The sequence below is a fragment of the Mustelus asterias genome, chromosome 24, assembly GCF_964213995.1.
Source record: "Mustelus asterias chromosome 24, sMusAst1.hap1.1, whole genome shotgun sequence".
NCBI classification, from domain to species: domain Eukaryota; kingdom Metazoa; phylum Chordata; class Chondrichthyes; order Carcharhiniformes; family Triakidae; genus Mustelus; species Mustelus asterias.
In genome coordinates, this window is record NC_135824.1 from 35,860,486 (window position 1) to 35,932,574 (window position 72,089).

The window sequence follows — 72,089 nt, forward strand, 5'->3', positions numbered from 1 at the left end:
AGGGACAGTGCGGCCCAGTGACAGTGCGGCTCAGTGACAGTGCGGCTCAGGGACAGTGCGGCCCAGTGACAGTGCGGCTCAGTGACGGTGTGGCTCAGGGACAGTGCGGCTCAGTAACAGTGCGGCCCAGTGACAGTGCGGCTCAGGGACAGGGCGGCCCAGTGACAGTGCGGCTCAGTGACAGTGGGGCCCAGTGACAGTGTGGCCCAATGACACTGCGGCTCAGTGACAGTGTGGCCCAATGACACTGCGGCTCAGGGACAGTGCGGCTCAGGGACAGTGCGGCACAGGGACAGCGCAGCCCAGTGACAGTGCGGCTCAGGGACAGTGCGGCTCAGGGACAGTGGGGCCCAGGGACAGTGCGTCTCAGGGACAGTGGGGCCCAGGGACAGTGCGGCTCAGTGACAGTGCGGCCCAGTGACATTGCGGCCCAGTGACAGTGCGGCACAGGGACAGTGCGGCTCAGTGACAGTGCAGCCAAGGGACAGTGCGGCTCAGTGACAGTGCAGCCCATGGACAGTGCGGCCCAGTGACAGTGCGGACCAGTGACAGTGCGGCCCAGGGACAGTGCGGACCAGTGACAGTGCGGCCCTGGGACAGTGCGACTCAGTGACAGTGGGGCCCAGTGACAGTGTGGCCCAATGACACTGCGGCTCAGTGACAGTGTGACCCAATGACAGTGCGGCTCAGTGACAGTGCGGCCCAGGGACAGTGCAGCTCAGTGACAGTACGGCCCAGTGACATTGCGGCCCAGTGACAGTGCGGCCCAGGGACAGTGCGGCTCAGTGACAGTGCAGCCCATGGACAGTGCGGCCCAGTGACAGTGCGGACCAGTGACAGTGCAGCCCAGTGACAATGCGGCTCAGGGACAGTGCGTCCCAGTGACAGTGTGCCTCAGGGACAGTGCGGCCCAGTGACAGTGCAGCCCAGTGTCAGTGCGGCTCAGGGACAGTGCGTCCCAGTGACAGTGTGCCTCACGGACAGTGCGGCCCAGTGACAGTGTGTCGCAGGGACAGTGCGGCCCAGTGACAGTGCGGCCCAGGGACTGTGCGGCTCAGTGACAGTGCGGCCCAGGGACAGTGCGGCCCAGTGACAGTGCGGCCCAGTGACACTGTGGCTCAGGGACAGTGCGGCCCAGTGACACTGTGGCTCAGGGACAGTGCGGCCCAGTGACAGTGTGGCTCAGGGACAGTGCGGCCCAGTGACAGTGTGGCTCAGGAACAGTGCGGCCCAGTGACACTGTGGCTCAGGGACAGTGCGGCCCAGTGACAGTGTGGCTCAGGGACAGTGCGGCCCAGTGACAGTGTGGCTCAGGAACAGTGCGGCCCAGTGACAGTGTGGCTCAGGGACAGTGCGGCTCAGGGACAGTGCGGCTCAGGGACAGTGTGGCTCAGGGACAGTGCAGCCCAGTCACAGTGTGGCTCAGGGACAGTGCGGCCCAGTGACAGTGTGGCTCAGGGACAGTGCAGCTCAGGGACAGTGTGGCTCAGGGACAGTGCAGCTCAGGGACAGTGCGGCTCAGTGACAGTGCGACTCAGTGACAGTGCGGCTCAGGGACAGTATGGCTCAGGGACAGTGCGGCTCAGTGACAGCGCGGCTCAGGGACAGTGCAGCTCAGGGACAGTGCGGCCCAGGGACAGTGCGGCTCAGGGACAGTGCGGCCCAGGGACAGTGCAGCTCAGGGACAGTGCGGCTCAGTCACAGCGCGGCTCAGGGACAGTGCAGCTCAGGGACAGTGCGGCCCAGTGACAGTGTGGAACAGGGACAGTGCGGCTCAGCGACAGTGTGGCTCAGGGACAGCGCGGCTCAGGGACAGTGCGGCCCAGTGACAGTGTGGCCCAGGGACAGTGCGGCTCAGCGACAGTGCCGTCCAGGGACAGTGCGGCTCAATGACAGTGCGGCTCAGCGACAGTGCCGTCCAGGAACAGTGCGGCTCAATGACAGTGCGGCTCAGCGACAGTGCGGCTCAGGGACAGCATGGCTCAGGGACAGTGCGGCCCAGTGACAGTGTGGCTCAGGGACAGTGCGGCCCAGTGACAGTGTGGCTCAGGGACAGTGCGGCTCAGTGACAGTGTGGCTCAGGGACAGTGCGGCTCAGGGACAGTATGGCTCAGGGACAGTACGGCCCAGGGACAGTGCGGCCCAGGGACAGTGCGGCCCTGTGACAGTGTGGCCCAGGGACAGTGCAGCTCAGGGACAGTGCGGCTCAGTGACAGTGCGGCTCAGTGACAGCGCGGCTCAGGGACAGTGCAGCTCAGGGACAGTACGGCCCAGGGACAGTGCGGCCCAGGGACAGTGCGGCCCAGTGACAGTGTGGCCCAGGGACAGTGCAGCTCAGGGACAGTGCGGCTCAGTCACAGCGCGGCTCAGGGACAGTGCAGCTCAGGGACAGTGCGGCCCAGTGACAGTGTGGCCCAGGGACAGTGCGGCTCAGCGACAGTGTGGCTCAGGGACAGCGCGGCTCAGGGACAGTGCGGCCCTGTGACAGTGTGGCCCAGGGACAGTGCGGCTCAGCGAGAGTGCCGTCCAGGGACAGTGCGGCTCAATGACAGTGCGGCTCAGCGACAGTGCCGTCCAGGGACAGTGCGGCTCAATGACAGTGCGGCTCAGCGACAGTGCCGTCCAGGGACAGTGCGGCTCAGGGACAGTGCAGCTCAGGGACAGTGCGGCTCAGGGACAGCGTGGCTCAGGGACAGTGCGGCACAGGGACAGTGCGGCTCAGTGACAGTGCGGCTCAGGGACAGCGTGGCTCAGGGACAGTGCGGCTCAGGGACAGTGGGGCCCAGGGACAGTGCCCGCTCAGTGACAGTGCAGCTCAGGGACAGCGTGGCTCAGGGACAGTGCGGCACAGGGACAGTGCGGCTCAGTGACAGTGCGGCCCAGGGACAGTGCGGCCCAGGGACAGTGCGGCTCAGGGACAGTGCGGCTCAGGGACAGTGCGGTTCAGGGACAGTGGGGCCCAGGGACAGTGCGTCTCAGGGACAGTGGGGCCCAGGGACAGTGCGTCTCAGGGACAGTGCGGCCCAGGGACAGTGGGGCTCAGGGACAGTGGGGCTCAGCGACAGTGCGGCTCAGGGACAGTGCGGCTCAGGGACAGTGCGGCTCAGGGACAGTGCGTCTCAGGGACAGTGCGGCTCAGTGACAGTGCGGCTCAGGGACAGTGGTGCTCAGGGACAGTGCGGCTCAGTGACAGTGCGGCTCAGTGACAGTGCGGCTCAGGGACAGTGCGGCTCAGCGACAGTGCGGCTCAGGGACAGTGCGGCTCAGGGACAGTGCGGCTCAGGGACAGTGCGTCTCAGGGACAGTGCGGCTCAGTGACAGTGCGGCTCAGGGACAGTGGGGCCCAGGGACAGTGCGTCTCAGGGACAGTGGGGCCCAGGGACAGTGCGGCTCAGGGACAGTGCGGCCCAGTGACAGTGCAGCTCAGGGACAGTGTGGCTCAGGGACAGTGCGGCTCAGGGACAGTGCGGCCCAGGGACAGTGCAGCTCAGGGACAGTGGGGCCCAGGGACAGTGCGGCTCAGGGACAGTGCGGCCCAGTGACAGTGCAGCTCAGGGACAGTGTGGCTCAGGGACAGTGCAGCTCAGGGACAGTGGGGCCCAGGGACAGTGCGTCTCAGGGACAGTGGGGCCCAGGGACAGTGCGGCTCAGGGACAGTGCGGCCCAGTGACAGTGCGTCTCAGGGACAATGTGGCTCAGGGACAGTGCGGCTCAGGGACAGTGCGGCTCAGTGACACTGCGGCTCAGTGACAGTGCGGCTCAGTGACAGTGCGGCTCAGGGACAGTGCGGCTCAGAGACAGTGCGTCTCAGGGACAGTGCGGCCCAGTGACAGTGCGGCTCAGTGACAGTGCGGCTCAGTGACAGTGCGTCTCAGGGACAGTGCGTCTCAGGGACAGTGCGTCTCAGGGACAGTGTGGCTCAGGGACAGTGGGGCCCAGGGACAGCGCGGCTCAGTGACAGCGCGGCTCAGTGACAGTGCGGCTCAGGGACAGTGCGGCTCAGGGACAGTGCGGCTCAGTGACAGTGCGGCTCAGTGACATTGCTGCCCAGTGACAGTGCAGCTCAGGGACAGTGCGGCTCAGTGACAGTGCGGCTCAGTGACATTGCGGCCCAGTGACAGTGCGGCTCAGGGACAGTGCGGCTCAGTGACAGTGCGGCTCAGTGACATTGCTGCCCAGTGACAGTGCGGCTCAGGGACAGTGCGGCTCAGGGACAGTGCGGCTCAGTGACAGTGCGGCTCAGGGACAGTGCGGCTCAGTGACAGTGCGGCTCAGGGACAGTGCGGCTCAGTGACAGTGCGGCTCAGGGACAGCGCGGCTCTCTGCCACTCAGAGATTGGCTGGAGAACAGAACCCGGTGAGTCTGGATCTGATGATGAGTCTCTGAGAGCGGCTGTCATAAACATGCTGGAGATGCAAAGACAGGCGGCGGAATATCAGGTCGAGTTGTGAGAGGCGCTCAACAGACTCGAGCGAAGGATGGAGGAGTCTGTCCATGTTCTGTCTGATGTCATTGGCTCTGATATGCGAGCTCCACAAGGTCTCCATGGGAAGGGTGGCGGCTGCCTTCGAGAGCTTGGCCCAGCAAATGCTGCTCGATTTGCCGTTGGAGTTTAGAAGGCTGAGGGGGGATCTTCTGGGGACATATAGGATAATGAAGGGGCTGGATAGGGTAGAGGTAGAGAGATTCTTTCCACTTAGAAGGGAAGCCAGAACTAGAGGGCACAGCCTCAAAATAAGGGGAGGCCGGTTCAGAACAGAGTTGAGGGGGAACTTCTTCTCTCAGAGGGTAGTGAATCTCTGGAATTCTCTGCCCATTGAAGTGGTGGAGGCTTCCTCGTTGAATATGTTTAAATCACGGGTAGATAGATTTCTGATCGATAAGGGAATTAAGGGATATGGGGAGCAGGCGGGTAAGTGGAACTGATTCGCTTCAGATCAGCCATGATCTTGTTGAATGGCGGGGCAGGCTCGAGGGGCTAGATGGCCTACTCCTGCTCCTATTTCTTATGTTCTTATGTTCTTATGCCCTTGGACCCATATGCCAGCACTCTCGAGTCATTTGAATGAGACATTAAGCCATGGTGCTGCATACTCTCTGAGGGAGGTGTGAAAGGTTGCATGGCATGATTTCGAAGTAGGTCAAGAATGTTCTCTCAGTGTCCTGGTCGATATTTACCCTGCCAACAACGTCACCAGACAGGTGAACTTGTCATCATCGCTGCTGCCTGTGGGATCTTGCTGTACACAAGTTGGCTGCTGACTTTCCTGCGTTGCAACAGTAATTTCACTTCAAAAGTACTTATTAGGCAGTGAAGAGTTTGGGATGTCTTGGGGCTATGAATGGCACTGTGTATGTTATAAATGGTAAAGTTATTAGTTAGTCTGATAAGGAAAGGATGAAAGCAATTTTGATGGCACTTTATTCCTTTACGGGTCATTCTAGTGCAACAGGATTAACCTTTACTCAGGTCATGGAAAGGTGGCCAATTCTAAATGGATCTATTCCAGAAGAGAGGTTTCATATCACCCACCTCGAATGCCCCCTCCCCCATCCTCCTTTGATTGGTCACTCAGCATGTCCACACTCGCAGCCGTCCTATGCCAATTGTAGCAGCACAGAAGAAGGCCCTTTGCCCATTGAGTTCATGTCGGCTCTCCGTAAAGCAACCCAGTCAGCCTCTTTCTCCCACTCTGTCCAAGGCCTCAAAGTTGTTTCCCTCAGGCGTCCCATCCGATTTCCTTTTGAAGTCATCGACCATTTCCATTTCCACACAAATCCAAAACCCTCTCAGGCAGCGAGTTCCAGCTCATTATCACTCGCTGCATAATGAAGGTTCTTTGGTCTCACGCCCATTTGGAATAGCCGCAGCACATTCCGAGACCCTTCATAGTGAAGGTATCAAAAATCTAACACCAAACCACAGAGGGTGATACATGGACAGCTGAACGAAAGCTTGGTCAAAGAGGTTTTAAGGAGAGTCTTAAAGGAGGAAAGGGAGAGAGGCGGAAAGCTTTAGGAATGAACTCCAGAGTCTAGGGCCTAGATTGGAAAACAAACAGATTCCTTGTTACCCAACTGGAGGATTTTTGACTGTCAGCCAAAGAGCCTCTCTTCCCTCATCTCTAATATTTTTATAACTAATAAATGAAAGCGTTCAATGGAAATTAATTTTAAAAACACATTCATGTTCTGCTCTTTTGCTTTTTCTCCTTGGTTTGGCTTGCAGCAGTAGGTGACATGGTGGCACAGTGATTAGCACTGCTGCCTCACAGCGCCAGGTACCCGGGTTCGATTCCCGGCTTGGGCCACTGTCTGTGTGGAGTTAGCCCATTCTCCCCGTGTTTGCGTGGGTTTCCTCCGGGTGCTCCGGTTTCCTCCCACAGTCTGAAAGACGTGCTGGTTAGGTGCATTGGCCATGCTAAATTCTCCCTCAGTGTACCCGAACAGGCGCCGGAGCGTGGCGACGAGAGGATTTTCACAGCAACTTCGTTGCAGTGTTAATGTAAGCCTACTTGTGACTAATAAAAAAAAACTTTTAAGAAAACATTATCCAGCAAATTCATTGTCAATTCTGGACACTCCAAGACAACAGAAATAATGGGTCTGAGTTAATTTTTTTAGTCTCTATAGGTTTTTACAGAAATTTTCTCTTGCAGTAGGTTGGTGTTGAGACTCAACCAGCATGATGTATATATTTATTTAAATATCAAGCAAATTTTTCTTACTTGTACATATATGAACATGGCTTTATTTTATTCATTTACAGGATGTGGGCATCACTGGCTAGGCCAGTGTTTATTGCCCAACCCTAATTGTCCTTGAGGAGGTGGTAGGTAAGCCACCTTCCTGAACGGCTGCAGTCCATGTGGTAGGTACACCCACAGTGCTGTTAGGGAAGGAGTTCCAGGATTTAGTTTTATTCATTTATTTATTTATTAGTGTTACATGTAGGCTTACATTAACACTGCCATGAAGTTACTGTGAAAATCTCCTGGTTGCCACACTCCAGCACCTGTTCGGGTACACTGAGGGCGAATTTAGCATGGTCAATGCACCTAACCAGCACTTATAGAGTTATAGAGGTTTACAGCATGGAAACAGGCCCTTCGGCCCAACTTGTCCATGCCGCCCTTTCTTTTTTAAAACCCCAAAGCTAATCCCAATTGCTCGCATTTGACCCATATCCCTCTATACCCATCGTACCCATGTAACTATCTAAATGCTTTTTAAAAGACAAAATTGTACCCACCTCTACTACTACCTCTGGCAGCTTGTTCCAGACACTCACCACCCTCTGTGTGAAAACATTGCCCCTCTGGACACTTTTGTATCTCTCCCCTCTCACCTTAAACTTATGCCCTCTAGTTTTAGACTTCCCTACCTTTGGGAAAAGATATTGACTATCTAGCTGATCTGTGCCCCTCATTATTTTATAGACCTCTATAAGATCACCCCTCAGCCTCCTACGCTCCAGAGAAAAAAGTCCCAGTCTATCCAGCCTCTCCTTATAACTCAATCCATCAAGTTCCGGTCGCATCCTAGTAAATCTTTTCTGCACTCTTTCTAGTTTAATAATATCCTTTCTATAATAGGGTGACCAGAATTGCACACAGTATTCCAAGTGTGGCCTTACCAATGTCTTGTACAACTTCAACAAGACATCCCAACTCCTGTATTCAATGTTCTGACTGATGAAACCAAGCATGCCGAATGCCTTCTTCACCACTCTGTCCACCTGTGACTCCACTTTCAAGGAGCTATGAACATGTACCCCGAGATCTCTTTGTTCTGTAACTCTCCATAACACCCTACCATTAACTGAGTAAATCCTGCCCTGGTTCAATCTACCAAAATGCATCACCTCACATTTATCTAAATTAAACTCCATCTGCCATTCGTCAACCCACTGGCCCAATTGATCAAGATCCTGTTGTAATTGGAGATAACTTTCTTCACTGTCCACAATGCCACCAATCTTGGTGTCATCTGCAAACTTACTAACCATGCCTCCTATATTCTCATCCAAATCATTAATATAAGTGACAAATAATAGTGGACCCAGCACTGATCCCTGAGGCACACCGCTGGTCACAGGCCTCTAGTTTGAAATACAACTCTCTCCAACCACCCTCTGGCTTCTGTCAAGAAGCCAATTTTGTATCCATTTAGATACCTCACCCTGGATCCCCTGAGATTTAACCATATGCAACTTCTTTCGGACTGTGGGAGGAAACTGGAGCACCTGGAGGAAACCCATGCACACATGGGGAGAATGTGCAGACTCGGCACAGACAGTGACCCAAGCTGGGAATCGAACCTGGGTCACTGGTGCTGTGAGGCAGCACTGCTAACCACTGTGCCACTGTGTTGCTGTTTTGACCCAGCCACAGTGAAGGAACGGTGATATATTTCCAAGTTAGGATGGTGAGTGGCTTGGAGAGGAACTTACAGGTGTTGGTGTTCCCATATGTCTGCTGCCCTTGTCCTTCTAGATGGTAGCAGTTATGGTTTTGGAAGGTGCTGTTTAAGGAGTCTCGGTGAGTTCCTGCGGTGTATTTTATAGATGGTACACACTGCTGTTACTCAACGATGGCGGTGGAGGGAGTGAATGTTTGTGGAAGGGATAGCAATCAAGCGGACTGCTTTGTCCTGAATGGTGTCGAGCCTCTTGAGTGTTGTTGGAGTTGCACTCATCCAGGCAAGCCAAGAATATTCCACCACATTCCCGACTTGTGGCTTGTAGATGGTAGACAGGTCAGGAGGTGAATCACTCACAGCAGAATTCCCAGCCTCTAACCTGCTCTTTATAGAATAGAATAGATTTATAGAATCCCTACACTGCAGAAGGAGGCCATTTGTCCCTTTGAGCCAGCATCGACAACAATCCCACCCAGGCCCTATCCTCGTAACCTCACATATTTACCTTGCTAATTCCCCTGACACTAAGGGGCAATTTTTCTTATTATGGCCAGTCCAGTTAGCCCACACATCCACAGTATTTACATGGTTGGTCCTGAACCACAATAGGTTTCCCCTTCTCCTTCCAGTGGAAGCTCTAATCCTTTATGGGGCAGCACGGTGACACAGTGGTTAGGACTGCTGCCTCACAGCACCTGGGATCCGGGTTCAATTCCAGCCTCAGGCGACTGTGTGGAGTTTGCACATTCACCCCGTGTCTGCGTGGGTTTCCTCGGATGCTCCAGTTTCCTCCCACAGTCCAAAGATGTGCAGGTTAGGGTTGATTGGCCATGCTAAATTGACCCTAGCGTCAAGGGGATTAGGAGGGCAAATATATGGGGTTATGGGAATAGGGCTTGGGTGGGATTGTGGACAGTGCAGAGTTGATGGGTTGAATGGCCTCCTTCTGCACTGTAGGTATTCTATTCTATTCTATGGGATTCTATCTACCAGTCTTCAGAAAGCTGAATAAATTTACAAATGATTTAACCAGCCGAGAAAAGGCATTATGGGATAGATTTTCAACCTGCTCCTTGGGACCAAGCTGGTTTGTAAATCAATCGCCCAATGATAAGTCCCATCAACTAATACGGTAAATTCAATATTTACCCTTGAAAGTACATCGATTTATATAAAATTCACAGCATAGAAATAAACCACTCAATCCCAGGGCCCATATCAGGGTTTGTGTTCACTCAGAGCCTCCTCCCATCCTATTTAACCTCACCCTATCAGCATTCCCTTTCTCCCTCATGTATTTACCTCATTTCCTCTGAAATCCATGTGTTATCATCCTTGAATGTTCCGGAGATCCACATTCTTCCTATTCTCTAGCCATAGAAGTTCCTCCTGCATTCCTTATTGGATTATTAATATTCTAAATTAATCATTTCAAACATGCTGCCAAAAGGCATATGATTCTTGTGAGTGATTACATGGATGTAATCTAACTAATGGATTCACATGATTAAATTATAGTATCATAAACCATAAAGCACCATTAAGCAGGTTACAACCAATAAAATGAATCTCCAGATTAGATTACAATCTTATAATTGCTGCCTGGTGTCTGCTCTTTGCAATATTTACAGCTTCAATATGATGGGAGATTTATTTGCTTAATACAAGTATGTCATTGAATCATTATCCCGACAGTGCAGAAGAGACCATTCGGCCCATCGAGTCTGCTTCGGCTCTCCGACAGAGCTTCTTACCCAGGCCCTATCCCCGTAACCCTACATATTTAGCCTGCTAATCTCCCTAACCTACACATTTTGGGATGCTAAGAGACAATTTAGCATGGCCAATCCACCTAATCTGCACATCTTTGGAGCGTGGGAGGAAAACGGAGCACCCGAAGGAAACCCACGCAGATGCAGAACATGCAAACTCCACACAGACAGTCACCCAAGGCCCAAATTGAACCCAGGTCCCTGGCGCTGTGAGGCAGCAATGCTAACCACTGTGCCACCATGTCTCCCAGTACTCGCTGGTCTATCGGCTGAACTTCTCACTCTTGTTTTCATGGTCTTGCCTCTCCCTATCTCTGTAACTTCCTCCAACGTTACAACCCTCTTTATCTCTATTCCTCCAGATCCAGATTTATCTATAATCCCATTCCCTTTGTACTACCCATGGCAGCTGTGCCTTCATCTATATGGGTTTGGAATTCACTCCCTGGACCTTTCTCTCCTCCCAACTCTTTCTCATCTCTTAATATGTTCCTTAAAACATATTGCTTTGAGTGGCTTTTATTCACCAATCCTAATGTCTCATTTTTGGCTCTTTGTTCATTTTTATTGTTCATGATGCAGCGGGAAGCACCCTGGAATGATTTGCACAGATGTTAAAAGTGTTAATGCAAGTTGCTCATGCTGGGCTTTCTACCTCCAGTCATTTAATAATAGGCCTCTCTTCCCACCTCTCCCCACAAATATTATCATATTCGAGCAACCTGATCCCACGGTCAGGTTCCATTCCGATCCCTTTGAATATTAACACACTGCAATCAAACCATTAATGAAGTTAACACAAAAGGCAGCGAGGGCCCTCATTAACATTCCAAACTCAAAGCCTGTTGACATCACTGCCGACATGAGACTGGAAGTGAGGGGGAGGCCCAAGTTGCATAATCGCAGCCTGCATGGATTACAGATTCTTGAAAGTACAAAAGGCCTGCTCTTCCAGCACTGCTTGTGGACAAAGAGGTGCCCAAATGCGATCCCCAGGCCTCACAAGGAAGCCTTCTGCCTCTGGTCTGCACCTGATCATAAGCTGCTCCCTCCTGCTCCCAATTGTGACGGACAATTAATGCTCCCTTCCTCATGCCTGGGACTGTCTCCTAGAGAGCCAGGCTGCTCCTAGTTTTCTCTCCAATCAGTCCCTACTCCATCCATCTGGACAGCTGCAACAGCATTCAAATGAGGCCTTACTGTTAGATCAAGAGGATCTCAGTATCCCAGGCCTTTCTGATTTCTTCAGAGGGCGGCACGGTGGCACAGTGATTAGCACCATAGAACCATAGAAACCCTACAGTGCAAAAAGAGGCCATTTGGCCCATCGAGTCTGCACCGACCACAATCCCACCCAGGCCCTACCCCCATATCCACCCGCTAATCCCTCTAACCTACGCATCTCAGGACACTAAGGGGCAATTTTAGCATGGCTAATCAACCTAACCCACACATCTTTGGACTGTGGGAGGAAACCGGAGCACCCGGAGGAAACCCACGCAGACACGAGGAGAATGTGCAAACTCCACACAGACAGTGAGCCGAGCTGGGAATCGAACCCAGGTCCCTGGATCTGTGAAGCAGCAGTGCTAACCACTGTGCTACAGTGCCGCCGCACTGCTGCCTCACAGCTCTAGGGACACGGGTTCGCATCTGGCCTTGGGTGACTGTCTGTGTGGAGTTTGCACATTCTCTCCGTGTCTACATGGGTTTCCTGTGGGTGCTCTATTTTCCTCCCACAGTGCAAAGATGTGCAGGTTAAGTGGATTGGTCAATATAAATGCGCAGGATTATGGGGAGAGGGGAGGGCCTGGATGGGATGCTCTTTCAGAGGGTCAGTGTAGACTCGATGGGCCGAATAGTCTCTTTCTGCAATGTAGGGCTTCTATGAATCATCCGCTTTCTGCACCCTCTCCAACTGCCCACAGATATCGGCGCCATAGTGTTTATTAACAGAATTCACTGTCGCAATGTTTAGCTGAAAATTAACATGAATTAATATTAAGAAACAAAAAATTGGAATTTTGCCACACCTTTAATATCTTCAGGGTCGGTAGAAGTCCCTCTCATTCAGCTTCTATTAATTTGAAGAGCAGACATTATTATGTAGGAAGGTGTAGCAGCCAATCTGCACGCTTAGTCTCACAGACAGAAAGTTAGAGAAATACCAATTATTCTGGATGGTGGTTTTTGCTGATGTGCGATTACTGTCCAGGATACCCACTGGACTTGTTGAAGCAGACAGGGTCAACGTCCTATCCACAACACACCTGCCTGGAAATTCAGAGTTGTAGGACCTCGGTAAGGCCACAGCTGGGCAGAGCAGCTGAATTTCCAGGCCAGTGAAAGGAGTAGAAGTTCAGCTGACCTTGCTGACCTCTGTGCTTTTGTAATCTGTGGCCGAGATTTTACATCCTCGCTCAACCTGAGACCAGAAAATCCCACCCGAGGTCAATGGGTCTTCCCATTGTCCGCCCCTTCCCGCTCCGATTCCCGTGGCAGGGGGGGGGGGGGTGCGGTAGAATTCTGACGTATGCCTCAATTGATAAAGGCAAGTAGCCCGTTTGCCTCTTTCACCACTCCACTAACATGCCCTTTCTCCTTCAGAAATCTGTGGACAAACACGCCAAGGTCGCTTTTGTTCCTCAGAACATCCTAGTTCCGTGCCGTTCGTTGAATACTTCCTGGTCAAATTACACCTTCCAAACTGCATCATCTCACACTTTTCAGGGTTAAATTCCATCTGCCACTTATCTGCCCATTTGACCATCCTGTCTATATCTTCCTGTAACCCAAGACACTCAACCTCACTGTTAATCACCTCATCAATCTTTGTGTCATCGGTAAATTTACTAATCCTACCCCCCGCCACATAGTCATCTATGTTGTTTATATAAATGACGAATAACAGGAGCCCAACAATGATCCCTGTGGTACGCCACTGGACACTGGCTTCCAGTCACTAAAGCAGCCTTTTGTCATCACCCTCTGTCTCCTACAGCTGTACCAATTTTGAATCCACTTTATCAAATTACACTTATCCCATGTGCATTTGCCTTCTTGATATGTCTCCCATGTGGGGCCTTGTCAAAGGTTTTGCTGAAATCCATATCAACTACATCAACTGCACTACCCTCATCTACACACCTCCTCAAAAATTTCAATCCAATTGGTTAGGCATGACCTCCCTCTGACAAAGCCATGCTGACTAACCCCGTTCAAATCCTGCCTCTCTAAGTGACGATAGATTCTCTCCTTCAGAATTTTCTCCAATTGTTTCCTGACCATTGACATGAGACTCACTGGGCTGTAGAATCATAGAATCCCTACAGGGTGGAAGGAGGCCATTTGGCCCATCGAGTCTGCACTGACCCTCTGACAGAGCATCTTATCCAGATTCATTTGCCCCCGCCCTCCCCCTGTAACCCCACGTATTTACCACAGCCTAACTTACCTAACTTACACATCTTGGGACATTAAGGGGCAATTTAGTATGGCCAATCCACTTAACCTGCATATTTTTGGACTACATCTTGTAGTTCTGACTTATCTCTACAACACTTCTTAAATAGTGGAACCGCATTAGCTGTTCTCCCGCCTCTGACATCTTCCCTATGGCCAGAGGGGAATTAACAATTTCAGTCGGAGCCTCTGCAATCTCCTTCCTTGCCTCCCGCAGCAACCTGGGATACCGGCACAGTAGCACAGTGGTTAGCACTGCTGCTTCACAGCTCCAGGGTCCCGGGTTCGATTCCCGGCTCGGGTCACTGTCTGTGTGGAGTTTGCACATTCTCCTCGTGTCTGCGTGGGTTTCCTCCGGGTGCTCCGGTTTCCTCCCACAGTCCAAAGATGTGCGGGTTAGGTTGATTGGCCAGGTTAAAAATTGCCCCTTAGAGTCCTGGGATGTGTAGGTTAGCGGGTAAATATGTGGGGGTAAGGCCTGGGTGGGATTGTGGTCGGTGCAGACTTGATGGGCCGAATGGCCTCCTTCTGCACTGTAGGGTTTCTATGATTTCTATGAATTCATCTGGATCTGGAGATTTGTCCATTTTTAAACCTGCCAGCACCTCCAATACCTTGTCCCTCCCTGTGTCAATCACTTTATAGATCACCCCATTTCCCAATTCCCCCCTTTCTCATTGACTTTGCTTCCTAGTTTACCAGCCTCCCAATCTCCCTGGTTTCCAGCCCCTCCTTCTCAATTCCCCTCTTTCCGGCCCTGTCCACTTTCCCAGTTCCCGCCCTCTCGGTGTCACTTTCTTGATCACCCTAGAAACATAGAATCATAGAATCCCTACAGTGCAGAAGGAGGCCATCCGGCCCATCAAGTCCGCACCGACTCTGCCCGACCACCACCTGCCCGATCCCTGTAACCCCCAATCTACACAACCTGGGGCACTAAGGGGCAATTTAGTACGGCCAATCCATCTAACCTCCCACATCTTTGGATGTGGGAGGAAACCGGAGCAGCCAGAGGAAACCCACGCAGACATGGGGAGAACGTGCAAACTCCACACGGACAGTTACCCAAAGCTGGAATTGACCCGGGTCCCTGGTGCTGTGTGGGAGCAGTGTTAACCACTGTGCCACCGTGCCACCTCCTGTTGTTCCACTTAACCAAGGACAGCTAACTACTGGTACGGCAACAACCTGACATTCCACTCATTTACACTGACAAGTTGCCTGGCCTGGCCTATCAGATAACCGCAACATATGATACTGAAGGCTAACACCCAAGAAAGTGCAAACTTTGGATCTCATCGGATCTGCACCTGTGCACCCTAAGTGCCCACAGAAGGGCACACCCACATCTCGAGACCAATATGTCCAACAGTGCAACCCTCCCTCACTGAACTGTCAGCTTGAATTTCATGTTCAAGTCTTACAGAGCGGCTTCTGACTGACCACAAAGAGGCAAAGAGTGACTAATTTCACCAAGGAGACATTCAGGTAACATCATAAACCACAACAGGGAAACTCAGTACATTTCTGGTTATTTGAACCACAAAATGAGATTGTTTGCGTTGCGTTGGGGCGGCACGATGGCACAGTGGTTAGCACTGTTGCCTCACAGGGCCAGGGACCCCTGTTTGATTCCTGGCTTGGGGCAATATCTGTGTGGAGTCTGTACGTTTTCCCCGTGTCTGCGTGGGTTTCCTCCGGGTGCTCCAGTTTCCCCCCACAGTTTGAAAAATGTGCTGGATAGGTGCATTGGCCATGCTAAATTCTCCCTCAGTGTACCCAAACAGGCACCGGAGTGTGGCGACTAGGGGATTTTCACAGTAACTTCATTGCAGTGTTAATGTCAGCCTACTTGTGACACTAATAAAGTTGAATTATCAAGCTGTTTTGTTTTTAAATTGAATACAGTCTTGCTGTGCTGTGTGATATTTTCACCACAGTAAGTGTATTAGTTAGGTTCAGGATACTGCACTGTCATAACATCCTGCTGGAGCTGTTCAATTTGTCACGTCATCATTTTATGATTATTGTTCTTATCCATCCATAGCTAATTACTGGGAAATAACACTGCACTCTTTGATTAGTCAATGGTTTGTGCTAAAGGTGCCAGTTCTTTTATAATTGTTTCATGATGACATTTACAAAGCTGGCATTTAGTCTCCTTCCCAAATTGCCCATAAAAAAGGGGATTTTTAAAAAATTCATTCGTGGGACATGGGCATCGCTGGCTGGCTAGCATTTATTGCCCATCCCTAGCTGCCCTTGAGAAGGTGGTGGTGAGCTGCCTTCTTGAATCGCTGCAGTCCATGTTCTGTGGGTTGACCCACAATGCTGTTAGGGAGCGAATTCCAGGATTTTGACCCAGCGACTGCGAAGGAACGGCGATATATTTCCAAGGCAGGATGGTGAGTGGTTTGGAGGGGAACTTGCAGGTGATGGTGTTCCCATGTATCTGCTGCCCTTGTCCTTTGAGATGGAAGTGGTCATGGGTTTGGAAGGTGCTGTCTAAGGATCTTTGGTGAATTGCGGCAGTGCACACTGCTGCTACTGAGCAGTGGTGTACAAGAATACAGAAGCATTGCTACATTTGAATGGGGTTTAGGTGAGACCACATCTAGATTACTTTGTTCAATTTTGATCTCCATTCCTAAGAAAAGATGTCTGTGTCTTGGAGGCAGTCCAGCAAAGGTACTTTGGATTGGTTCCTGGAATGAAAGGGTAAACAAGCGATGGGCCTACTCACTGACAATAATTACGGCTCCTCAAAGGCACTCAGTCCCCCTGAGGCGGCTCAATCACAGGACTCATGGAGGTGTGAACCAGCTCACATCCTCACACTTTGGTGGAACCACAAAGAAAGAAAGGTGGTTAGCATTTCTGCCTCACAGCACCAGGGACCTGGGTTCAATTTTGGCCTTGGGCGATTGTGTGGAGTTTGTACATTCTCCCCATGTCTGCATGGGTTTCCACTGGGTGCTCCGGTTTCCTCCCACAGTCTGAAAGATGTGCTTGTTAGGTACATTGGCCATGCTATATTCTCCCTCAGTGTACCTGAACAGGCGCCGGAGTGTGGTGACTAGGGGATTTTCACAGTAACTTCATTGCAGTGTTAATGTAAACCTACTTGTGACTAATAAATAAACTTTAACTTTTTTAACTTTAGTGTCCCAAGATGTGTAGGTTAGGGGGACTCACATGTTAAATACGTGTGGTTACGGGGATAGGCTATGAGTGGGATGCTCCATCGGAGAGTCGGTGCAGATTCGATGGGCTGAATAGCCTGCTCTGCACTGTAGAGTTTGCATGATTCAATCTTGTCCTACGATGAGAGGCTGGGTAAACTGGGTCTATAATTCTCTGAAGTTTAGAAGAATGAGAGATGACCTTATTGAAACATGCAAGATTCTGAAGGGAATTGACGGGGTAGTTACTGAAATGTTTTCCCTGGCTGGGGATCCTTGAACATTCAGAAGGAGTTGCTCTTTAGGACTGAGAAGAGGGGATATTTCTTCACTCAGAACATTGTGACTCTTTGGAATTTTCTATTGCAGAGGATTATGGATTCTCCATTGTTGAGTATATTCAAAGCTAGAATAGATTTTTGAACTCTTGGGGAACCAAGGAATATGAGGAGAGGACAGGAAGTGCAGTTATGGCAGAGCATCAGCCTTGATCTGCACCCAAGCCTAGACCATTAATGTATATCTAAATGAGAAGATTTAGATTTGGGGCAGCACAGTGGCACAGTGGTTAACACTGCTGCCTCACAGCGCCAAGAACCCAAGTTTGATTCTGGCCTTGGGTGACTGTGCGGACTCTGCACGTTCTCCCCGTGGCTGCGAGGGTTTCCTCCGGTCGCTCCAGTTTCCTCCCACAGTCTAAAGATTGAGTAATTGAGTTTGTGTCTATATATGCCCTGTTTGTGAATCAAACTCTTCACTCTTCACCAATGAAGGGACAACGCTCCGAAAGCTTGTGCTACCAGATAAACCTGTTGGACTTTAACCTGGTGTTGTGAGACTACTTACTGTGCCTACCCCAGTCCAATGCCGGCAACTCCACATCAAGTCTAAAGATGTGTGGGTTAGGTTGATTGGCCATGCTAAATCACCCCTTAGTGTCCAGGGGATTAGTGAGGTATATGTGAGGTTAAGGTGTTTGGGCCTGAGTGGGCTTGCTGTCGGTGCAGGCACGATGGGCCAAATGGCCTCCTCTGCAGTAGAGGGATTCTATAATTGAGTGATCCTAATACAGACCCCTGGGAAGCACCACTGTAAACTAGATTCCAAACTGTGTAGAACCTTTCAGCATGACTCTCTGCTTTTTATCTTGGAGCTGAATGTGTATCCACTCAGCCACTGCTCCTGTAGTCCCAAAGGTTTGTCAGTATAGTTGGTGGCACAGTGGTTAGCACTGCTGCCTCACAGCACCAGGGACCTGGGTTTGATTCCTAGCTTGTGTCACTGTCTGTGTGGAGTTTGCACGCTCCGTGTATGTGTGGGTTTCTTCCGGGGTGCTCCGATTTCCTCCCACAGTCCAAAGATGTGCGGGTTAGGTGGATTGGCCATACTAAATATGTGGGGTTACGGGGAAAGGGTGGGGGGGGGGGGGAAGGGTCTAGGTAAGGTAAGTTTAAAGTTTATTTTATGACTGTCACAAGTAGGCTTACATTAATACTGCAATGAAGCTCCTGTGAAAATCCCCCAGTTGCCACACTCCGACTCCTGTTCGGGTACACTGAGGGAGAATTTAGCACGGCCAATGCACCTAAACCAGCACGTCTTTCGGACTGTGGGAGGAAACCGGAGCACCCGGAGGAAACCCACACAGACACAGGGAGAATGTGCAAACTCCACACAGACAGTGACCCAAGCCGGGAATCAAACCCGGGTCCCTGGCGCTGTGCGTGTACTCTGTCAGAGAGTGCTGGCGCAGACTCGATGGGCTGAATGGCCTCCGTCTGCACATTAGTGATTCTTCTGTGAGTATAATGGAGTGGATTAGCAGCAGCAGCAGTGTCAGAGAGGCACACAGTACTGCAGTGACACTCAGCTCCAGCCTAGCTGTCAATCAGGATGTGGCACCCACTGCCAATCACTGCCATGGGGGCGGGGCTGACCCTGGCCTCTGGAATCCTATTGGCGAGTGCTCTGTAAGAGTTCTAACAACACCAGGTTAAAGTCCAACAGGTTTATTTGGTAGCAAATGCCATTGGCTTTTGGAGCGCTGCTCCTTCGTCAGATGGAGTGGGTATCTGCTCATAAACAAGGCACAGAGACACAAACTCAAGTTACAGAATACTGATTAGAATGCGAGTCTTTACAGCTAATCAGACAATGTGAGTGGAGAGAGCATTAGCACAGGTTAAAGAAATGTGTATTGTCATTATCGACAATCACCAGGCGCTTCTCGACCTTTTGGCTAAGATCAAGTGTAGTATGGATGGGATGCTGCACTTGGTTGAGGTCATTGGGTTACATTGAAGCTTCATATGTTTCATATGAAGCAATTTTTAAAAGCGGCATCTCGGTCTTTTGGCTAAGATGCAAATGAGCTCAAGTCTTGGAGGAGGAACCTCCCCCTTCTCCAATCAGCTTGGCTCATGTAGATCAGGCCCAGGACAGGGTGGTTTGGTCGCTTGCCCTGTCTTGTCAGCCTGGATCTGAAATGTCTCAACTTGTTGAGACTCTGAACTGGATTTGATTTGATTGAATTGGAAAAGTATTAAAAAAAATTCACCAGGCAGGAGTGTTCTCTTCCTGTGGGGGAGCACTTCAGCGGTCACGAGCATTCGGCCTCTGATATTCGGGTAAGCGTTCTCCAAGGCGGCCTTCACGACACACGACAGCGCAGAGTCGCTGAGCAGAAACTGATAGCCGAGCTCCGCACACATGAGGACGGCCTAAACCGGGATGTTGGGTTCATGTCACACTATCTATAACCCCCACGAATTGCCTGGACTTGCAAAGTCTCACTAACTGTCCTGGCTGGAGACAATACACATCTCTTTAACCTGTGCTTAATGCTCCCTGCATTCACATTGTCTGTACCTTTAAGCCTTGATTACCTGTAAAGACTCGCATTCCAATCATTATTTTGTAAATTGAGTTTGTGTCTTTATATGCCCTGTTTGTGAGCAGATCTCCCACTCCATCTGACGAAGGAGCAGCGCTCCGAAAGCTAATGGTATTTGCTACCAAATAAACCAGTTGGACTTTAACCTGGTGTTAAAACTCTTGCTGTGTTTACCCCAGTCCCGGCATCTCCACCTCAGGAGCGCTCTGTGACAGGGCGGGGCTTGGGACTGGTCACGCCCAACGCGCACGGCGGAGAGGTGGAGCGCGCACGGCGGGGCCGGGTGGAGCGCGCGCGCGCGCATCTCTGGGTGGAGCGCGCACGTAGCGCGGCCGGGTCAAAGCGGCCCTCGGGCTGCGGTGAGGGAGGGCGATGGCGGCGGGTGCGGCCTGGTTCTGGGCGCTGCTGCTTGTCGTGCTGCTGAGCGGCGCTGCCGGGGAGGAGGAGCGGCCCAAGGCCGGCAAGAAGAAGAAGGACATCCGCGACTACAACGATGCCGACATGGCCCGACTGCTGGAGGAGTGGGAGGTGCGGGGAGAGGGCCCGGGGCCTTGGGCGGGAAGGAAGGGCCCGGTGAGGGGGGTATTACTGAGGCAGGATTTGTGCTTTCCAAACACCACAGGCTGCTGATGTTTCTGTTAAAATGTGACCTCTGAGCTTGGTGTGAGCCTGGAGCAGGGTAGGCGCTGTGTTAAAGATATTGGGGACCCTTTCTATTATAAATCTTTATATTATTTAAGTCCACAGTCAGTAGATTTTCACCTGGAGTTGGTAAATTATAAAAAAAACTTCAGCTGATGTTCAAATTAATCCTGAAACCATCAAAGAATATGGAAGAGCATTTAACAAAATAATCATTCACATGAAGTCCTTCCTTAATGTATTTCATTAACTTCAAACGCTAATGAGGACACTATATTCTCCAGCAGAAATTTGTATTACTTTATCTTTCCACAGAAAGATGATGATATAGAAGAAGGAGACCTACCAGAGCACAAGAGAACATCTCCACCAATAGATTTTTCCCAAATTGATCCCAGCAATCCTGAAAACCTTCTAAAGGCAACCAAGAAAGGCAAGACCTTAATGATATTTGTGACAGTGTCTGGGAATCCCACTGAGAAGGACACTGAGGAGATCACCAGTCTTTGGCAAGGCAGTCTGTACAATGCAAATTATGATGTCCAGAGGTAAGTGTCTTAAGCATTGTGACGAAAAAAAACTATAGATAACCTTTGTGAATTGACAAAACTAATTCTGAAGCTTAATTTTAGGATGTTTTGGCACTATTGTTGCATGGTGATGGGAATGGATCTCCCATCTGTGCTTAACAACGCAAATGGGAGCTTTAAACTGGTTTCTGCTCTTGTACTGACAAATGGAATGGGATCTGTTCAGTCTAATCACCTGCTTAATGATGTACATATTGGGTGAAACCAGGTCTTGTGGGGAGAATTTTCTTAGTTGAATAACCACCTGACGTTGCTGTCTGTTTGCAGATGAACAGTTGGATGGTGTAAAGGTACTTTTAGTATTGGGTCTGTACCCCAGTATAGGCCACTACATCAAGGAGAACTATTTGGGAGTGGGAGGAAAGCAGGGCATTTAAACATTATTTTATGAGCATATTGTTAACAAGACTGGGACTAACAATTTTTTTTCTCGGGTAAGGTTACCAAAGGATTATTGATCAAAAGCAGGTACATTAAATGAAGTTAAGGTGCTGATCATCCATGACTAATGAAATAGTCAAGTAGCTGAATAGCTGCCCTCCTTTTGCTATGTCTAATACATTGCTACTGCAATTACAGGACCATTCCCTAGCTCATTATGTGGTAAACTCAGGAAAATTTGTGGGGAAGACACTTACCAGTGTTCTTTGTCCCTTGTGGGTTTCAGTGTCCTGTTTGCCGGGTGGGTGCTGTGAACAGGATGCTGTTGGTTGAGTGATGTGGGCTGGGCCAATGGGATTGCTCTGGGGGCGGGAGAAAAAAAAGGTGCCAGGAGCTGGAGGGGGGGAGGGTGCAGAGAGGGAGCTTTTTCCAGGTAGGGAGAATTCGGTTTGGAGTGAGAGGCAGCCAGGCGTTCCCCTGCCTGTTCTTTTCATTACTGCCGAGGAGGACAGCCTTCAGTGCACTCGACCTACGTTGCTGCACGGATAGCTCGCGGCACCTCTGCCTCCTGCGGCATCATCTTCCACACGTGTGTCTCTTCTGGACTGTGTGTGTGTCGTGAGTAACTGGTGGGGACTATACAGTCCAACTGGAACAGTATCTACAAATGTGTTACTGAGGATGAGTTTCCCCATGTGTGCACCAACGGATGGGCCCCAACGGTTATAGATTAGAGCTCACTGTTTTATGTCTGTTAATGATATTTGTTATTAAATTTATTTTTGATATCCCGGTTACAGGACTGACATTTATGGGTAAACAGGGAATTAGCCAAATCAACATCAACCGCTAGGAATTCGGGATTCTGTTGATTGAATATTTAGATAGTAGCCCCATATAGTGGTCAGCAGGGGGTTACAGTTGTAACTGTTCTGAAATATAATTACCAGACAGAAGGATTGAGTAACTGCTAAACTTGTCTCTGTTTGTTGTTTGCTTTTAAAGATCACAGAATTGTTTAAGTTGTTAATTGTTTAAGACCATTCAGCCCACTGTGTCAACACTGGCTCTCCAAATGATCATTGTGACGTAGTGCCATTCCCCTGCCTTTTCCCTGTACCCCTGCACATTGTTTCTACTCAAATAATCATCTAATGCTCTCTTAAATGCCTCGATTGAACCAGCCTCTGCCCCACTTCGAGGCAGTACATTCCAGACCCCAACCACTGTGTGAAACAGTTTCTTTCTCATCACATTTGCTTCTTTTGCAAATCACTTTAAATCTGTACCTCCTCATTCTCGATCCTTTAGCGAATGGGACAGTTTTCCCCCTATCCACTCTGTCCAACCCCCTCATGATTTTGAACACCTATCAAATCTTTTAGCCATCTCTTCACCAAGGAGAAGGGTCCCAATTTCTCCAATCTATCTTCATAATTGAAGTTTCCCACCCCTGGAACCATTCCTATAAACCTCTTCAGCACTCTAATAGGGTGACACCTAAAATTGTCCACAATACTCCAGCTGAGGTCTACCTAGTGTTTTATTCAAGTTCAGTATAACTCCTTGCTCTTAGGATACGGTATGCTTTATGAAATTCTCTCTCACCTGCCTGCCACCTTTAATGACTTGTGCACATATGCACCCAAGTCCCTCTGTTCCTGCACATTTGAGTTGTACCCCTTATTTTATATTGTCACCATGTTCTTCCTACCAATTGAGTTTCATCCGCCACTTATCTGCCTGTTCCACCAACTTGTCTATGTCCTTTTGAAGTTCTACATTGTCCTCTTCGCAGTTTACAATACTTCCAAGTTTTGTATTATCCACAAACTTTAAAATTATCCCCTGCACACCAAGGTCTAGATCATTAATATATATCAGGAAAGCAATGGTCACAATACCGATGCCTGGGGAACCCTCTTCAAACGTTCAGCCTGAAAACTAACCATTACTCACTGTTTCTTATTACTCAGCCAATTCTGTATCCATGTTTCTACTGTTCCTTTTTTATTCAACATTGATTGTAAACTTTCTAAAAACATCTCCAACAGCGATGGGTCTATCCATCAGAGTTCAAGCTGGAATGGGAGTTATTTCCTATGCTTTTTTCCAATGGAAGCTTACATTTTCAGTTTCTCTATTGGGTATAATGGGACTGATGGGAGCTGCTGATAGAATAGAGAAGATGCATTGCAGTTATTGTTGATTTACTTCAAGAACGTCAACTTTATTAGAGCGTCATAGAGGATTACAGCAGGGAAATAGGCCCTTCGGTCCAACTTGTCCATGCTGCCCTTTTTTTAAACCCCTAAGCTAATCCCAATTGCCTGCATTTGGCCCACATCCCTCTATACCCACCTTACCCATGTAACTGTCTAAATGCTTTTTAAAAGACAATTGTACCTGCCTCTACTACTACCTCTGGCAGCTTGTTCCAGACACTCACCACCCTCTGAAAAACAAATTGCCCCTCGTAACCCTTTTGTATCTCCCTCTCAACTTAAACCTATGCCATCTAGTTTTAGACTCCCCTACCTTTGGGAAAAGATATTGACCATCTAACTGATCTGTGCCCCTCGTTATTTTATAAACCTCTAAGATCACCCCTCAGCCTTCTACACTCCAGAGAAAAAAGTCCCAGTCCATCCAGCCTCTCCTTATAACTCAAACCATCAAGTCCCGGTAGCATCCTAGTAAATCTTTTCTGCACTCTTTCTAGTTTTAATAATATCCTTTCTATAATAGGGTGACCAGAACTGTACACAGTATTCCAAGTGTGGCCTTACCAATGTCTTGTACAACTTCAACAAGACGTCCCAACTCCTGTATTCAATGTTCTGACTAATTAAGCCAAGCATGCTGAATGCCTTCTTCACCACTCTGTCCACCTGTGAGTCCACTTTCAAGAAGCTATGAACATGTACCCCTAGATCTCTTTGTTCTGTAACTCTCCCCAATGCCCTACCATTAACTGACTACGTCCTGCCCTGCTTCAGTCTACCAAAATGCATCACCTCGCATTTATCTAAATTAAACTCCATCTGCCATTCGTCAGCCTAGTTTACAACTAGGATCAAGATCCCGTTGCAATCCAAGAGAACTTTCTTCACTGTCCACTATGCTACCAACCTTGGTGTCATCTGCAAACTTACTAACCTTGCCTCCTATGTTCTCATCCAAATCATTAATATAAATGACAAATAACAGTGGACCCAGCACTGATCCCTGAGGCAACCCTCTACAACCACAGAAGCCAATTTTGTATCCATTTAGATACCTCACCCTGGATCCCGTGAGATTTAACCTTGTGCAACAACCTGTTATGTTTATGTTTTTTGTTAAATTGCCCCTTAGTGTCAGGAGGACTAGCTAGGGTAAATGCATGGGGTTCAAGAATAGGGCCTGAGTGGGTTTGTGGTTGGTGCAGACTTGTTGGGCCAAATGGCCTCTTTCTGCACTGTAGGGATTCTATGGATACACACCACAGAAGGCTCCTTCCAATTACAGCCCAAGTAAGAATATCAGGATTTTAGGTATAATGTTTTTCCAGAGTGCATGTATATACAAATATAAAAATGCATAATTAAATCAGCAATGTAGATATACAATCCCTATGTTGTAAGCTGTTTTGTAACTGAACCTCATAAAATTTATCTCACATGAAGGCCGCAACTGAGATTTGAATGAAATTGGGAGATTTAAATACATTTTTTGGATCATTCAAGTAAACATTAGACTGTGAGCAATATTAATAACGTAGATAAATTTAAACAGTCTGAATTATTCAGTGCCAAAAGTGACAGTGAAGAGAAAGTGATTTAATCTGTATGGCTACAATTATGGTCAAAGCCCCATAAATAGATCCTTTTGATATGATCAGGATTATAAAGCAATTAACTATAGTTTCCACTTGTATGTATGTTTTTTTTAGAAGCTCAATTCTGAATGTTCGTTTCCATTCTCATTTGGAAATGCTGCTAGCTTAGAGTCTCAACATCTGACACTCTGTTCCCTGTTATTTTACTTGTTAGTCTTAAAATAGCCTGGTGCTGAATTGTTCTAAATATTTAGCCAGTGACTTGGAGCCACTGTAATACAACTAGGATCGATAACATTTGCCTGCTCCCATTTTAAATACTTCCCTTGATGTTTAGCTCTGCATGACTTGGCCATTCTATCTCACATTAGGATATTCAGTCCTGGAGTTAACTAAATTCTCCATCTCCTCACATTCCAGTTTTTCTTCCAGTGCATGTGGCCATTCACTCCATTGTGTACATGGTCTCAAAGAATATTCCCATTCATTCGCTTTTAAGACTTCAAATATTTTTCTCCCCATCCAGCGTATTATAGATTCATCTTTCGCCACACTGTAGAAGTACTTATCCCAACTCCCTCATCCTGTTTCTCTCTCTCTCCTCCCTGCTCCCCCCCCAACCTGAAGCATTTTTTTTTGTTGGAGAAATTAGTTGAGGGTGGTGCAGAAGATATGAAAGACCAGGCCTTCCAACAGGCATTTGATATGCCAATAGCAAAGTTTGAACTTGATGGAATAAATTGGACAGTGGCAGCAAGGACACAACATTGACTTGAGTGACAGGGAACGGAGTAGTGGTGGATGTTACTTTTGGACTGGAGGAAGGCATACAGTGGGGTTTTTCAGGAGTTGGTACTTGAACCACTACTTTCCTTACTTGGGTCGACAGGACACAGTTCGTGATGCAAAATGTGGAAATATTGCAAACCGAGGGGGATAGTGATGGACTTCAAAAGAACAGACTGGTGGAATAAGAGGAACAAGTGGCAGATAAAATTTAACACTGAAGTGGAATATTGTGCTAGGAAGAACAGGGAGAAGTGATGCAATTGTAAAGTATGCACACCTACAGAGTTCACGACACAGTAGTGTTCCCCGTTGTTCAGATGTCAGTACACTTCTTTGCAGTAATCCATCCTATTCAGTATGACGGTGGCACCTCCTTTGTCTGCTGGTTTGAGAATGTTGCAGTTGGTCTTGAGAGCGCGGATGGCGTTGCGTTGTGCTTGGGTGACGTTCGGGGCTGTCTTGTGAGTGCGGCTGATGAATCTTGCATTGACACACCTCCTGACGGCTTGGGCATTCATGTCGAGTCGAGGGCAGCGGCCTTCCATAGAACCATAGAAAATTACAGCTCAGAAACAGGCCTTTTGGCCCTTCTTGTCTGTGCCGAACCATTTTATGCCTAGTCCCACTGACCTGCACTTGGACCATATCCCTCCACACCCCTCTCATCCATGAACCCGTCCAAGCTTTTCTTAAATGTTAAAAGTGACTCCGCATTTACCACTTTATCTGGCAGCTCATTCCACACTCCCACCACTCTCTGCGTGAAGAAGCCCCCCCTAATATTCCCTTTAAACTTTTCTCCTTTCACCCTTAACCCATGCCCTCTGGTTTTTTTCTCCCCTAGCCTCAGCGGAAAAAGCCTGCTTGCATTCACTCTATCTATACCCATCAAAATCTTATACACCTCTATCAAATCTCCCCTCAATCTTCTACGCTCCAAGGAATAAAGTCCCAACCTATTCAATCTCTCTCTGTAACTCAGCTTCTCAAGTCCCGGCAACATCCTTGTGAACCTTCTCTGCACTCTTTCAATCTTATTTACATCCTTCCTGTAACTAGGTGACCAAAACTGTACACAATACTCCAAATTCGGCCTCACCAATGCCTTATATAACCTTACCATAACACTCCAACTTTTATACTCGATACTCCGATTTATAAAGGCCAATGTACCAAAGGCACTCTTTACGACCCTATCCACCTGTGACGTCACTTTTAGGGAACTCTGTACCTGTATTCCCAGATCCCTCTGTTCAACTGCACTCTTCAGAGTCTTACCATTTACCGAGTACGTTCTTCTTTGGTTTGTCCTTACAAAGTGCAATATCTCACACTTGTCTGCGTTAAATTCCATTTGCCATTTTTCAGCCCATTTTTCTAGTTGGTCCAAATCCCTCTGCAAGCTTTGAAAACCTTCCTCACTGTCCACTACACCTCCAATCTTTGTATCATCAGCAAACTTGCTGATCCAATTTACCACATTATCATCCAGGTCATTGATATAGATGACAAACAACAATGGACCCAACACCGATCCCTGCGGCACACCACTAGTCACAGGCCTCCACTCAGAGAAGCAATCCTGCACAACCACTCTCTGGCTTCTTCCATTGAGCCAGTGTCTTATCCAATTTACTACCTCCCCATGTATACCCAGCGACTGAACCTTCCTAACTAACCTCCCATGAGGGACCTTGTCAAAGGCCTTGCTGAAATCCAGGTAGACAACATCCACCGCCTTCCCTTCATCCACTTTCCTGGTAACCTCCTCGAAACACTCAAATAGATTGGTCAAACATGACCTACCACGCACAAAGCCATGTTGACTCTCTCTCCCTAATAAGTCCCTGTCTATCCAAATATTTGTAGATCCTATCCCTTATCACACCTTCCAATAACCTGCCCACCACCGACGTCAAACTTACTGGCCGATAATTTCCCGGATTTCTTTTGGAACCTTCTTTAAACAACGGAACAACATGAGCCACCCTCCAATCATCCGGCACCTCCCCCGTGAATACTGACATTTTAAATATGTCTGCCAGGGCCCCTGCAAGTTCAACACTAGCTTCCCTCAAGTTCAGTGGGAATGCCCTGTCCGGTCCTGGGGATTTATCCACTCTGATTTGCCTCAAGACAGCGAGCACCTCCTCCCCTTTAATCTGTAAAGGTTCCATGGCCTCCCTACCAGTTTGCCCTATTTCCGTAGACTCCATGCCCGTTTCCTCAGTAAATACGGATGCAAAAAAACCATTTAGTATCTCCCCCATCTCTTTTGGTTCCATACACAGTGTACCACTCTGGTCTTCAAGAGGACCAATTTTATCCCTCCAGAGGAGTCCAATTTGGCTCTTTCCTCTTCGGTTCCTCAACCGGGATCTTGGGTTCGGGTCACACTATCTGTAACCCCACGACTTGCCTGGGCTTGCAAAATCCCTCTAACTGTCCTGGCTGGAGACAATTCACGCCTCTTTAACCTGTGCTTAACCCCCTCTCCACTCGCATTGTCTGCACCTGTAAAGACTTGATTACCTGTTAAGACTCGCATTCCAACCATTATCTTATTATTTAGTTTGTCTATATATGCCCTGTTTGTGAACCCAACTTTTCACTCATCTGATGAAGGGGCAGCGCTCCGAAAGCTCGTGCTACCAAATAAACCTGTTGGACTTTAATCTGGTGTTGTGAGACTACTTACTGTGACAATCCTTTTATATTGGGGATCATTCTAGTGAACCTCTGAACTGCCTCCAATGAAATTATATCTCTTTAAATAAGGGGACCAAAACTTCTCTCAGTAGTCCAGATGTAGTCTCTCCAGTATCTTGTACAGTTGCGAAAAGACTTCCCTTCTCTTATACTCCAACCCCCTTGGAAATAAGAGCCAACATTTCATTGGCCTTTCTGATTACCTGCTGTACCTGTGTGCTAGCTTTCTGTGTTTTGTGCACAAGTCCCTTCGTGTTGCAGCTTTCTGCAGTTTTTCTCTATTTAAATATTTTGTTCATTTGTTCTCCCTTCTAAAATGAAGAAATTCTCATTTTCCCATATTATACTCCATTTGCTGACTTTTTTCCCCACTTAACCTATCAACTCTTTGTAAACTGTTGTATCCCTCTCTCAATTTGCCTTTTCACCTATTTTTGTGTTGTCTGAAAATTTGGCTGCAATACATTCACTTCATTCCTTATTGTAAATAGTTAAGGTCCCAACACTGAACCCTGTGGAGCCTCATTGTTTACAGGTCAGCAAACTAAAAAAGAACCCCTTATCCCCACTCGCTGTTTTCTGCCCATTAACCAATACTATATTCATGCTAATATAGTACCTTTAACACCATGGTTTTTGTGACGTACCTTGTCGAATGTGTTCTGGAAGTCCAAATAGAATACATCTACTGGTTCCCCTCTATCCACTCTGGTTGAGACTTCCTTGAAAAACTGAAAATGGTCGGATGCAATTATCCTTTTTATGAAGCCATGCTGAGTCTAGTGGATTAGATTAGATTATGAATTTCCAAATGTGCTGCTATTGCTTTCTTAATTGATTCCCACAACTGATGTTAAGCTAATCGGCCTATAGTTACCCGCTTTTTGCCTCCCTCCCTCGGCAGTTTTGGTACTTGTCAGAGTCCAAGGATTTTTGGAAAATTATAACCAATGTAGCTGCTACTTTTGGGATCCTGGGACACAAGCCATCAGGGCCAGGGGACTTTAGCCGTATTAGTTTTGTCTTGTACTTCTCTAGTGATGGAACTTAATTTCTTCCCCGCATTCTTTAGTATTGATGGGATATTCGAATATCTGTTCGACGACTCTGCCATTTCCTTGTTCCTTACATAACTATTTCCCCAGATTTAGTTTCTAAGGAGCCTATGTTCGCTTTGACCTCTCTCTTCCTTTTATATATTTAAAGAAGCTCTTATTGTCAGTTTTTGTATTCCTTGTTAGTTTGCCCTGAGTTTATTTTCTCTCTTATTATCTTTTTAGTCTTCCTTTGCCGAATCCTGATTTTTATCCCAGACTTCAGAACTATCACTGACCTTTGCCTCCATGTATGCTTTTTCTTTCAATCTCGACTTCCTCGGTTAGCCATGGTTTGTTTATCCTTCTCTTAGAATTTTTCCTCTCAGGGATATATTTTTGCTGAGAGTTATGAATTACCTCCTCAAGTGTCTGCCACTGCATGTTTAACATCTTTCCCGCTGATCTATCTGCCCAGTCCACGTTCGCTAACTCGTCATTTCATTGTAATTTCCTTTCTGAGTTTAAAAGCAAGGAAGTTATGGTGAATCTTTATAACACTGTGGTTTGACCTGAAAATATTGTGTTCAATTGCACTTTAGGAAGGACCTGGAAGGCAGAGTGGGTGCAGCAAATGTTAGAGAGGTTCACGGGAGCAGGGACTTCAGTCACATAGATTGCGAAGCTAGGATGATTGTTCTTGGAGAAGAGGTGGTTATGAGGAGTTTTGGTATGTTTAAAAGAAGCAAGGAACAAGGGGGCTATCTTACCAAAACATTTCAAAGAACACAAGAGCTAGGAGCTGGAGTAGGCCATGTGGCGCCTCGAGCCTGCTCCGCCATTCAATAAGATTATGGCTGATCATTTCATGGACTCAACTCTAATTGCCCACCCCTCACTGTAGGCTATCTATCCTTGCCATAAAACATTCAATGAGGTAGCCTCAACTGCTTCACTGGGCAGGGAATTCCACAGATTCACAATCCTTTGGGTGAAGAAGTTCTTCCTCAACTCAGTCCTAAATCTGCACCCCCTTATTTTGAGGCTATGCCCCTAGTTCTAGTTTCACCCACCTGTGGAAACAACCTCACTGCTTCTGTCTTATCTATTCCCTTCATAATTTATTCCCTTCATAATTTTACGTTTCTATAAGATTCCCCCCTCATTCTTCTGAATTCCAATGAATATAGTCCCAGCCAATCAGTCTCTCCTCATAAGCTAACCCTCTCAACTCCGGAATCAATCTAGTGAATCTCCTCTGCACCCCCTCCAGTGCCGCTATATCCTTTCTCAAGTAAGGAGACCAAACTGTATACAGTACTCCAGGTGTGGCCTCACCAGTACTTTATACAGCTGCACTATAACCTCCCTGTTTTTAAACTCCATCCCTCAAGCAATGAAGGACAAAATTCCATTTGCCTCCTTAATAACCTGCAAACCAACTTTTTGCAATTCCTGCACAAGGACACCCAGGTCCCTCTGCACAGCAGCATGCTGCACTTTTTTACCATTTAAATAATAGTCCATTTTGCTGTTGTTCATACCAAAACGGATGACCTCACATTTATCAACATTGTACTCCATCTGCCAGACCCTGGCCCACTCAAATTGTCTATGTTCATTTGCAGACATTCAGTGTCCTCTGCACACTTTGCTCTGCCACTCATTTTGGTGTCATCTGCGAACTTGAACACGCTACACTCGGTCCCCAATTCCAAATCATCTGTGTAAATTGTAAACAATTGTGCCCCAACACTGATCCCTGAGGCATACCACTAGTCACTGATCGCCAACCAGAAAAACACCCATTTACCCCCACTCTTTGCTTTCTGTTAGTTAATCAGTCCTCTATCCATGCTAATACATTACCTGTAACACTGTGCACCTTTATCTTATGCAGCAGCCTTTTGTGCGAAACCTTGTCGGATGCCTTCTGGAAATCCAGATACACAATATCCACAGTTCCCCATTGTCCACTGTGCTTGTAATGTCCTTTTTTTATTTAAAAAAAAATTTCCCCTAAATTAGTTAAACATGACCTGCCTTTGAACCAATGCTGTGTCTTCCCAATAGGGCAATTTATATCCAGATGTCTCGCTATTTCTTCCTTGATGATAGATTCAAGCATTTTCCCTACTACAGATGTTAAGCTAACTGGCCTATAGTTACCTGCCTTTTGTCTACCTCCTTTTTTAAACAGTGGCATCACATTTACTGCTTTCCAATCTGCTGCAACCGGCCCTAAGTGCTGTAAGAGCATGAAAACGGGAGAGAATCGTGCCCATTTTTTTTCCAGCAAGTTTTCAGGCACTATCTTATGCCATTTAGTGCAACAAAATAGAGACAAAATGCGATTCACACCAGTCAGAGGAGTGGATGGAGTCTATTCTTGTCGGAAAGCCAGATGCTCAAAGCAGAGGGTGCTATCACGCATGTGGAGATCCCACAATATTCTGGTGCAACAGAACAGATTTGACCGTCCGTCCGTTCCCCCCCCCGCCCCAATTAATCGCCACCATAGCCAATCCCTGATTGCAGTGTGCGTAGCTCCCCTGCCTCCCCTAAGACTCCGCCCCCTGGCGCTGCCTGCCCCTGCCCCCAACCACCCACGGGGCCTCAACGGCCTCCGGCCCAATGGCGAGTTCCCAGCCATTGGTGGGACCCATACCTGTTTCTCGCTGGTGAGGCCGTTAAGGGAACTGAGCCTGGACGATTGTGTCCTGGGCTCACTGTGAATATTTAAAACTGATTTAATATTGAAATCAGCCTCGTACCTGGCTGATCACGCTGGCAATCCAGGGCCAGTAAGGTCATAAGAGGTGAAAGATCGGATTTGAACCTGGTTATACGCTCACCATGCCGATTGACCGACATGATGAGGCGGTAGGATTGCCCCACCCCCAAGTATTTAAAGTGATTGACAATGTGAGAGAACACATTTTTATGTAGTGAGTGGTTAGAATCCGGAATGCATTGCTTTAATGTGTAGTGTAGGTAGATGAATCATGGCTTTCTTTAGAAAGTTTGCAGAATTGAGAGGAAGAGAAGTGGCAAAGGTATCAATGGCCTCCAATGTGGTAATATTTCAATGATTCATCCTCTGTCTCCCCCTTTCATTTTGTCAGCCCACTCCTCTGTTTTGACAACCTCTTTTCTTCCCCCCCATACTCTTTACCCCCCCCCCCCCAATCTACTTACTTGGGTTGATACCCATGGTTTCCAGCTCTCTGGTTACTGCATACTTCATCAAAATCTAAAATTACATTTTATTTAGCACATTTCTTGATTTCTGGACATATCGAAGTGCTTTACAGCTAATGCAGTACTTTCTTTGAAGTGTAGTCCATGTTATAATGTGGGAAACATGACCAACAATTTGCACACAGCAAACTCCCACAAACAGCAGTGTGATAACTACCAAATCAATTTTTTTTTTTTTGCAATGTTGAACTAGGGATAAGTATGGGTCAGGATACCAGGGATAATCCTCAACTGTTCCTTGAAATAGTAAGAAGTTTAACAACACCAGGTTAAAGTCCAACAGGTTTATTTGGTAGCAAAAGCCACACAAACTTTCGGAGCTCCAAGCCCCTTCTTCAGGTGAGTGGGAATTCTGTTCACAAACAGAGCATATAAAGACACAAACTCAATTTACATGAATAATGTAAATTGTTCATGTAATTGTTCATGCATTATTCATGTAAATTGAGGTTGTGTCTTTATATGCTCTGTTTGTGAACAGAATTCCCACTCACCTGAAGAAGGGGCTTGGAGCTCCGAAAGCTTGTGTGGCTTTTGCTACCAAATAAACCTGTTGGACTTTAACCTGGTGTTATTAAACTCCTTACCTTGAAATAGTGCCATGGGATCTGGGCAGATGGATGGAGCCTCAGTTTAATGCCTCCGAGATGGCACCTCCAGTGGTGCAGGACAGCATCAATACTGCAGTGTTAACCCTTTGTGCTGAGGTCAGGTGCGGGAATTGAACCCAGAACCTCATGACTCGGAGGTAAGAATCCTGTCACCAACTGTGCTGCAGCTAGCACCCATAATCTACCCATCCTCGGCACCGCTTCGGTTTCTCTCGTTGGAAAAAAGCCGTGTGTCTTTGTTTTGGCCTCCTTGTACCTAAAGCCTCTTGGACTAGGATCTCAGTGCATCATAGTTAACATATGGTTTGGGGAGTGGGTGAAAATTTGGCAGATGGAGTATAATGTGGGAAAATGTGAGTTTTTCCAGTTTGGCAGGAAGAATAGAAAAACTGTATAAATGGAGATTGATAGGTTGATACCGGAGATGAGGGGTTTGGATTATGAGGAGAGGCTGAGGAGATTGGGTTTGTACTCGTTGGAGTTTAGAAGGATGAGGGGAGATCTTATGGAGACTTATAAGATAATGCGGGGGCTGGATAGGGTGGAGGCGGAGAGATTCTTTCCACTTAGTAAGGAAGTTAAAACTAGAGGACACAGCCTCAAAATAAAGGGGGGTCGGTTTAAGACAGAGTTGAGGAGGAACTTCTTCTCCCAGAGGGTGGTGAATCTCTGGAATTCTCTGCCCACTGAGGTGGTGGAGGCTACCTCGCTGAATATGTTTAAAGCGCGGATGGATGGATTCCTGATCGGTAAGGAATTAAGGGTTATGGGGATCAGGCGGGTAAGTGGTACTGATCCACGTCAGATCAGCCATGATCTTATTGAATGGCGGGGCAGGCTCGAGGGGCTAGATGGCCTACTCCTGCTCCTATTTCTTATGTTCTTATGAGAGAGATTGCAGAATGCTGCTGGATATGAGTGTCCTTGTGTATGAATCACAAAAATGTTATCATGTAGGCACAGTAAGGCAAAAGGACTGTTGGCCTTTATAGCAAGGAGTAGGAAAGACTTGCAGCAATTGTACAGGGCATTGGGGAGACCACACCGAGAATATTGGGTACAGTTTTGACCTTCTATGAGGGTCTGCTTTGAAGGATATATTTACATTGAAAGCAGTCAAGGAAAAGTTCACTAGGCTGATTCCTGGCTGAGAAGGTTGACTTATGGGAAAGAGTTGAGCAGGTTGGGCCTTTTCTCAGTGGAGTTTGGAAGGTTGAAAGATTATCCTGTGGAGAGAGATATATAAAACAAGACTGAGGGGGCTTGGCAGGCAGCTGCTGAGAGGATGTCCCCCCCCCCCCCCCCCCACCCCCCCGTAGGGGAATCTAGAACAAGGAAGTGCAGTTTAAAAATAAGGAGTCTCCCATTTAGAATGGAAATGAGGGGGAATTTTTTCTGAGGGCCATGAAACATTGAATTTCTCTTCCCCAGAGAACAAGGAGGGCGCGGCTCACTGAATATATTTGAGGCGGAGGTAAACGGATTTTTCGTTTTCAAGGGAGTCGAGGGTTATGGGGACAGGCAGGAAAGTGGAGTTAAGATTACGATTAGATCAGCCATGATCGTATTAAGTGGCGAAGCAGATTTGAGAGGCCAAATGGTTTATTACTCCTATTTCTTATGATCTTGTATATCCATATTGCTACTGCCCCTTTTATCCAATAGCAAACCAAGCGTGTAGTTCTTTATCAAACATTTCGAAAGTCCGTTTACATAACACCAGCTGCACTACCCTCCGCATCCTGTTAACTTATTTGAAAAGAAATGTGATTTGCCAATAATATGTCTGTTGGCAGACTGTCCTTTAGTCCATGTTTGTCCAAGCAGTTAAGTTTTTCTTCAGATTATTGATTCATATCAGAGGAACATCCTGTTTCCCAAATTCCTCATTGCTTTTAAGTGACTAATGAAGTGATGAGTGTTGTGGTTTGCTGTCTTTCTTTGCGTTTGATTTCTTTAATCTGATTCAGCACTTGACTAATTTAGGTGGTGGTTTTATTTTCCCTGTGGCCAATGATCAACATATTAGACTCCGCATACTGTTAAACAAGACACAGTATCATCTGGTGACTCAAACACTTCACTTTTAAACCTAAAGGCAGGACCAGCGGGAGAAGGAAATAATTTGATTAGACAAAAGTGAACTCATTCTCAATGTTGTACTGAAGCTTGTTCTACCCAGTTTCTGATGCAGTGTACAGGAAGGATTAGACAATGACATGTCAAAGTTTATTTGCCTGACATTCAATTTTTCAAATGTCAGAATATACTTTACTCCTGGCCTTTTTGTTTGAAGATACCAGCTATCTTGTGTTGTTTCTAGGTGAGGTCTAGAGCAGAGATATAGTGTTTGAGTTACAGTTGTCTTTCCTGACCTGTTCGACAAGGCCATAAACTGTACACCATGTGGGACTGGTCTAAAAAGGATGTATCCTGAGCTCATTCAGATACTAATTACTTTCAGTGAGGGCGATTACTTTAAATCAGCAGCAGCTTGAGCCTTCTGATGTGGTACTGTGAAAATGTGCAAGGCCTTATGGCATTCAGAAGATGTCCCTGGTGTCCAGGTTAATAATCTTACTATGGTCTGCACAGAACATCAATTGTCCAGTCACCTACCTGGATATGGGCGGCACAGTGGTTAGCACTGCTGTCTCACAGTGCCAGGGACCCGGGTTCAATCCCGGCCTTGGGTGACTGTGTGGAGTTTGCACGTTCTCCCTGTGTCTGCATGGGTTTCCTCCAGCTGCTCCGGTTTCCTCCCACAGTCCAAAGATGTGTAGGTTAGGTGGATTGGCCATGCTAAATTACCTCTTAGTGTTCCAAGATATGTATTTTAGGGGGATTAGTGGGATAAATATAATGGGTTACGGGGATCGGGCAGGGGTGAGATGTTCTGTTGGGGAGTTGATGCAGACTCAATGGGTCGAATGGCCTCCTACACTATAGTGATTCTATGGTTTTGAGGTGTTAATGAATTTGTGAAGTTTGAGCACTTCACACGCACACACACAATGCAAAACGCTTGTTTTGCAGGCACCCCAAATCAAAACTGAGGTTCAGTCAGTTGAAAATTTCAAAATTGAAGATTGACAGATTTTTAGAGTTTTAAAGCAAAGGACGTGGAACCAAGCCGGGTAAATTGATTTAATAAAATGATCTTCACCCAAGGTGTATTGTGTAGAATAGAATCCCCACAGTGCTGAAGGAGGCCATTCGGCTCAGTCTGTACTGACCGCAATCCCACCCAGGTTCTACTCCCGTAACCCCACACATTTACCCTACTGATCCCCCGACACTAATGGACAATTTAGCATGGCCAATCAACCTAAGCCACACATCTTTGGTATATGTGAATTGTAGGACAGGCTCAAGGGGTTCCTCCCATTATCTTGCTTCCTCGACACAAGATTCCATTTTGAAAGCTTTGTACAACTTATAATGACAACTTGTTCCTCTTAATGAAAGTTTGAGTTTTCTTTGGTTAAAGTGAAATGTTTGTCTGGTTCAGGCTGGAGCTTTTTAAAAAACAATGTCCAAAGTACCCAGTAGTGAAAGGTCATTGGGCTGAAACATCACTCATTTCTCCTCATCTGTCCTTCCTACCAAATTGTACAGCTTCACATTTCATGATTAGCCAGGTGGTGGAGGACCCCCGTGGTGTTGAGGTGATGCAGTACCTGATTTGTAAATAACTGCTGTTTTTATTGAAAAAAAAAATACATGACCTGAAAGCTGGATAGACTGCACAGGGAGCTGACTGCAGCACAACGCCAAGCCAAACATGGTCATAGCTTCAAAGATAATGCAACAGCGCCACCAATCCTGAAAATCTGGTAATGCAGAGGAATTAAGATTGAAATAAGTGACCAGACGATCACCAACTTAAATGTGACGTTACATTGGGAATAGTTACACAAGTGCATGCAGATTTTTAAATGTTGTAGGTGTTGCGGTGAGCTGAGGTGATATTGCAGTTGACAGCGCAATTGCTGTTACTTTTGGTTCTCTTTTATTAGTGTCACAACCAGGCTTACATTAACACTGCACTGAAGTCACTGTGAAAATCCCCTAGTCACCACATTCCAGCGCTTGTTCGGGTTACACTGAGGGAAAATTTAGCATGGCCAATGCACCTAACCAGTATGCCTTTCAGACTGCGGGAGGAAACCCACACAGACGCGGGGAGAACGTGCAGACTCCACACAGACAGTGACCCAAGCCGGGAATCGAACCCGGGTCCCTGGGGCTGTGAGGCAGCAGTGCTAACCCCACTGTGCCACCTTGCTGCCCTAAGCTCTGGAATTTCTTTCCAGAGGGTTCTGAAGACTGGAGGAACAGAGAGATCTTGGGGTCCATTTCCACAGATCTCTAAAGGTTGCCACTCAAGTGGATAGAGCTGTGAAGAAGGCCTATAGTGTGTTAGTTTTTATTAACAGGGGGTTGGAGTTTAAGAGCCGTGGGGTTATGCTGCAACTGTACAGGACCTTGGTGAGACCACATTTGGAATATTGTGTGCAGTTCTGGTCACCTCACTAAGAAGGATGTGGAAGCGCTGGAAAGAGTGCAGAGGAGATTTACCAGGATGCTGCCTGGTTTGGAGGGTAGATCTTATGAGGAAAGGTTGAGGGAGCTAGGGCTGTTCTCTCTGGAGCGGAGGAGGCTGAGGGGAGACTTAATAGAGGTTTATAAAATGAGGAAGGGGATAGATAGAGTGAACGTTGAAAGACTATTTCCTCGGGTGGATGGAGCTATTACAAGGGGGCATAACTATAGGGTTTGTGGTGGGAGATATAGAAATCATAGAAATCATAGAAATCATAGAAACCCTACAGCACAGAAAGAGGCCATTCGGCCCATCGAGTCTGCACCGACCACAATCCCACCCAGGCCCTAACCCCGTATCCCTGAATATTTTACCCGCTAATCCCTCTAATCTACACATCCCAGGACACTAAGGGGCAATTTTTTTAGCATGGCCAATCAACCTAACCCGCACATCTTTGGACTGTGGGAGGAAACCGGAGCACCCGGAGGAAACCCACGCAGACACGAGGAGAATGTGCAAACTCCACACAGACAGTGACCCAAGCCGGGAATCGAACCCAGGTCCCTGGAGCTGTGAAGCAGCAGTGCTAACCACTGTGCTACCGTGCCGGAAGGAAGGATATCAGAGGTAGGTTCTTTACGCAGAGAGTGGTTGGGATGTGGAATGGACTGCCTGCAGTGATAGTGGAGTCAGACACTTTAGGAACATTTAAGCGGTTATTGGATAGGCACATGGAGCACACCAGGATGATAGGGAGTGGGATAGCATGATCTTGGTTTCAGATAAAGCTCAGCACAACATCGTGGGCCGAAGGGCCTGTTCTGTGCTGTACTGTTCTATGCCCTCGACTTCTCTATCCTTTTTGTATTATTCCTTGAAACCTACTTTGACCATATGTTTAGTCACCTGTCTTTACCATAACGCTGTGTCAAATTTAGACTTTAACAAAGAGGTTGTGCTGGAATCTTTGAATGGCATCAAGATAGATAAGTCGCCGGGTCCGGATGGGATGTACCCCAGGTTACTGTGGGAGATGAGGGAAGAGATTGCAGAGCCTCTGGCGATGATCTTTGCGTTGTCGATGGAGACGGGAGAAGTGCCGGAGGATTGGAGTATTGCGGATGTGGTTCCTATTTTCAAGAAGGGGAATAGGGATAGCCCAGGAAATTACCGACCGGTGAGTCTAACCTCAGTGGTTGGTAAGCTGATGGAGATGATCCTGAGGGACAAGATTTATAAGCATTTAGAGAGGTTTAGTATGCTCAAGAATACTCAGCATGGCTTTGTCAAAGGCAGATCTTGCCTTACGAGCCTGGTGGAGTTCTTCGAAAATGTGACTAAACACATTGACGAAGGGAAAGCGGTAGATATGGTTTATATGGATTTTAGCAAGGCGTTTGATAAGGTCCCCCATGCAAGGCTTCTAGAAAAAGTGAGAGGGCATGGGATCCAAGGGGCTGCTGCACTGTGGATCCAGAACTGGCTTGCCCAAAGGAGGCAGAGAGTGTGTATAGATGGGTCTTTTTCTAATTGGAGGTCGGTCACCAGTGGTGTGCCCCAGGGATCTGTTCTGGGACCCTTGCTGTTTGTCATTTTCATAAATGACCTGGATGAGGAAGTGGAGGGACGGGTTGGTAAGTTTGCCGATGACACGAAGGTTGGTGGGGTTGTGGATAGTCTGGAGGGATGTCAGAAGTTACAGAGGGACATAGATAGGATGCAAGACTGGGCGGACAAGTGGCAGATGGACTTCAACCCAGATAAATGCGTAGTGGTCCATTTTGGCAGGTCAAATGGGATGAAGGAGTACAATATAAAGGGAAAGACTCTTAGTACGGTAGATGATCAGAAGGACCTTGGGGTCCAGGTCCATAGGACTCTAAAATCGGCCCCGGAGGTGGAGGAGGTGGTTAAGAAGGTGTATGGTGTGCTGGCCTTTATCAATCGAGGGATTGAGTTTAGGAGTCCGGGGATAATGATGCAGCTATATAAGACCCTCGTCAGACCCCACTTGGAGTACTGTGCTCAGTTCTGGTGGCCTCATTACAGGAAGGATGTGGAAAAGATTGAAAGGGTGCAGAGGCAGTTTACAAGGATGTTGCCTGGATTGAGTGGCATGCCTTATGAGGATAGGCTGAGGGAGCTCAGTCTTTTCTCCTTGGAGAGACGTAGGATGAGAGGAGACCTAATGGAGGTATATAAGATGTTGAGAGGCATAGATCGGGTGGACTCTCAGAGGCTTTTTCCCAGGGTGGAAATGGCTGCTACGAGAGGACACAGGTTTATGGTGCTGGGGGGTAGGTACAGGGGAAATGTTAGGGGGAAGTTTTTCAGAGGGTGGTGGGCGAGTGGAATCGGCTGCCGTCAGTGGTGGTGGAGGCGAACTCAATAGGTCTTTTAAGAGAATCCTGGATGAGTACATGGGACTTAATAGGGTTATAGGTAGGCCTAAAAGGTAGGGATATGTTCGGCACAACTTGTGGGGCCGAAGGGCCTGTTTTGTGCTGTAGTTTTCTATGTTTTCTATTCCTCCTGGTTGTGATACGCAAAAGGTGAGGGACAATAAAATTGGAGCACATTCTTATACTTGTTTTGAATGCATGAAAGAACAAAAAGCAGTGAGATGTGACAAATCTAACAACAATAGGCCAAGGAAATTCCTTTGGAACATTTAGGAGCAGGAGTTCACCATTCTAGAACTGGGGACACAGTCTCAGAATAAGGGGTAGCTGTTTAGGATCGAGATGACGAGGAATTTCTTCACTGTGTGGTCATTCTTTTCAGCTCTCTACCCCAAAGGGCTGTGATGGCTCAGGCATTGAGTACGTTCAAGGTGGAGGTAATAGATTTCTAAGATATCAAAGGAAGGAAAATTGAGGTAGAAAATCAGCCATGATCTAGTTGAAATGCGGAGCAGCTTTGAGGGTCCGAATGACCTATTCCTCATCCTATTCAGCAACTCTGACCTGTTCAAACCATTCGATCAGATCACAGCTGATCTGTACTTCAGTTTAATTTGCTTTTGATCCGTATTCTTTAATGCTTTTATCTAATAAAGTTCTATAAACCTTGATTTTAACTTCCACGGTCTTTTGGAGTGTTTCAGATGTCACAGCCCTTTGTTGGGAAAACTGTTTCCTGATTTCACTCCCAGCTGACCCAGCTTTAACTGTACGATTGTGCCCCTCTCTTCCGTACATGATTCTGTACATGATTTATCAACCCTTTTCACCATTTTAAACAGTTTAATTAGAATTTGGCAATACAAGCTGGGTCTATGCAATCTGACTTTAACCTCCTTGAGCTCATGAATCTGTTCTGCACCCCCTCCAAGGCCAACAAATCCTTCCTAAGGTGTGGTGACAAAAGCAGAATGTGGTATTCCAGATGGACTCTGACCAAGGAGCTGCAAATGGAGCAAAATTTGCACCTCTTTGTAATCCACCCCCTTTTTGTGATAAGAGATAAAAGCTAACATTTCATTTGTCTTTTGATAATTTACTGCAGGGAGACTGAAGATAATCAAAAGTGTCTCTAGACGGAGCACACACAATGGCAAGACCTGGCTGTAAAATTGCAGCAAGTAACTTGGCCAGCAGAGGGCTGGGGGTTTGGATCTCTCTCATCCCCTTGGTTATGTGCCCTGGTGTGTCCTTAATTTTGATTTGAGTTATCTGTATATTGGGCGATTCACCTCTCGGTTTCCTTTTCCAGATTTGTTGTTGGTTCTGATCGTGCCATATTCATGCTGCGTGATGGAAGCTACGCCTGGGAGATTAAAGACTTCCTGATAAATCAGGATCGCTGTGCGGATGTCACTGTTGAGGGGCAAATGTATCCTGGGAAAGCAGCAGAGAAAAAGAAGAATGAAACCAAGCCCGATAAGAAGAAGAAGAAAGAAGCAACGGTTTCCCAGAAAGACAACCGAGCAAACAAAAACGAACTATGACACGGTTGAGTTCGAAAGATGATGAAATGAACTTTTCTTTTGGTTTTGATTGCCTTTTGATGTTTGAGATTTTGGAGCTATTATTGAATCCATGATGCTGGATTTTTATAGCTCCAGGTTTTTGGGAGTGAGACTAATGTGAACTCCACCTAACATTCATTCCTAATATGAAGGCACTGCGTCATCTTGTGCGTCGCGGTCTTTTAAAGGTACAAAAGGAAGTCTCCAGGTGCAGCTGTAGACTTTATAGATCATATTTGCTGCCTGTACCTTACACCTCAACACAATAGGATTTCTCTTCATTTTGTTCTGATTTGCACTTCAATATAAAATGCAAGTTCCCTTTTGTGATTTAAGTACACTTTGACACAAAGACCATTATTTTCTATTGGTGCCTTTTTATAAGTCGTGACATTAATATGTTTCTAATTTCAAAATGAAATGATTGAAATTGCTGTCGGTATGGTCCACGTGTATTAAATTGATTTTTGAGATGTTTCAGACAATGCTTGGGCACATTCTGTACTGCATTCATGTTGTAATGTCTTCACTCTATCAGCTTTCATGTTGACTCCCAGCAGAGTCGGTTTCAGTCTTGCAGATGTATATTTTTTGTGGGACAAAAGCAATTTGTCTGTCGATTACTTCCGATGTCTCCAAAGAAAATAACTATGCACCCACTTTTCCCATGGACCATGTGCTTAAGTTTGCTCCATTTTTATAGTGAAGCAACAATGGGACCTCCTACACAATACAGTCTGAAGAAGCTAACATTCAGTTGCTGTGGAATGTTGCCGAGAGCGTCAAACATGTTGTCGGACATTGTAGCAACCATTATGATGCTTTAAAAATGGTTGCAGTATTTTATTGAAATTTACTGATAAAACCTTGCTTTAAAGAGGCCGTGTTTGTGTTGCTGTTTTTTTTCTGCTGTAATGATTAGATTGCAGTGCTGCAAATCGTTCCCTCTGGTGTTTTTCCGATTTTAATGCTGTGAACACATCCTGTGGGTGGTAGCTGGTGCTGCACTGTATGTACTATTTTCACAAGTGGAACAGTTTCCAAACAACTAATAGTATCCAGCTAATGGTGAAGGATGGTGGGGGTTGCTGGACTTCTCTTAGTGTAAGTAGCCATATCTGCTCCACAATCTAACCCTTTTTAAATTGTAAACTCAGATGGTCAAAATGTCTTAGTAAGGTGGAAGAAATTAAATTGCTTTTTTTGCATCCTTCGCTAGGTTTAAAGTCCCAATTTAGTGGAGAGTGCAGGTGCGTCTAGAGAATGACTCGAGTATGCCAGGTGGTGATTGTGTTAGCTGTAATCGCTTCCTGCCTATAGAACAAAATATATCTGAGGCTTCAGTTTGGTATTGTCCACTTGTCTTTGGCCTTTTCACTTCATCACTTTTTTTGTTGTGTCTTCTACAAAAGTTTTTAAGTGCCTTGTGTTATTAATAGGACTACCCACTGTACTGAAGGCAGAAAAATATGTAATTGCTGTGACTGTGCTGGTGGAGGTCCAAAAGATTCAGACAGGCCCATTTAAAATGTGGAAGTAGTGACTTTGGGCAAACTGCGACATGACCAAGCTGCCCCCCAAGATCCCAAGCAATGATGTATCCAAGCTGGTCTGTACCTCACTCAGACCGGGGTTTAGATTAATCTGTCCTATATCTAGGCACATATCTGCAGCAAGATTAACATCTTCAACTTCAGTATTTACTGTTGAGAAAAGCATGAATGTTAGGGAACTTGGGGAAATAAATAGTGATGTCTTGAGGAGTGTAGGAGGAGGTGCTAGAAGTCTTAAAGTGCATCCAGATAGATAAATCCCTGGAACTTGATGACATGTATCCCAGGACATTGTGGGAGGCTAGGGAGGAAATTGCGGGTCCCCTAGCAGAGATATTTGAATCACCGACAGCCACAGGTGAGGTGCCTGAAGATTGGAGGATGGCAAGGTGTGCCTTTGTCTAAGATGGGCTGCAGGGAAAAGCCTGGGAACAACAGGTCGGTGAGCCTCACATCTGTAGTGGGTAAGTTGTTGGGTATTCTGAGACAGGATCTACAGGCATTTAGAGGCAAGGATTGATTGGGGACAGTGAGCGCAGCTTTGTGAGTGGAAAATAATGTCTCTTGAATTTGAGTTTCTTGAAGGGATAACCAAGAAGGTAGATGAGGGCAGTGCAGTCGACGTTGTCTACATGGACTTTAGCAAGGCCTATGACAAGGTACTGCATGGTTGTTGCATAAGGCTAAATCTCTTAGGATCCAGAAGATTGGGGTACACGGAGTTAGGGGTAAGGTGTTGGCGTGGATTGGGGATTGGCTATCTAACAGGAAGCAGAGAGTTGGGATAAATGGGTGCTTTTCTGGTTGGCAGTTGGTGACCAGTGGCGTGCCGCAGGGATCGGTGCTGGGGCCTCAATTGTTTACCATTTACATAGATGATCTGGAGGAGGGGACTGAATCTAGGGTATTCAAGTTTGCTGATGACACGAAGGTGAGTGGGAAAGTGAATTGCGTGGAGGACGTGGAAAGTCTGCAGAGAGATTTGGATAGGCTGAGCGAGTGGGCGAGGATCTGGCAGATGGAATATAACGTTAGCAAATGTGAGGTTATCCACTTTGGAAGAAATAATAGTAAATTGGAATATTATTTAAATGGAGAAAAATTACATCGTGCGACTGTGCAGAGGGACCGGGGGTCCTTGTGCACGAATCGCAAAAACTCAGTCTGCAGGTGCAGCAGGTGATCAAGAAGGCGAATGGAATGTTAGCCTTTATCGCGAGGGGGATAGAATATAAAAGCAGGGAGGTCTTGCTGCAACTGTACAAGGCACTGGTGAGGCCGCAACTGGAGTACTGTGTGCAGTTTTGGTCCCCTTATTTGCGAAAGGATATATTGGCCTTGGAGGGAGTGCAGAGAAGGTTCACCAGGTTGATACCGGAGATGAGGGGTGTAGCTTATGAGGAGAGATTAAATAGATTGGGTCTGTACTCGTTGGAGTTTAGAAGGATGAGAGGTGATCTTATAGAGACATATAAGATAATGAAGGGGCTGGATAGGGTAGAGGTGGAGAGATTCTTTCCACTTAGAAGGGAAACCAGAACTAGAGGGCACAGCCTCAAAATAAGGGGTGGCCGGTTCAGAACAGAGTTGAGGGGGAACTTCTTCTCTCAGAGGGTAGTGAATCTCTGGAATTCTCTGCCCATTGAAGTGGTGGAGGCTTCCTCGTTGAATATGTTTAAATCACGGGTAGATAGTTTTCTGATCGATAAGGGAATTAGGGGATATGGGGAGCAGGCAGGTAAGTGGAACTGATTCGCTTCAGATCAGCCATGATCTTGTTGAATGGCGGGGCAGGCTCGAAGGGCCAGATGGCCTACTCCTGCTCCTATTTCTTATGTTCTTATCCAGGGTGAGGTAGCCAATTGGATACAAAATTGGCTTGACGACAGAAGATAGAGGGTTGTTTTTCAAACTGAAGGCCTGTGACCAGTGGTTGCCTCAGATCAGTGCTGGGTCCACTGTTAATTGTCATTTATATTAATGATTTGGATGAGAATTTAGGAGGTGTGGTTAATAGGTTTGCAGATGACACCAAGATTGGTGGCATAGTGGACAGTGAAGGTTATCTCGGATTGCAATGGGATCTTGATCAATTGGGCAAGTGGGCTGATGAATGGCAGATGGGAGTTTAAATTAGATAAATGCGAAGTGATGCATTTTGGTAGATTGAACTGGGGCAGGACTTGCTCAGTTAATGGTAGGGGGAAAGGGGAGAGTTATAGAACAAAGAGATCTAGTGGAGTCAGGTAGACAGGGTGGTGAAGGCATTCGACATTCTTCGTTTCATTGGTCAGAACGTTGAATACAGGAGTTGGGACATCTTGTTGAAGTTGTACAAGATATTGGTCAGACCACACTTGGAATACTGTGTAAAGTCCTGGACACCCTATTTTAGAAAAGACATTAAATTAGAGTGCAGAAAAGATTTACTAGTACTCTACCGGGACTTGATGGTTTGAGTTACAAGGACAGCTGCCACCAGCACTTCTGGTTAATGTTTCAGATCAATGATCTTTTCACCAAGAGATGTGATAGCTTTAGCACAAACAGAGTCCAGGAAAGAGGAAGATGAAACAAAGGAAAGGTAAGAGAGATTAAATGACAAAAAGCATAATGGTGCAAAGCCATAGTTGAGGGGGGTGATTGTCAGTTAATCATACTGACTGTTGCTTGCTGATATCTGATGATAAATTAGTATTAAAGACAACCTGAAAACAAAGGGTAAAGTCCTTAATATTAATGTCAGTTTTCCTCTGCTTTCGCTTGGTTCAATAGGAAAAATAAACGTCAGTTCTTTGATCGCATTCTGTTCCCCCTCGTTCTATTGATCCCTGCCTGTAGAAGGTGCAACAATATAAATGATATCGTTGATTGTCAATGGCACTTGCACAAAGAATCATAAAATCCCTACAGTGCAGGGGGAGGCCATTTGGCCCATTGAATCTGCACCGACAACAATCCCATCTAGGCCCTATCCCCACAACCCCAAGGTTAGAGGGATTAGCATTTACCTTGCTAATCCCTCTAACCTCTGCATCCCGGGACATTGGCTGTGCTAAATTGCCCCTTAATGTACCTAACCCGCACAGCTGTGGACTGTGGGAGGAAACACACGCAGACACAAGGAGAACGTGCAAACTCCACACGCTGCTTCACAGCTCCAGGGTCCCGGGTTCGATTCCCGGCTTGGGTCACTGTCTGTGTGGAGTTTGCACATTCTCCTTGTGTCTGCGTGGGTTTCCTCCAGGTGCTCCAGTTTCCTCCCACAGTCCAAAGATGTGCGGGTTAGGTTGATTGACCAGGTTAAAAAAAAAAAATTGCCCCTTAGAGTCCTGAGATGCGTAGGTTAGAGGGATTAGTGGGTAAATATGTGGGGGTAGGGCCTGGGTGGGATTGTGGTCGGTGCAGACTCGATGGGCCGAATGGCCTCCTTCTGCACTGTAGGGTTTCTATGATTTCTATGACCCAAGCTGGGAATCAAATCTAGGTCTCTGGAGCTGTGAGGCAGCAGTTACCACTGTGCTGCCCCTAAAAGATTTTCTCTGATTGCACGATGCACATCAGCAGGAAACAATTCCCAGAAAAAACCTGGGAGCGTTAGGAACCGGAGTAGGCTATTCGCTCCCTTGAACCTGCTCTGCAATTCAATTAGATTGATTGAACTGCACCTCCACTCCATTTACCTGCCTTTGCTTCGTTACCCTCGACGGCTAGGTGATGGATTGGAATTTGTTGATGACACAAAGATAGGAACACGGTGAGCAGTGTAGATGCAGAATAAAATTTCAGAGGCACATTGATAGATTAAATGACTGGGCAAACTGTGACAAATAGGTTTCAAAGTAGGCAAGTGTGAAGGAATGTTTTGAAGACACCCCTGAAACATTTCCTCTGCCCTCCTGGTAACCACTTGCCGTGGCGAAACTTGAAGTAGAGAGCTTGTTTTGGGGAGTCTAGTGTCGGATGATGTGGCCCAATGTAAGAAAGAACATAAGAACATAAGAAATAGGAGCAGGAGTAGGCCATCTAGCCCCTCGAGCCTGCCCCGCCATTCAATAAGATCATGGCTGATCTGACGTGGATCAGTACCACTTACCCGCCTGATCCCCATAACCCTTAATTCCCTTACCGATCAGGAATCCATCTATCCGCGCTTTAAACATATTCAGCGAGGTAGCCTCCACCACCTCAGTGGGCAGAGAATTCCAGAGATTCACCACCCTCTGGGAGAAGAAGTTCCTCCTCAACTCTGTCTTAAACCGACCCCCCTTTATTTTGAGGCTGTGTCCTCTAGTTTTAACTTCCTTACTAAGTGGAAAGAATCTCTCCGCCTCCACCCTATCCAGCCCCCGCATTATCTTATAAGTCTCCATAAGATCCCCCCTCATCCTTCTAAACTCCAACGAGTACAAACCCAATCTCCTCAGCCTCTCCTCATAATCCAAACCCCTCATCTCAGGTATCAACCTGGTGAACCTTCTCTGCACTCCCTCCAATGCCAATATATCCTTCCTCATATAAGGGGACCAATACTGCACACAGTATTCCAGCTGCGGCCTCACCAATGCCCTGTACAGGTGCATCAAGACATCCCTGCTTTTATATTCTATCCCCTTCGCAATATAGGCCAACATCCCATTTGCCTTCTTGATCACCTGTTGTACCTGCAGACTGGGCTTTTGCGTCTCATGCACAAGGACCCCCAGGTCCCTTTGCACGGTAGCATGTTTTAATTTGTTTCCATTGAGATAGTAATCCCATTTGTTATTATTTCCTCCAAAGTGTATAACCTCGCATTTCTCAACGTTATACTCCATTTGCCATATCCTCGCCCACTCACTCAGCCTGTCCAAATCTCTCTGCAGATCTTCTCCGTCCTCCACACGATTCACTTTTCCACTTATCTTTGTGTCGTCTGCAAACTTCGTTACCCTACACTCCGTCCCCTCCTCCAGATCATCTATATAAATGGTAAATAGTTGCGGCCCGAGTACCGATCCCTGCGGCACGCCACTAGTTACCTTCCTCCAACCGGAAAAACACCCATTTATTCCGACTCTTTGCTTCCTGTCGGATAGCCAGTCCCCAATCCACTTTAACACACTACCCCCAACTCCGTGTGCCCTAATCTTCTTCAGCAGCCTTTTATGGGGCACCTTATCAAACGCCTTTTGGAAATCCAAAAACACCGCATCCACCGGTTCTCCTCCATCAACCGCCCTAGTCACATCTTCATAAAAATCCAACATGTTCGTCAAGCACGACTTTCCCCTCATGAATCCATGCTGCGTCTGATTGATCGAACCATTTCTATCCAGATGCCCTGCTATCTCCTCTTTAATAATGGATTCCAGCATTTTCCCTACTACAGACGTTAAGCTGACCGGCCTATAGTTACCCGCCTTTTGTCTCCTTCCTTTTTTAAACAGCGGCGTAACATTAGCCGTTTTCCAATCAACCGGCACTACCCCAGAATGCAACGAGTTTTGATAAATAATCACTAACGCATCCACTATTACCTCTGACATTTCTTTCAATACCCTGGGATGCATTCCATCCGGACCCGGGGACTTATCCACCTTCAGTCCCATTAGTCTACCCAGCACTGCCTCTCTGGTAACATTAATTGTATTAAGTATTTCTCCTGCTGCCAACCCTCTATCGTTAATATTTGGCAAACTATTTGTGTCCTCCACCGTGAAGACCGACACAAAAAACTTATTTAAAGACTCAGCCATATCCTCATTTCCCACTATTAACTCCCCCCTCTCGTCCTCCAAGAGTCCAACATTCACTCTAGCCACTCTATTCCTTTTTATATATTTATAAAAACTTTTACTATCATTTTTTATATTAATTGCTAGCCTAGCTTCATAGTCTATCCTTCCTTTCTTTATCGCTTTCTTAGTCTCTCTTTGTTGTTTCTTAAATTTTTCCCAATCACTTGTTTCTCCACTATTTTTGGCCACTCTGTACGCAGCTGTTTTTATTTTAATACTCTCCTTTATTTCCTTCGTTATCCACGGCTGGTTCTCCCTTTTCTTACAATCCTTGTTTTTTGCTGGAATATATTTTTGCTGAGAACTGAAAAGGATCTCCTTAAAAATCCTCCACTGTTCCTCAGCTATCCTACCTGCCAGCCTGCTCTCCCAGTCTACCTTAGCCAATTCATCCCTCATCCTATCATATTTCCCTCTGTGTGGCTGGTTAATCATAACCAGTGTCTCGATGTTGTGGATTTCGGTCTGAGGGAACACTGACATTGGAACGCTTACCCTGCCATTGAATTTTCAGGATTTGTAGAGATGTTGCTGCTATTTCTTCAGGGATTTATGGTGTCTGCGGTACATTTTCCACATCTCTTGACACATACAGGAGGGCAGGTGGAACTGCAGCCCTGGAGACCACAGGCTTGCTGTTGGGTTTCAGATCTTTGTCATCAAACACTCTACCTCAGTTGGCTGAAGGCCGTGCTTGCACGCTGGAGATGATGTTCAGTTTCATCATCGATGTCGGTCCTAATGGAGAGGAGCCCCTAAGGTACAAAAAAGGATCCATGTTGTCCAATGGTTTTCTATGGATCTTGATCAAGTCGAATGGAATACAGGTCTTTGTTCAGAGCACCATAGAATACAAAGATGTAGAAGTCAAACTTCAGCTACACAAAACCCTTGTTTAGATTATACCTGGCTTAGTGTGAACAATTCTGGCCACCACACCTCAGGAAGGATATATTGGTTTTGGAGGGAAGAGCAGCATAGATTTATCATAAAACTAAACTCCAAGGGTTAAATTATGAGAGTTGATTTATTCCTTTGAATATAGAGGTTGAGGGTTGATTTGATTGAAGCTAGCAAGATATTAAAGGGAACCGATAGGATCGATTGAGTTAAACTCTATTAGTTTGGTCTAGGACTAAGGGTCATAGAATCCTACAGTACAGAAGGAGGCCATTCAGCCCACCGAGTCTGCACCCACCATAATCCCACCCAGTCTCTATCCCCATAACCTCATGCATTTACCCTAGCTAGTCCCCTCATACTAAGGGGCAATTTAGCATAGCCAATCCACCTAACCCGCACATCCTTGGACTCTGGGAGGAAACCCACGCAGGCACGGGGAGAATGTGCAAACTCCACACAGACAGTGGCCCAAGATGGGTATCGAACCCAGGTCCCTGGCGCTGTGAGGCAGCAGTGCTAGCCACTGTGCTGCCTGTGGGTGTAATCTAAGTTAGAGGCAGAGTTTTCAGGAGTGATAGGTTGGTGAAAGTTTGGAACTCATTCCTGCCAATGACAATTGGTGCTAGATCAACCATAAATTTTAGATCTGAGATTGATAGATTTTGTTAACCAAAGTATTAGAGATATGGGGCAAAGCTGGGCATCTTGGGATAGATTATTTATCAGCCATGATGCAATTGAATGGTGGGACCATACTCCAAGCACTAAATGTCCCTACCTCTTCAATCCCACCATTTCCACTCCTTTCAGAGTGCAGTACCCTGGAACAGTGCAGTTCATCATTGCCAGTTTTCAATGGTTTCCACCCAATCTCAATCTTGCTTTCATTCAGGGTTGACCTAAGTCCAATCAAATCCCAGAATGCTGTGAGCATAGCCACAGATTTCTTGCGATCATAATAATTTTGAAATTCAACTAATCACTAAATCACAAACCGTTTGCGATCTGATGGAATCCAAAGAATTGTGGTGAAGGAACAGTGATTATCACTGCTGCATCACAGCGCCAGGGGACCCGGGTTCAATTCCGGCCTCGAGTGACTGTGTGGAGTCTGCACATTCTCCCTGTATCTGAGTAGGTTTCCTCCGGGTGCTCCGGTTTCTTCCCAAAGTCTTGGATTAGCCATGGTAAATGTGAGGGTTACAGGGATAGGGCAGGGAGAGGACCTGGGTAATACTCTCTGTCCGAGAGTTGGTGCAGAGTCGGTGCGGACATAATGGGCTGAATGGTCTTCTGCACTGTGGGGATTCTGTGAAAGAAGGTGCTGGGGCGAGAGGAAATTTCATGATAAAAATGAGCCTCTTTGGCCAGTTCGTTTTGTGGCCATGATCATCAACATTTTATCATCGAATTTAAAAGCACAGAAACAGGCAATTGGCCAACCCCTTCCCACACATCAACATCTCCTCCTACTGCTTTCTCCCTCATCCCTTTCCCCCCTTAAATTGCATCTATGATTGTATTGTTTTAAAAAAGTATAAATAATAGTAGTTACATTTTCTGGAGTGCACTCCAGTTTTCAAATGTACAAAACGCACCTGGATAATTGAAGTAAAAAACAGAGCAAGTCAGAAAGTTGCAGCGGGTCGATCAGCATCTGTGGAGAACAGAGAGTTTTGACATTTCAGGTGTTTAACCTTTCACCAGATTGAGAATGTCCATCACGGTCATTATCCTTCATGGATGCTGACTGGATGTCCACTTCCTGCATTTATTTGCAGTTTTACCTTTTGTTTTTAGTTAGTTGATCTTTCTTGCTGCGTAAGAGATGATTGAGGGAAGACAGTGGTGTGGCGGCATTGTCACTGGACTAGTTACCCAGAGCCTGATGCTCTGGGACATGGGTTCAAATCCCAGCATGGCAGCTGTTGGAATTTAGAATCATAGAAATCATAGAAACCCTACAGTGCAGAAGGAGGCCATTCGGCCCATCGAGTCTGCACCGACCACAATCCCACCCAGGCCCTACCCCCATATCCCACCCGCTAATCCCGCTAACCTATGCATCTCAGGACTCTCAGGGGCAATTTTTAACCTGGCCAATCAACCTAACCCGCACATCTTTGGACTGTGGGAGGAAACCGGAGCACCCGGAGGAAACCCACGCAGACACGAGGAGAATGTACAAACTCCACACAGACAGTTACCCGACCTGGGAATTGAACCCAGGACCCTGGAGCTGTGAAGCAACAGTGCTAACCACTGTGCTACCGTGCCGCCCGATAATTTAAATTCAGTGAATCAATCTGGAATACAAAGCTAGCAACAGTGATCATCCACCTTTCATCAATTGTTGTAAAAGCCCATCTGGTTCACTAATGTCCTTTAGCAAAGGAAATCTGTTGTCCTTTTACTCCAGACCCTTCACTTCTCTGAGAAATGGCTGCGTGAGCCACTCAGTTCGAGGGCAATTAGGGATGTGCAGCCAATGCTGGCCTTACCAGCTGCATCCACCTCCCATGAAAGAATAAGTTTAAAAGAAAGCAACACTTTGTTTCAGGGAACTGGATTGACGCAGCAGGGAAAGATAAGGTATGCATCCTACACACATTTTTAAAAAATGCTTCCTATTTGTTTTCAAATGGAACGAATTATAAATTAAGAATAATAAAAGGTGTGCCACTACTTGGACACGAGTTGAGGCCAAAATGTCCAGTTTCCAGACACGCAAAGGGTACCTGAATTATTTTCAACACCAAATTGGCTCAGTTAATACGAGAATCTGCACATTCTCCCCATGTCTGCATGGGTTTCCTCCGGGTGCTCCAGTTTTCTCCCACAGTCCAAAAATGTGCAGATTAGATTGATTGGCCATGCTAAATTGACCCGAGTGTCAGGGGGATTCGCAGGGTTGATATGTGGGGAATAGGGCCTGGGTGGGATTGTGGTTGGTACAGACTCGATGGGCCGAATGGCCTCCTTCTGTATTGTAGGGATTCTATGATTCTATGTAACATCTCCTCCCCATCGCTCTGGCTACACAAACACACATAAACAATCATAAAATTTATAACTTGCAACACAGAAGAAATTGTAACACAATAAACTCATAAAGCTGCTTATACTGCAGTGTGTAACATGAGCAGACATTGACACAGAGTGAAACAGGCTAGGCACTGAGTAACAGCGTTGCAGGTTGTTACAGTTTCCACAGCCTTTCCTGTTGAATCAGTTAACAAAGATTAATGGTGTTCCCGTAGCCCTGAAGATAAGGCTGCTAGTCCTCCACTGGTTTCACTTTCATTCCAAGAGGAGTTTGTTTTAGCACGCACTGTCCCAAAGTACACCAAGGTTATAGCTTATTGTTAAACATCACATTGTATTAATTTGCTTAAGTTAAAGTCATGTTTTTACCCTCAAATAAATGGGAGGCTGACAAGATTGATTGATGTAATAATTCCCAGTCCAGATGAGAACCACGAAAGCAACGTGATTCTGTTGAGAATATTTCAATCCCTTCTTTAGAAACATAGAAAATAGGAGAAGGAGGAGGCCATTCGGCCCTTCGCGCCTGCTCCACTATTCATTGTGATCATGGCTGATCATCCAACACAATAGCCTGATCCCACCTCCCCCCCCCCCCCCCCCCCCCCGCACCCCCCATAGCCATTGATTGCCTCCATCCCAAGAGCTATATCTAATTCATTCTTGAAATCACGCAATGTTTTGGTCTCAACTGCTTTCTGTGGAACAAATTCCACAGGCTGCCCAGTCTCTGGGTGAATAAATTTCTCCTCATCTCTGTCAGAAACAGTCTATCCCGTATCCTCAGACCCTTGGTTCTGGACTCCCTCGCGATACGGAACATTGTCCTTGCATCTGCACTGTCCAGTCCTGTTAGAATTTGATAGCTTTCTATGAGATCCCCCCTCATTCTTCTGAGCTCCGGTGAATATAATCTGAATGGACTCAATCTCTCCTCGTACATCAAACTGCCATCCCAGGAATCAGTCTTTGCTGCACTCCCTCTACAGCAAGAACATCCTTCCTCAGATAAGGACACCCAAACTGCACACATTATTCCAGGAGTGGCCTCACCAAGGCCCTGCAAGACATCCCTGCTCCTGTACTCATATTCTCTCGGTAAGAGGCCAACATATAGAATCATAGAATCCTGTAGTGCAGAAAGAGGCCATTCAGCCCATCAAGTGTCTGCGTGGGTTTCCTCCGGGTGCTCCGGTTTCCTCCCACAGTCTAAAGATGTGCTGGTTAGGTGGATTGGCCACGCTAACAAATCCTGAGGTGGGAGGGAGAGGAGCCGGAGGTAGCGGTATATATTGGTATCGCTGATGTGGGTAGGAAGGGGGAAGGGAACATGAAAAAAGAGTATAGGGAATTAGGGAGACAGCTGAGAAGGAGGAAAGCAAAGGTAGTAATCTTGGGATTGCTGCCTGTGCCACGGGAAGGTGAGGAAAGGAATGGAGTGAGGTGGAGGATGAATGTGTGGCTGAGGGAATGGTGCAGGGGGCAGGGATTCAGGTTCCTGGACCATTGGGACCTCTTTAGGGGCAGGTGTGACCTGTATACTAAAAACAGGTGGCACTTGAATCCCAGGGGGACCAATATCCTGGCAGGAAGGTTGGCTAAGGCTACTGGGGAGAGTTTAAACTAGATAGGTTGGGGGGAGGGGATCAAAGCGACGTGACTGAGAGTGAGGAAGGTAGCTCGCAAACAGAGAAGGGTTATAGGCAGTGCAAGAGGGCAGGTGGACTGGGAACAGGGAAGGGGAGAGGTCAGACCATAGGATTGAGATGTGTCTACTCTAATGCCAGGAGTATAGTGAATAAACAACTAGCTAAAGGAGGAGAGGGCTTGGGAGATGTTAGTAGCGCTTCAACAAACCGGGTCCAGATAAAGGCTGGCATAAAGACACCTTGCCTGAATGCACGAAGCATTCGAAACAAAGTAAATGAGTTGATGGCACAAATCCATACAAATGAATATGATCTAGTGTCCATCACAGAAACGTGGTTGCAGGGTGACCGGGACTGGGAACTGAATATACAGGGTTATCAGGCATTTAGGAAGGATAGACAGGTAGAAAAAGGAGGTGGGGTAGCTTTGTTAATAAAGGATAATATCAGGACGGTAGTGAGAGACGACATAGGCTCTAAGGAGCAAAACGTGGAATCGTTGTGGGTGGAGATAAGGAATAGGGGGAGAAAGACACTGGTAGGCGTGGTCTATAGGCCCCCAAATAATAACTTAGAGGTGGGGAGGGCTATAAACAAGCAAATAATGGATGCATGCAAAAGTGGAACGGCAATAATCATGGGGGATTTTAACCTACATATTGATTGGTCGACTCAAATTGGACGTGGAGGGCTTGAGGAAGAGTTCTTGGAATGCTGTCGGGATTGTTTCATTGAACAGTATGTTACAGAACCTACGAGAGAGCGAGCTATCTTGGATCTGGTTCTGTGCAATGAGCAGGTAGGATTAAGGATCTTCTTGTGAAGGATCCTCTTGGGATGAGTGATCATAATATGGTGGAATTTCTGATACAGATGGAGGGTGAGAAAGTAGGGTCCCAAACCAGTGTCCTCTGCTTGAACAGAGGGGAGTACGATAGGATGAGGGTGGAATTGGCTAATGTAGACTGGGCGAGCAGACTGGTAGGTAGGACAGCTGAGGAACGGTGGAGGATTTTTAAGGAGATTTTTTGAAGTACTCAGCAAAAATATATTCCGGTGATAAAGAAGGACTGTAAGATAAAGGATAACCGGACATGGATAACGAAGGAAATAAAGGAGAGTATTAAAATAAAATCAGATGCGTACAGAGTGGCCAAAAATAGTGGAGAATTAGTGGATTGGGAAAGCTTTAAAGAAAAACAAAGAACGACTAAGAAAGCGATTAAGAAAGGAAAGATAGATTATGAAACTAAACTAGCTCAAAATATAAAAAATGATAGTAAAAGTTTTTACAAGTATATAAAAAGGAATAGAGTGGCTAGAGTGAATGTTGGACCCTTGGAAGATGAGAGGGGGGATTTAATAGTGGAAAACGAGGAAATGGCTGAGACTTTAAATAAGTTCTTTGTGTCGGTCTTCACGGTGGAAGACACAAATAGTTTGCCGAATATTAGAGATCGAGAGTTGGTGGGAGGGGAGGTCCTTAATACAATTACTGTTACTAAGGAGGTGGTGCTTGGTAGACTAATAGGACTGAAGGTAGACAAGTCCCCGGGCCCGGATGGAATGCATCCCAGGGTACTGAAAGAAATGGCTGAGGTAATAGCAGATGCGTTAGTAGTAATTTATCAAAATTCGCTGGACTCTGGGGTAGTGCCGGTTGACTGGAAAACAGCTACTGTTACGCCGCTGTTTAAAAAAGGAAGTAGACAAAAGGCGGGTAACTACAGGCCGGTTAGCTTAACGTCCGTAGTTGGGAAGATGCTAGAGTCCATTATTAAAGAGGAAATAACAGAGCACCTGAATAAGAATGGTTCGATCAAGCAGACGCAGCATGGATTCATGAAGGGAAAGTCATGTTTGACGAATCTACTGGACTTTTATGAAGATGTCACTAGTGCGGTTGACAGAGGGGAACCGGTGGATGTGTTTTTAGATTTCCAGAAGGCGTTCGATAAGGTGCCTCACAAAAGGTTGGGGTACACGGAGTTAGGGGTAAGGTGTTGGCGTGGATTGAGGATTGGCTATCTAACAGGAAGCAGAGAGTTGGGATAAATGGGTGCTTTTCTGGTTGGCAGTTGGTGACCAGTGGCGTGCCGCAGGGATCGGTGCTGGGGCCTCAATTGTTTACCATTTACATAGATGATCTGGAGGAGGGGACTGAATCTAGGGTATTCAAGTTTGCTGATGACATGAAGGTGAGTGGGAAAGCGAATTGCGTGGAGGACGCGGAAAGTCTGCAGAGAGATTTGGATAGGCTGAGCGAGTGGGCGAGGATCTGGCAGATGGAATATAACGTTAGCAAATGTGAGGTTATCCACTTTGGAAGAAATAATAGTAAATTGGAATATTATTTAAATGGAGAAAAATTACATCGTGCGACTGTGCAGAGGGACCGGGGGTCCTTGTGCACGAATCGCAAAAACTCAGTCTGCAGGTGCAGCAGGTGATCAAGAAGGCGAATGGAATGTTAGCCTTTATCGCGAGGGGGATAGAATATAAAAGCAGGGAGGTCTTGCTGCAACTGTACAAGGCACTGGTGAGGCCGCAACTGGAGTACTGTGTGCAGTTTTGGTCCCCTTATTTGCGAAAGGATATATTGGCCTTGGAGGGAGTGCAGAGAAGGTTCACCAGGTTGATACCAGAGATGAGGGGTGTAGCTTATGAGGAGAGATTAAACAGATTGGGTCTGTACTCGTTGGAGTTTAGAAGGATGAGGGGTGATCTTATAGAGACATATAAGATAATGAAGGGGCTGGATAGGGTAGAGGTGGAGAGATTCTTTCCACTTAGAAGGGAAACCAGAACTAGAGGGCACAGCCTCAAAATAAGGGGTGGCCGGTTCAGAACAGAGTTGAGGGGGAACTTCTTCTCTCAGAGGGTAGTGAATCTCTGGAATTCTCTGCCCATTGAAGTGGTGGAGGCTACCTCGTTGAATATGTTTAAATCACGGGTAGATAGTTTTCTGATCGATAAGGGAATTAGGGGATATGGGGAGCAGGCGGGTAAGTGGAACTGATTCGCTTCAGATCAGCCATGATCTTGTTGAATGGCGGGGCAGGCTCGAAGGGCCAGATGGCCTACTCCTGCTCCTATTTCTTATGTTCTTATGTTCTTAAAGTTGGAGGCAAAGGCACTGAATGAAATGGAGAGTAAATATTTCAGGGGCAAAATAACGTAGTGGCTGGAAATCAGCAGAGTCCAATAAAACCAAACACAATAGTGAGGAAGAAGGAAAGATCATTCAGGAGGGATTGAAACATCTCAAAGAATCAGATTTATTTTGCAAAAGTGTACTTTATTCACATAACATCTGAAAGACACATTACAAATTGTTCTAACAGTAAAGTACGATGATATTCACATTTTCTCCAGAGATCGCAATGCACTGTGAGGTTCTTCCGTTCAGTAATGAGAACATTACATATATTTCAGTATTTTCATTACAAAGGGTAAAATTCTTTACAAACTATACACATCAAGCATGTTGCATTCTGAGCTGCTTCAATACAGTTACCGAGTTAGGATTGAACACTCAGTTTGAGTTACTAGCCCCTCGGTGTACACTGGCTGAAAGGCCTTACACAGTGGCCTTTCCCCATTGTGCCTTGGTGGCAGCTGCTCCAAGCCTGAGTGCTTCCCTCAGCACATAGTCCAGGGCTTTGGAATGTGCCTGTCTGCAACACTCGGTCGAGGACAATTCTTTGCACTGGAAGATCAACAAGTTTCGGGCGGACCAAAGAGCGTCTTTCACCGAGTTGATGACCCTTCAGCAGCAGCTGATGTTTGTCTCGGTGTGCGTCCTGGGGAACAGCCCGTAGAGCACAGAGTCCCAGTCTCTGGGAACAGCCCATAGAGCACAGAGTCCCCGTCCCTGGGAACAGCCCATAGAGCACAGAGTCCACGTCCCTGGGAACAACTCGTAGAGTAGAGTCCTGCGTCACGGAGCTGCTTGGGTTGAACCTCAACAAATACCACTTCATTCACTCCAGGCCGTCTTTGCAAAGGTACATTCCACAAGGAGATGTGCGACCATCTCAATGCCCCCGCAGCCACTTCGAGGGCAGCGTGCAGTGGCTCAGAGACCTCGGTCATGCATGAAGGATCTGACCGGAAGTGCCCTTCTCACCACCCGCCAAGCCAGGTCTTGGTGCTTGTTTGAAAGTTCTGGTGATGAGGCATTCTGCCAGATGACACTGACAGCTCAGGGAACCATCCGACAGGATCCACCATCTCCTTTTCCTGCAGGGCCTTGACTGACCACTGCCTGATCACCTTGTGGCCAAAGGTGTTTTTCTGAACACACTTTTCCACAAGGGATAGGTGCTGCGGTAAAGTCCAACAGCTTGGAACGTTCCACAGCAGCGTGGCCAGACTTATCCTCCGCAACACCAGGGACAGGTAGAACCTCAGTACGTGGTGACACTTAGTGTGAACGTACCGAGGATCTACACACAGCTTGATGCAGCCACACACAAAGGTGGCCATTAGGATGAGGGTGGCATTGAGTACATTTTTCCTCCCTTATCCAGAGATTTGTGCATCGCTTCCCTCCGGACACGATCTTGGATCTCCAGGTGAGTTTGAAGATGGCTTGGGTGACTGCTGCTGCTCAGGACGGGGGTATGGGCCAGAACTGAACCACATACACCAACCCCGAGAGTACCTCACACCTGATGCCCAGGTTCTTACCCATAATGGAGAGGGAACGTTGCTCCCACATGCCCAGTTTCTGCTTTACCTTGGCGATGTGCTCCTCCCAGTTATTGGCACAGGCCCCAGATGCTCTGAACCATATCCCCAGCACCCCCAGGCAATCTGCCCTGACAGTGAAGGGGACAAAGAATCCAGTTCCCAAAGAACACGGCCTCACTCTTTTCCGTGACTCCCACGGCCAGTTTGAACAGATCACAGACTTTGTGGAGCCTGCGAACTGACATCAAATGCGAGCAGAAGACACAATGTCGTCCATGTACAGGGTGTCTTTCACCTGCGTGCCTCCACTGCCTAGATTCGTCACTCCTCTAATGCCCCGATCCTTCCTGATGGACTCAGCAAAAGGTTCTATGCAACACTCAAACAGGACGGAGGAGAGAGGGCAGACCGGCCTGACTCCAGACTTCATCTGAAAACTTCCACCCATTGGTTAAGACTGCGTTACTGATGTCTGTGTAGAGCAGTTGGATCCCATTGCGGATTCCCTCCCCAAACCCCATTTTGAAGAGCACATCCATCATGTAGCTGTGCGATATTCTGTCAAACGCCTTCTCCTGGTCTAGGCTGATGAGGCAGGTGCCCACCCTCCTGTCCTGCACATAGGCAATCATATCCCTGAGTAGCGTGAGGCTATCAGGGATCTTCATGCCAGGTACAGCACAGGTCTGGTCAGATAAACACAAATACTGTGGAGGCTGGAATCTGAAACAAAAACAGAAAATGCTGGAAAATCTCAGCAGGTCTGACAGCATCTGTGAGGAGAGAGAATAGAGCCAACATTTCGAGTCTAGATGACCCTTTGTCAGAGCTGATGTGGTCTGGTCTGGGTGGATCTCTGACGATGTGGAGATGCCGGCGTTGGACTGGGGTAAACACAGTAAGAAGTTTAACAACACCAGGTTAAAGTCCAACAGGTTTATTTGATAGCAAAAGCCCCTTTTGCGACCAAATAAACCTGTTGGACTTTAACCTGGTGTTGTTAAACTTCTTACTACAGATCTCTGACTCCAGAGCGGAGTTGGCCCGATTGGTGATGACCTTGGCTAGAATTTTATAATCCACATTCAACAGTGAAATTTGTTGCCAATTTCTCATTTCTTTCCTTTCCCCCTTCCGCTTGTAGATGAGGTGATGATGCCTTTCCTCATTCTGACATGCTGCCTGCTAGAAGCATACTCTCATACACTTCCAGCAGGTCTGGGCTAACCCAATCCCACGATGCCGAGTACAACTCAGTCGGAACATTTTTAAAAAATTTACTCCATTGTTAAAGTTACAAAGCCAATGCTTAGAATGTTCTGGGCAAATCTGAATCCCTTCCTTGCTTGCTCCAAAAAACAACTTCAACATTCAATTGAATCCAATTCATGGTCCCCACAAGAGAGACAAACAAGATCCAAGCTGATAAGGCATTGTATCCCATCTTGGGCTTAATCTGATGCTTGACTTTAACCAAAAGGTCGGGAAGTAGTACACTGATTCTGAGGAACAAAGGGTCAGTGAGAAGTGGCTGCGGGCAGTGAGCAGGGAGAGAGGTATTGTTGCTTGTGCTGTATACATACAATAAGGTGCAGTGACTGGAACAAAATTTGGTTAACGACGCCTTTCCATTCTATTTATAGCTGAGCCTGTGTCAGATGTGGAGTAGGTTTTCCTGTTGTGGCTCTTGATGTAAAGAATAGTCTGGGTGGAGGTTAATTAGGCAAGGGAATTATACGGCCACTGCAGAGTCCGTCCAACTGAAATCGACAAAGGCTTGGCTAGCTCCACCCTGGCAATCCTTTACACTACATTCAATAACAGGAAACGGTGCTCTGGTCTGAGACTCACACCTCACACTATACACAAAGCATGGGAGTGGATAGCAGAAATGAGTTGTGTCAAGTGCTGTTACCATGTGGGATAGCCCAGAGAATGGCGATTAAAAAGACATGATGGCGTGTGTTAGAGAGGAATGTGATAGACCGGGGATTTCAGACACAGAATGAGGGAATGGAATGCGGAGAATGCCAGAACCAACATCAGTAAGCCTGAGTGATGAGGACGTTATGAAGACAGTAACACTGACCCAAATCTTCCCGTCTCCGATGGTCGGAGACAGACGTAGCCCCCAAGTTGGACTTTGGGACTTGTTGGAAATCCCAATGTAAGGACTCCATGGAAATTTCCCAGGAAATTTGAACTTCCGATGTGCAATACCCCCGCTCCCTGGGACCCTCCGAAAAAGTCTCCAGCTCTGAGTTAGAGTTCAGACAGTTGCAACTTACTCACTTGGAAAGATATCCAGGAAATACTCGACGGAAAGAAACTCTTGGGTAAGTAAACAACTGATCCCCCTCCCCTAACCACTCACAGTAAGTACCACCCTCCCCCCGAAACCCAACTCCCTCCACCCCAACTGCACCCACAATCCCTCTCTTGGTCACGATTCCCCAATCTCCACTCTGACCCCCACCTCACCCTTGACCCTCCCATTCCACCCTGACTCGACCTGACCAGCCCCCACCACCTGACCCCCTCCCTGACTCCCTAACTCTGTCCTGACCGCACTTGCTCCCAATCTGACCACCCCTGACCCATCTGCCCATTCACCCACCTGTCACCATGCCAACCTTCTGACCCGCCACCTCACTCGCCTGATACCCTAATCCCTGATCCATTTCCCATGGTTTTTCAAAGAGGCTTTGGGGCATTTAAAACCATAGAACCATCGGATCCCTACAGTGTAAAAGGAGGCCATTCGGCCCATTGAGTCTGCACCGACTCTCCGAAAGAGCATCTTACCCAGATCCACACTCTCCAATTCTAAACTCCTCCTACCGCGGAGAGCGTTTCACCCCCTTGTTAATGAAGAATTTATCCAGCTCTGCCTTAAAATATTCAAAGACTCTGGCTGGGATTCTCCCAAAAAAGTTTTAAGTCCCCAGTTTACGTGAAAACTGGAGTAACCCCCGCTGTTTTTTCAACGGGAGTTTCAGAATGAATCTCCCACACTCTCAGCACCGCAGAGTGACCAAGTGAGATTCACTCTGAAAATCAGGGGGCGCGCCTATTTCCGTTGAAGAGGCTGGCAACAAAATCGGCGCACACGCAGTGGTCCTGCGTTGCCGGCCTCCCGATTGCTGGCCAGCCCGATCGCTGGCCAGCTCTGCAATCCCCCCATCCCCCCATCGCTGCCTATCTGATCCCCCCAAACCCCTGATCATTGGCCTCCCAGACCCTCTGGGCAAGCCCCAATCTCCGCGACCCCCTCCCCCGGCAGTCCTGACCCCCCCCATTCCTGGCAGCCTCATCCAGCTTGCCCCTTGGGCAGTGCCAGGGGGTCAGGCTGGCACTGCCAGGCTGGCACTGCCCAGGGGGCAACCCTCTAACCCCCGACTCCCTGGGGGGGGCTCAATGGCCTCTGTTCTCTTCAGCGGGGTCGGGCCGCCTGTCCCCCGTTAGTGGGGAGCAGTAATAAACCCCACTGGAGTGACCCTCTCCCAGCGGGAGGGAGGGAGACGTTAGCTGGCCCAGAAACTTCAGTCCCGGGCCCACGAATGAAATTTAAATGCTGATTTAAATATTGAAATCAGCTCCGCTGATTACGCGAGAAATCTTTGCCATGGAGATGCTCGGAGGCCGGGGTACCCATCGGGGAGCCCGCAAAATGGCCTCTGCTGGAGCAGTGCAGCAGGCTGGGAGAATTGACCCCCTCTGCTTTTTGACTCCAGGCAGCATGGTGGCACAGTGGTTAGCACTGCTGCCTCACAGGGCCAGGGACTTGGGTTTGATTCCCGGCTTGGGTCACTGTCTGTTTGGAGCTTGCACATTCTCTCCGTGGGTTTCCTCCGGATGCTCCGGTTTCCTCCCACAGTCCAAAAGACATGCTGGTTAGGTGCATTAGCCATGCTAAATTCTCCCTCAGTGTACCCGAACAGGCATCGGAGTGTGGCGACTAGGGGATTTTCACAGTAACTTCAGTGTTAATATAAACCTACTTGTGACTAATAAATATTCTTTAAAAATATTTTGCAAGAAGACCACCGCCTTTTGAGGAAGGAAGTTCCAGAAACTCATGACCCCTAGTTCTAGATTCTCCCACAAGTGGAAACATCCTCTCCACATCCACCCTTGTCAACACCCCTTAGGATCCTAAAGGTTTTGATCGACTCGCCTCTTACTCTTCTAAACTCCAGCGGATACAAACCAAACCTTTCCAACCTTTCCCCAGAAGCTTATTCCTGGAATTAGTCTCATAAACATTCCCTAAACTGCTGCCAACGCATTTACATTTTTCCTTAAATAAAGAGACCAATACTGTACTGGGACATCCATGGGCAATGATGTCACTCAGAGGTCACTGTAATCAGATTTTGCATTGGTTAATTCAAGAACAGAACAATATGAATCATTAAGAAAGCTGTACGGTGTAGATTGCTTCATATTCTTATTGCTTCCTGCTTTTCGCCAGGTGCACAGTTCCTACTTTGTTAACAAGCCCAAAAAAACTCCAACTGCGTTCTCACAAGTCTGCCTTTCTGAACTCACCCAGTGACGGGTTAACAGGTTCTGTGCCATCCACATCTTCCTCAGTAGAAGATTCTTCATCTTGTCCCTAGTTCAGTGTCAATGTCTCAGAAATGTCCTCATCGCTCAGATTTATTGCTGTAGGCGCCTGGCATTCTCCAAATTCCATCCCCCTCCCAGGTTTCCTCCCACGGTCCAAAGATGTGCAGGTTAGGTGGATTGGCCAGGCTAAATTGCCCCTTAGTGTCAAAAGTTGTGTAGATTAAGGGGATTGGTAGGGCAAATATGTGAGTTTATGGGGATAGGGTCTGGGTAGGATGCTCTGTCAGAGGGTCGGTGCAGACTTAATGGGCTGAATGACCTTCTACTGCACTGTAGGGATTCTATTCTATGATATCCAGCATGTTTAAAATATTTAGCAAAACCCCATTACTGATGATACCTGCGTTAACATAGCAATGAAATTACTGTGAAAATCCCCGAGTCGCCACACTCTGGAGCCTGTTCGGGTACACTGAGGGAAAATTTAGCAGTAAAGCAATGTCTCATAGAATCCCTGCAGTGCAGAAGAAGGCCATTCGGCCCATCGAGTCTGCACCGACCACAATCCCACCCAGACCCTACTCCCTGAACTCCACAAATTTACCCTGTTAATCCCACTGACACTAAGGGACAATTTAGCATGGCCAATCAACCTAACCTGCACCTTTTTGAACTGTGGGAGGAAACCGGAGCACCTGGAGGAAACCCACGCAGACACAGGGAGAATGTTTCCCTTCCAGGTTTCCCAGCCTCTGTGCTGGCTAAAAGCTTGTTAAATTTCTATTGCTTTCCAGGTCTGATGGTGGATCACCGACTCCTCAGATGCTGCCAGACCTGCTGAGTGTCTCCAGCATTGCCCGTGTTCATTTCAGATCTCCAGAATTGGCAATATTTTATTTTTGTGTTCTGGTTTTTATTTCTCCGAGATATTCTGCACACAAGCTGCTTTGAGAGGTATTGGATCCTGCTGAGTCTCAGGGCTTGACAGAAGGCTGCTGTTTATGAGTTATTAATATTCGGGCCAGCAAAGAAACACGAAGCTGCAATAAAATATCATAATATTCTCATAAAGGCCTCATTGTTTATACACAATAGCCTTTTTCCTTATTGAAGGTTGATTAATTTTATCTCTTGTTCCTGTCAGCTGCAGAGATCGTTTTTAGCAATCGAGATAATGTTGTAACGTTTGTGGAAATGGAATAGCAGAGATAGTCTATTCTTTGTATGCAGTGCATCTGAAACGGGAGAAATCATAGGCAACACACGAGAGTTTAGCCCAAAACCCCTGAAGGAGTTTTCCCAGAGCCCTGAGGTTTTTAGTTCATAACTCATGGGTTATATGTCCCAGAATCCACGAGCCTCTCCCAGTATCCATGAATTTTTGTGTAGAATTGTAGGACAGAGTTTTTCTTCCTTCCCCCCACCCCGCCGCCAGCTGTGTCTGTTGGGGGTGACTACAACATTCTTCAGAGGGCTTTCCCACTGACTTTCCACCCACCCCAGCCTCTCTGTAATTTTACACTGGGGCAGACTCCGGCCTGCTGACCTTGTCCGAATTGAGAACCTTAAGCGGTCAATTATTGACCATTTAAGTCTAAGTTTTTTTTAAAGTATAGAGTATAAAAGTTGGGGTCTGATGTTGCAGATGTATAGAATGTTGGTTCGGCCGCATTTGGAATACTGCGTCCAGTTCTAGTCGCCACACTACCAGAAGGACGTGGAGGCTTTGGAGAGAGTACAGAGGAGGTTTACCAGGATGTTGCCTGGTATGGAGGGGCTTGGTTATGAGGAGAGATTGGGGAAACTGGGGTTGTTCTCCTTGGAAAGACGGAGGATGAGGGGAGACTTAATAGAGGTGTATAAAATTATGAAAGGCATAGATAGGGTGAACGGTGGGAAGCTTTTCCCCGGGTCGGTGGTGACGTTCACGAGGGGTCATAGGTTCAAGGTGAAGGGGGGGAGGTTTAACACAGATATCAGAAGGACATATTTTACACAGAGGGTCGTGGGGGCCTGGAATATGTTGCCGGGCAAGGTGGTGGAGGCGGACACACTGGGAACGTTTAAGACTTATCTAGACAGCTATATGAACGGAGTGGGAATGGAGGGATACAAAAGAGTGGTCTAGTTTGGACCAGGGAGCGGCGCGGGCTAATTGTTCTTTGTTTCTCGTTTCAAGGCTTCATTCTATGATCATCTTGCTGGTGCCAGTACAGAGCGAGACTGCGGATAGTTGGGAACCTGTCTCGGGGGCAGGGAATTCAGATGGTGTTCGTAAAGCAGAAGTGGAAATGAATAGGGTTGGGAAGCATTTTCTGATCAGGGCCATTGTGATCTCCTGGACTCGTTTCGATCGCCTCAGGGGGTTGGAGAGGAATTTCCCAGATTTTTTTTCCCCATATTGGCCCTGGGGTTTTTCACTCTGGGTTTTCGCCTCTCCCTGGAGATCACATGGTCTGGAATGGGGGGGTGGGGGTGAGTTAATAGGTTGTAATGAACAAAGCATCGTAGCTGTGAGGGACAGCTCGGTGGATAGGATATTAGGATGTAGATAGGCTGGAAAATTGGGCGGGGATCCTGGATTCAGGATTCAATCCTGGACCGGGGAGCGGCGCGGGCTTGGAGGGCCGAAGGGCCTGTTCCTGTGCTGTATTGTTCTTTGTTCTTTGTTGTTCTTTGTTTATTTACTACTGTCACAGGTAGGCTTACATTAACACTGCAATGAAGTCACAGTGAAAATCCCCTCAGTCCGCCGCCTGTTCGGGTACACTGAGGGAGAATTTAGCACGGCCAATGCACCTAACCAGCACGTCTTTCGGACTGTGAGAGGAAATCGGAGCACCCGGAGGAAACCCACGCAGACAAACTGGGAACCGAGTTAGATTTAATGCAAAAATATTCACTATAGGCTTATAATCTCAAGAAAAATGCGGGCCTCAGGCCTATGAACCCCTTTCTCCTTGACCTGACCCCTGACCACTTTGCAGGTCAGAGATCCCAAACCAGAAGTGATGCCAGACGCGGTCTCCACACGGACCTCCTGTGGGAACAGCAGTGAGAGGAGATGTTCTAGCTGAGGTCACCACTTCCCCCAATCACTGCAGTTGCTGGGGGAGAGGAGAGGTGGGGGAGAGGGTGGGGGGAGGGAGGGAGGGAGGTGGGAGGAAGGAGGGGGTATGGGGAGGGGGGAGGAAGGGGGAATGGGATGATGCTTTTTATTTCTAGCATCCGCAGTATTTCATGTAAAATAATATCTGAATAATATAATAATTTTTAAAATCTAAATAAAATCTGATAAAGACAACACATTGCCGCATTTCTCCAGCATTTTCTGTTTTTGTTGTAAATAAAATCTGACTCTGTTTCTCTCTCCACAGATGCTGTCAGACTTGCTGAGTTTCAGGGTAGACCATTTAGGACGGAGATGAGGAGACATTTCTTCACCCGAAGAGTGGTGAGCCTGTGGAATTCATTACCACAGGAAGTAGTTGATGCCAAAACATTGAATGTATTCAAGAGGTGGCTGGATATAGCACTTGGGGCAAATGGGATCAAAGCTTATGGGGAGAGAGCAGGATTAGGCTATTGAGTTGGACAATCAGCCATGATCGTGATGAATAGCAGAGCAGGCTCGAAGGGCCAAATAGCCTCCTTCTGCTTCTATCTTCTATGTTTCTCCAGCATTTTTTGTTTTATGGATGTATTTATCCATTCGTCTGCTTGGGAAACATGTTAAATTTTGACAGTCACATTAAGGAGCCTGGTTTCCTCCAGGGGAATTAATTTAACATGTGAATCATTCCAGAGATCATTTCGCTCACAACACGATGATTCGTTGGTAGGGGTGGCACCTTAATTCATTGCTGTCAAGGGTTTGGAGAATCACTGACTCGCTGAAACCACTGGAGATGAAGCCAACAACTCCCCGCTTATAAACTGAAACTCCTGACCAGAATAGGACACGTTCAGATTGGGCGCCCAATTTATACCCTGCTTGAGTTTCAGCTGAAAGATTTGGCTGGAACATCTTGAGACATTGACGTTAGCACAGTTCATTCTCACTAGAAACATTCGATTAACATTGGAGTTCATGGGGGTGATTTTCCACCCTCATGGCACCTGGCACAGATCGGGCCGATTCTGCAGAATAGCACGCGGGTTTAAAAATAGGTTTCATATCCTGCGGCAAACAGTTTGCAATTGTCCCGGTCCGTTCCTATTGGCACAAACCGGATCGCACCCAGAAAGGGTGCAAGGCCGATTATCATATTTAAAGTAGCATTTAAATATGCTTAGCCCGTTCGATGCCGGATTCTCCCAGCTTCCCGGGATCCTCCCACCCTCGGGTGCAATGTGAGAATCTCTTCAGGTCTCCAGGCGTGACGGCCACACCGATGGGAGGGGGCTCATAGGCCATTAGGGGGCATGGCCAGGCAGTGCCCACCTGGCAGTGCCCACCGAACACCTGGCAGTGCCAATGGGGTGGGGCCTGTGGGGGCTATGAGGGGGAGGGGGCTATGACGGGGGGATAATGTGCGAGGGGGCTATGGTAGGAGTGTTATGCGGGGTGGGGGGGGGGCTATGCAGGGGTGGAACATGAAGGGGGTCATGATGGGGGGGTCATGTCAGTGGTCAGGCAGGGGACCTCATTGCCGGCGACGTGTCGGGGAGTGGGTGGGGAACAAGCCGCCGATGAGGTCGGGGTCCCGATGACTGTGGGGGGAGGGAGGGGGTTTCCCAGTGTGAGATCGGGATACCCTTGCGAAATGGTGCCCGAGTTCCCCCCCACCAACTCACCACTCTCCCAAAAAGTGACTGAGTGTGGGAGAATTGTCCTGGTTTGAGACAATTTACACCTCTTTAACCTGTGATTATCCCTCTCTCCACTCATACTGTCTGTACCTGTAAAGACCTGATTACCTGGAAAGACTCGCATTCCAACCATTATAGATCTTGCAGTTGTGTCTCTGTTTATATATGCCGTGTTTGTGAACCCACCTTTCCACTCACCTGGTGAAGGAGCAGCGCTCCGAAAGCTCGTGATTCCAAATAAACCTGTTGGACTTTAAGCTGGTGTTGTGAGACTTCTTACTGTGCCTCACCCCAGTCCAACGCCGGCATCTCCACATCATGGCAATCATTTTCAATCATTGTCGCACTAGAGGCGCAGATAACCATGAAGGGAAATGAAAATAAACACAGGCAGACTGGAGCCACCACCGGCCCCCCACCCTCCACCCTCCCTGCCCCCAAGGTGAAATTGACATTTCCGCTCTATCACAGAACTTCAAAGGGGTCTGCTCACACCTGCAGCTTCGGGCAGGGAGAAAGGGAAATCTCTGCCTCATAATGGACTGCTGCAATGATTTTAAATCCTGCCAGGTGACTGGGGGGAAGGGTGGGAGGGTATGGACATTAAACTGACCCAGCCACTTCAGAATATTCACAGCTGACAGGTAGGAATGCAGATATGAATCACAGAGCTGCCTGAAATCACCGTGCCAGGGCTAGAAGGGGCAGTCCAGCCAAGATACCTCCTTCCCGGTGGACAGTGGTGAGGTCAACCCCTTGCCCCCAGCCCAAGCCCAACCAACCCCTAAGACCCTTGCAGGATCCTTCCTCTGAACCATGGCAGCAGCAAAGAGGCAAATGGCCACTGGGCCTAACTCCTCGAGCCCCCTTGCCCAAGGCGCCAGGCCAAGGTGTCAGTGCCAGGATGCCAAGGTGTTTGGCCTGAAGGGGGCCTGAGTGGGGGTCTGGGAGGAATGGAGTCTGAGTGGGGGATCTGGGGGGAATGGGGGGCTGAGTGGGGGGGGGGGGGGGTCTGGAGGGGAAGGAGGTACTGAATGGGATGTCTGAGGGGTAAAGGGAGCTGAATGGGGTCTGGGAGGAATGGAGTCTGAGTGGGGGGTCTGGGGGTAAGGGGGAGGCTGAATGGGGGTTCTGGGGGTAAGGGGGAGGCTGAGTGGGATAAACGTCATCCGTGTGTGCGTGCGGGGGGAGGGGGGTGGGGGAGGGTGAATGCCTCTCATCACTGAGGGGTTGGTGGTATTTCCTCGACCCTCGGGGTCCAACACTCTGGCTCCTCGCTTGTGAGGACCTGTACGAAAGCTCGCCTGATGCAGATCCCGCCGGGGGTGGGTGAATAGTGAGGGGCCATTGAATAGAGCTGTAAATGTGTGGATGGGAATATGAATAGGCTTCCCGCGGGCTCTGGCCAGGATCCCGATCGGGGCGGGCAGTGCGGCGCGTTTGGCGCCCGGCACAAAACCCGCTTTCTCGCCGACTCCCAATTCTCCGGTTTGCGATCGGGGCTGGCGGGCCCGGAGATTCCCCCCCCCCCCCCCCCCCCCGTAGGTATGTTGGGGAAAATTCCGCCCTCAGTCTCCATGTCGCTGCTTTCTCTCTGAATCCTTTTTAAACTTTTCATCGAACATTATTTGTTTACAAGTTCAGGTGAGTTCAGATAATGTTACTTCTCCTACTCCTGTCTGGAGCCCGCTCTATGCATTAAGACATTTTCATGTGAAGACATTGGTTCTAAATTTGTCTTTGACTAGTTGGAACCTGCTGCTTTCTATTTTGAAACCTTTGTACGTCTATCATTTCACCCCCTGTGGGGACCTCTCCTGGTCAGAGCTAAAAATCCCCGGAATTTCCATTCACTCGGTGCTCCCTCTCTCTCTGCAATATCCACTCTGTCTCAATGACCAAAACTGAACTCAGTGTCTGACATTGTGGTCTGATTACAACATTGGTCTACCAGCAAAATATTTATTGTTGGACTTTAAAGAAAATTTGAAAACATTAAGAATGGGTTTAAATTTGCCACAAATCCTGCTATTTGAATGTTTGTATTCTGTGCGGTGTGGAGACAGTGACAGTGAGTTATACCAACAGTGCAATGATGATCATTCAAATTTAACACTTTGTCACCCACTCAAGTGATCACAACATCATATTTTTGCAGATAAGAGAATAACTATTCGTAACACTCTGATCACGCTTCCAATGTAGCTTCGTACAGCTAATTGTGAGAGACTGTGTGCAGTAGAATATAATAGCGAACTGGACCAGTCATTTAAATACTGTGGCTACAAGAGCAGGTCAGAGGCTGTGAATTCTGTGGACAGTAACTCACCTCCTGATCCTAAAGCCTGTCCATCATCTACAAGGCACAAGTCAGGAAGGACTGTAATGGAATACTCTCCACTTGCCTGGATGAGTGCAGCTCCAAGTAGCTCAACACCATCCAGGACAAAGGACCAGTTTGATTGGCACCCCATCCACCACTTTAAACATTCACTCCCCTCACCACCGATGCTCAGTGGCAGCACCTACAAGATGCACTGCAACAATTCACCAAGGCTCCTTTGACAGCATCTTCCAAACCAGTGACCTCTACCTACTGGAAGAACAAAGTCAACAGGCACATGGGAACACCACCACCTGCACACTTCCCTCCAAGTCACTCACTATGCTGGCTTCCACATACATCACAATGATGGTGGCATGGTAGCACAGTGGTTAGAGCTGCTGCCTCACAGTGTCAAGGACCCACGTTCAATTTCTGATTTGGGTCACTGTCTGTGGAGTCTGCATGTTCTTTGATTTTGATTTGATTTGATTTATTATTGTCACATGTATTAGCATACAGTGAAAAGTATTGTTTCTTGCACGCTATACAGCATACCGTTCATAGAGAAGGAAAGGAGAGGTGCAGAATGTGGTGTTATAGTCATGGCTAGCGTGTAGAGAAAGATCAACTTAGTGAGAGGTAGGTCCATTCAAAAGTCTGATGGCAA

The 72,089-nt window shown here is 47.3% G+C and overlaps 1 protein-coding gene across 1 annotated transcript; it reads left to right on the forward strand.

The window, feature by feature from the left end:
* The first annotated feature begins 19,979 nt into the window (after positions 1–19,979).
* On the forward strand, positions 19,980–42,967 carry mesd (mesoderm development LRP chaperone). Its single transcript, XM_078241560.1, has 3 exons — positions 19,980–20,259; positions 20,689–20,921; positions 41,832–42,967. Exons 1-3 carry the CDS (start codon positions 20,104–20,106, stop codon positions 42,064–42,066), a joined length of 624 nt encoding a protein of 207 aa, XP_078097686.1. The 5' UTR covers positions 19,980–20,103; the 3' UTR covers positions 42,067–42,967.
* Positions 42,968–72,089: the final 29,122 nt, after the last annotated feature.

Bases quoted from the DNA above. Each gene is read 5' to 3' on its own strand.
- mesd (XM_078241560.1), top strand. From the start codon at position 20,104: ATGGCGGCGGGTGCGGCCTGGTTCTGGGCGCTGCTGCTTGTCGTGCTG. The intron at 20,260-20,688 runs GTGCGGGGAGAG...ATCTTTCCACAG, and splicing joins GACTGCTGGAGGAGTGGGAG to AAAGATGATGATATAGAAGA. The intron at 20,922-41,831 runs GTAAGTGTCTTA...TTCCTTTTCCAG, and splicing joins GCAAATTATGATGTCCAGAG to ATTTGTTGTTGGTTCTGATC.